The sequence below is a fragment of the Lactuca virosa genome, chromosome 8 (assembly GCF_052849685.1).
Source record: "Lactuca virosa cultivar CGN04683 chromosome 8, Lactuca_virosa_CGN04683_v6, whole genome shotgun sequence".
Taxonomy (NCBI): Eukaryota; Viridiplantae; Streptophyta; class Magnoliopsida; order Asterales; family Asteraceae; genus Lactuca; species Lactuca virosa.
In genome coordinates this window covers 280295894-280367982 of record NC_136433.1, presented here as the reverse complement: position 1 = coordinate 280367982, position 72089 = coordinate 280295894, and the positions used below count along the sequence as shown (strand labels likewise).

The window sequence follows — 72089 nt, the reverse complement described above, 5'->3', positions numbered from 1 at the left end:
GATTTCTCATACTTGGAGAGACTTGGGAGAGATTTCACACACTTGGAGAGATTTTCCCTACTTAGAGAGTTTTGGGAGAGTTAGAGTGAAAGAGATTGGGAGAGACTTCTTTTGTGTCCTTTTTGAGTGTTTGGCTTTGTAACGAAAGGTTTGTACATCTCGTTAAGTCTCGTTATGATTGTTATATGCCCCCGAGGGTTAACGAATAATGTTTTATTGAGTAGTTTCGTCTCTTGCCCTGATTAGGGTTTAGAATGTCCGAACACGTGAAAACTCTAAGTGATTCTTTGTATTAAGATTGCGAGTTGTACAATAAGAAACATAATGGAAACCCTTATGTACAAGGGTTAGATGAGTTGACTGGTTTGACTTGTTGACTTTAGTTGACTTTGACTTGGCCAAAAATTGACGGTTGTCACATCATCCCCCCGTTAGAAAGAATTGCGTCCCGAAATTAGCGTTTCGAGTGGCACTTCAAGAATTTGGAGGAAAGATGGGGGAAACTTTTCATAGTACAAGAAATTGATATGGCGCGGACCAATCCGCCTGATGTTAAATGACGACCTTGGAATTTCTTATTGTAACATGAGCTGAGTCGATTTAAAAGGAGTTTATTGTTTTGGAATGATAGAGTATTCTATGTGTGCCTTTATGCTCCCTGCTTCATCCCTTGTTATTATCATTGCGAATACTTCAACAATTTGTGATGAAATTTACATTATAAGTCCTACCAGATCTTTTATAATCGCTTGGTGTAAACTAGTCGTATATCATTAAGATTGCAAGGGCATTCGGATGAGTGACCCCGCCTTAAGCCCACAACCAAACAAGGAACAGGAACTGAGGCGGAATCATACATTCTAAGTCCATAGAATCTTAATGATGTATGACCATAATGTTTACACTAGCCATCATAGATTTACTAATAAAATCCCTGCATTTTTATATAGATGATAAGACTTATTCGGCTTTTGCCGTGTCCTCGAGATGCTTTCAGCCTTTCTCGAATTTGTACAGAGTCATAAGCGATAACTTCTCCTCGAAGCATTGCGTAGGGTATGCTTTAGTGTTTCTTGTTTGATTAGATCGGTAGGGAACATATGGGTTCGGTTTACACGACTAGACTTATTCGGATGGTAGAACGTTCACTCGCACTCCCGGGTAGCCTTGTCCCGAAGTTCATGGTAGGACTCGTACCTGGTCCATCTATCATTAATTTGCGCATATAGGTTGTATGTAATTAAGGTTGGTAAGACATTTGGATGGGTGACTCTGCCCCAAGTCCACGACCAGACAAGGAACAGGAAATAGGGCGGAAACACACATCCAATGTCCGTAGAATCTTAATTATATATTATCCTCGCGTATACACTTAGTAGTGATAGACTAACCGTATTCGTCCCAAGCTTCTTTGCTTGAACCTCATCTGCTGTATGCGTGACATTCCCGAAGGGTCTTCTGAAACTACTTGTGGAAGGGTTTCGGAAGGTATAATGCTCCTCTGGTGAGTGTCTTGGGGTTTCGCAGCGAGAGATGACCTTGAGGTTCGTGTCGGATTGGCGTTTAAAAGAGACGAGGGTTTCGAGGTTAGGTGAAGGGTCTTTTCATAGCCGTTTAATCGAGAAAGTGAGGACTATACCAATCGAAATCGAATGACGACAACAGTATCTTTTTAGGTAAAACATGTGTTAAGCTGTATTCGCATAAAATGTTCGTTGGAGTGATACAGTATCTTGTGCTTCTTTTCAGTGTGTTCCGTTTTGATCGATGTTATTATTACTGCAGATGATTCATACCACAGCGTCTAGCACTGGTAGTGAGTGTGTTCTGATAGCTAGCAATGATACTTGATATCATGATCCCTGACAGGACACTCTATGATCGAGCGGTATATGTACGTCGTATGTAATTTGATATTGGTGAAATCGTCGAGTGGGTGGCTCCACCCTAATCCCACTACTAGACATGGAACAGGAGTCAGGATGGAATTATTTGCTTTAAGTCTTTAGTATTTTGATTATAATTAACCCCGATGTATGTACAAAGTCATCACAGCTTACAGGTAATGATCCTAAGGTCATATATGAGTGTCTTTGATTTGATTTGAACGAGAGAGTATTTTAACTACTTTTAGAAAGACGGTAATTTTAGCAAGCATACCAAATTCATTACAAACATATGGTACTCAGATGTTTTTGTCGTTGAAAACATTACAAAAGACCTAATAGGGTTCCCTTGTTGCTCCTGCCGGTTTGTTCATCACACTCCTCCTGCTCCCCCGTCATTCTTCTCAGTTGGACATTCTCTCTTGAAGTGTCCCGTTTCACCGCATAGGTAGCATCCTGGGCCTACCCTGGTGTTGGTGATTGAAGGGAGGTGCTGGGTCTGGTTTCTGCAGAAGCGGGCAGTATGTCCGTTCTTGTTGCAGTTTTTACAGTGCATTACCCGGCAAACCCCATGGTGATGGTAGCCACACTTGTTACACCTTGGGAGTGATCCCTTATATAGTCTGTCCGGTGCTTGGGTGACAGACCTTGTGGCTAGTGCCGAGGCATGTGTCGTGACTGCTGTTGTAATGGCAGGAGCAGCCACGGACTGTTGTCTTATAGCAAATTTTTGAGGTAGGTTACACTCCTTTTCGTTCCAAAACTCTCGTTTCTTGTTCGTAGGTTTGTGGCCTAAGGCGCCTTCATTGGCAGACACCCGCCGGTGTTCCTGATTGTTACAACAATTTGTATTGTCGGTACCGCTTCCATCTCTGCTGGCGTTGTTAGCATTGAGTTACGTCATGACGGTTGTCACGGCTGCCATGACTGCAGCTTGAAAAGTAGCAGGATCTATCTGCAGGATTGTTGCCTTCCTTGTCGGCTGGTTACCTTCTTGTGAAGACATAATCCTGTTGCATGAGGAGAAACGATGCCGTGAGTAGGGATGATTATCTCTAGTTATATGTTTACCATTTATATACACATATATAAATTTCTCACTTTACTGAACTATTCTCGGTGTTTCTACTAACGTCCCTAAGACGGAGTTATGGTAGTGGGTAGAAGTAGGTTTCATACGGGCGTTAAGCTTTACTCATCTTGGGATCATGTTTGTCCAAACACACCTGGCTGAGGAGTTTTGATGGGACCCGATGCATTAGTGCTGGTATGATCGCACCCTCATAGGTCTACGAAAAGGGCACCTTTTAACTATGAGGCTTAAAAAGGTGAGATGATAGTGAGTCACGAATAAGGGTTTATACGTCGGGAGTTATTTATCTTAGTTCTGAGTGTATCGTGTTCCGGTTGTTTATGGTGTTCTGAAAACAGTTCATAACGAGAGTCTATATATAATAAACTTATGAATTTTAGTAGTATTGCTCCCAAAGAAAAATATGCATGCCCCTTTTATTTGTATGATTTTAGCATATTTAGTTTTTAGAGGAAGGTTTTGAGCCTGATGCAGGTCCACACCACATCATTGCAAGAAAAGTTTGGACCGTAAATAAATATCTCGACTAGTGTAATCACTAACTCGTGGGGTCGGGCCTACACATGGAGGGGAGTAACACCAACGCATACTCATAGAAGTAATCTACAAGGTCTTGTGAATAAAATGAACTCTGCTTACGACAATACGTCCCCAAATGGCAAGTTGCTGTTGCTGATGGCGACTCCATCCCTCGATCAATGCTACCCAACGGAGCACAGGTTTGATGGAGTCGAGACGGTTCGCGAGAGCCCAGGCTATGTGAGGAGAGTTGTCGACCTCTGGCTCCACCTCCGACTCTTTTCCTCATCACTCACTAACTCTACGGGTTCGGAAAGTAGGGGTCTCCTGGCATGTAAGATCTTGTCGTGATGTCTGTGCGAGAATAGGGGTGAAAGAGATAATTAATAGACGTCTAATCCTATAATTACTTATAGGGGGTGATCCTTATCAGTCACGTCTATAATCACATAGTGCATACCAATTATACATAATCTGAAATGGAATAGACCTTCGAATAAATGACTCTACTCTAAGTGCACAGCCAAACAAGGAACAGGAAGTAGAGCAATAGTCATAGATTCTGAGTCTATAATATCTTTAATTATGTATAACCTTGGCGTATGCACTCAGTCATTATAGACCTACTAATAGGGGTCTTTAGTTTTCACATAAGTTGATTATAGTATCCCCAAATACTCCTATAGTATTTTAATGTTTTTCTTATGTGTTGCAATGTTTCTTTGTAGATAGAGTTGGTAAGTTTTAGACTTGTTGTAACAACACAACCATTCCCGGACACATCCTAATCACTTCTGGGATAGACATAGTTGATCAGGCTATGTCATTCCCAGACCTAACTATACATCCCCATGCCTACTTGTGCCATTCAACAATCATTACTTTTGTTTTGTTCTAGTATGATGTTGTCCTATTTATGCATGCATGTATACTTTTAACAAGAAACTATTTGTTTCTTAAAGTATAGTTATTTGAAAATGTTAAATCAGAGACCTTAGTCCCAAAGCATTTATAGTTTGTATATCATATGTGGTTCGATATACTTAGTTCACTATAAACAATGCTCTGATACCAATCTATCACACCCCCAAACCAAGGATGGCGGAAATGTCCGGGAGTGGATGTGACAACCCGGAAAAAAAAATTTGATTTTAATGCCCAGTCAATCAACTCAAATGAGTGTCAAACTCATTAGTACTGAGTTCTAGCCCGATTAAAGGTCTTTCTAAGGAGTTTCAGCCTAGTACACTTAAGGAATATGTGTTGGAATTTATCTGCTAAAAGCCACAATACAAGAATCAAGCCCTAAACTCCATCAAATGGAGTTTATGACCGTAAACATGGAGTTTACGACCGTAAACTCATGTAGGCCGTAAACTCCTCCATATAAGTTCATTTCCTTCACTTTTCTTCATTCTTTCACTTTCCCTTCAAGAACACATGAGTTTTCTCTCAAGTATCATCCCGATCTTCATGCTTGATCTTCAAAAATCGTAAGTGTTCTTTCTCTAGTTTGTTGATAATCCTTCTTAACTAGCTTCATCCTCATGATTCATCCATAAAAATCATGTTTTCTTAGATCTTCAAGTTTCACCAAGAACACCAAGAACACACACTAGTGTTCTTGGCCAATATCAACCATTTCAAGCTTCTAGATCGTAAGTACACTTCCCTATACTTCATATCTAGTTAGTATCCATGCTAAGAGTCTTGAAAACATCAAGAACACAAGATCAAAGGGAGTTTACGGCCGTAAACTCCCAAGACCGTAAACCCCTTCTTGGTGGCCATTAGGGCCATAAACCCTATAGGATGCAAGGCAAGTGACCCAGAACCCTTCCTTGATGTTTGAAGGACCTTAAACTTCACTCAAGTTCACAATGACCATGAGTTTACGGCCGTAAACCCCCTTTGGGCCGTAAACTCATCAAAAGCCTCATTTGAGGTGGTCTTTCTCATACAAGTGTAGAACAAAAGTCCTTAAAGTTTCCCTAGCTTTCAAACCAACACTTAACCATTTTTTACCATGAGTTTACGGCCGTAAACTCATGAGGAGTGGTCCATGGGCCGTAAACTCTACAAAGGGGTGGAATGTTGCCCCAATCACTTCTTAAGGCTTAGACTTGAAGATAGGATGCTTCCTTATGACCTTTAAGACTTCAAAACACAAAAGCGTAGAAGTAACATGAGTTTACGGCCGTAAACTCATGGGTTTACGACTGTAAACTCCAAGGGAGTTGGTCCCTAAACCGTAAACTCATGTTAGTACCATTTCACTTTCCTTTGTTGAATCACATGTGATTCCAACACTTGATCAAGGTGATTCCTAGTCCCGGAAGGTGTTTCCTTTCATATAGTTGTTTATAAACACTATATTCATGTCAATATGTGTCCTTATATGTCATTTAGGACCTATTGTGTCTCGGGACTTCATTCGTGGAACTTCTCATCCTTACACGCATACCCATTTGAATCACCCACATCAGGTGAGTTCATACCTCGTAATGAATCTTTTAATTGTTTTAAATGTTTAAGGGGGGGATACAAGTTGAACACAATGATAATTGTGTAAATGTTTGTTATAAACATCTTTCAAAATGTTACTTATGTTATTTATAAGTTGTCAAAATATTTCAAAAACTCTTTTAAAGTTATGTTACTTTATAGTTGTACAAAACGCTGTTTTTAAAGTACAAGCATAACTTAGTAGATAAACGAGTCTTTTCAGTAACAGTCCAAATAGAACATTAGTAAACTATAATAGGTATAGTTTAGGAGAATGCTATTCATTACTTCTAGTACAATGAAGCACACAAAAAGTCAGTTCATACATGAAACAAACAATACCATACATAACATATAGTGAAGAGAATCAAACAATACCATACAGAGAGAACGTACAATATACATTACAAAACAAACAAGTTAGGTTGCTATAGAAAGAGAACACTTACAGGATCTAATTATACCAATGAATCACTAACTCATTGTTTTAAACAAAAGGTGATAGTTATATTGGGTATACATGATCATATACTTTAATGTGAATTACACGGCTTGCAAGAATTTGCAGAGGTCGCGTTTGGTTCCCCTAATCTCCTGACAGGGAGAGTGTATAGTAAGGGTTCTAGCCTTCACATTATAACCGTAATAAAACAATTATGTTTTTAGGTTATTAGTACATCCGCATGTCATTATAAACGACAATTGTGTACTTACATTTCCCTTTTCTTTCATAAAGTGACAGTACCACTTGAAAGTCCAACCCAAACTATTTTCGAGTCAAGATAGTTATAAACTAGGGAAAATATACATTTTTACAATAGACATACGGAACAGTCGAGTCTAGCATATAACAGAAGATGCCTTGGTAGAAGGATACGAGTAAAAGATAGGACCATAATGCTAGTCTTATGATTCCTTAATGTATACATAACAGGATATATATATATATATATATATACCAATAGGGTCCGATAGGTAATAGGATGTGTGCTCTCCGTTTCATTTCCTGTTCCTTGTTTGGTTGTGGGCTTGGAACGAATTCACCCAATCTATTTTCTACCCGATTCTATATATATGTATGCTTAGTATACATTAAGTCATCATAAGGGTACCATGTATGGGTCAGGTTATAGGACACAGAGTCAAAACACAGTTTTTCTAGTACAAAACATACTCAGTACTTTTAGTATACAAAACTAGAAACTTCCCGGTAAAGGGTTTAATCCATTTTATTAAACCAGTACAATTTAAAAGACCTTAGGTGAGTAACTCTACAATACCTTAGTTTATACACCATGTTTATGTATAAAACTAATACCCAATAGGTAGTTGGATGTGTGCTTTCCGCCTTAATTTCTGTTCCTCGTTTGCTTGTGGAATTAGGGTAGATTCGCTCAATTAACTTTCTATCTGATATTAGATTATATATAGCAGTATAAACTAAGCTATTATAAAAGTAGTCACTATGGTCGCCATTTTATTATAAGAAATAAGGGTTTTCTTAGAGAACTTCTTCATTAGATATAAAGGAAACATTACAACTAACTCCATGAGTAACAAATGAATACACCAGGGTTATATATGACGATGATTTAACAACCAATGGAATGTGTGTTATCCGCCTTAATTTCTGTTCGTTGTTTGGTTGTAAGCTTAGGGCAGATGCGCACAATCGATTGTTTGTTTACTATGAGTCTTATATAACTTGTACCCACTTAGTACCCATAGAAAGGGTTGTAGTGTCATTTTACTTAAACTTCCATCAAAGTAGGAAATATATGATTTTCTAGAGGAACAGGCGTACTTTTCAAAACAGAACTTACCGCTTACAAAATTTTACATCTACATTTTTAATAACACTTTACAACTTACTTACAACACTAAACTCTTATGAACTCACCAGCTTAATTGCTGATCAACTCTTTCAAATAACTTGTATTCTCAGGAGACTATTAGACAGGTGCTCGTGCTGGGGATTCAGAAGATGAAGCATTATAGCTTCAAGTCTTGTTTTGTTATTTGTGTATGAATTCTATGTTTTGTGAACACCCACATTGTAAACACTTTCTTTGGAAATGAAATGGTTGTTCATTACTTGCTTACCATATACATATCTCGTGATACTAAACATGATGTCCTCCACCCCCGAACGATTCTGTCGTTCCAGTTTTGGGGTGTGATAGTGGAGGACTTCATGTAAAGTATCACAATAACGATTATAATAGTGCTCAAAGTAAATACAACCATCATAAATATAATTGAAAAGGTTACACCATAGAATAAGTTTACATGTTTCAAAATCAATTACATTATGATGACAAAATGAACTGTTTGACGATTTATCGTCCCATCCTCAAAATGTTGTTGGTTTTCCTGTTTTACTGATTTCCTGAGAATACAAGTAGTTTTGAAAAAGCGTCAACAATTAAGTTGGTGAGTTCATAAGAGTTTTGTTTGAGAAAGAAACTGTTTTCCTTGTAAAAGCGACAGAATATGTTTCCAGAAAATCCAATATTTTCTTTATTAAGTGTGAAATGAATGCTTTTATGTTATGCGATAATGTACCCTAGAAGGACCCATAGATTCCTTCTATAATCGTCCAGCATATATAAGTTATATAAAATTTAAGTTAAATAAACCGTTGGATATAATGGGTCTACCCTAGGTCCACAACCAAACAAGGAACAGGAGATAAGACGGGCCCATCAATTCTAAGTCGATTGTGAGTAGATTCTTATATAACCCTAGCATATACACTTAGCGATTATAGCTGAAGTCTAACAATTCTAGATGAAATGAAGTTTAATAGAAATATGTTTCCAAAGAAAATCCAATATTTTCCTTATAAAAGTTATGTAGCCTTAGATGTCCAGACCGAAATATATAAGTATTTTTCCATACTTAAAGTAATTCATGTGAGTTAAATTGACATAGCTCGCTAATTTAAAAGTAAAACCCGTAAATCTTATGATTTGTTAATACCACATGTGAACTATTATAACCATGATAAGACTCAGACGGCCTCGTAATACGACGTTCTTCAGGCGTCGTAAGTTAAATGACACTTGTCACCTCAGACCTGCCGGTCTAGCTATTGCATGCAGCTCAGGTGCGGGCTTGTCAGACCCAATATAGATCTATACACAACTATCACGCTCTCCCTACAAGAGACTCTGGTTAGAATTTACAGGACTTTTGACTTTGTTACTATGAAGGTAACACGAAGCGAATCTCACAAATTTATTCATTAAAAGATTTACGTGAACTGAACTGAAAACCTTTGGTAAATGAGTTTGAAATGTAAATGATACATAAACTATACCTATTATAGTTTATCCAAAACATTTGTAATGTAAAAGAACCCCTTTTATGAAAATACATTAGTGCTATGAGTCCATAAACTATTACTATTATGTAGTATACGAAAAACTCATTTGTTTTGAGAGTAAAACCTTTATCATGTAGGTAAAAATCCATACACTATGCTTATTATAGCTTATTATATGTGTTCAAAATGAATGAAGAATCCTTATCATGAATGACTAAATTTTAGTTTATGATGATAAACTAACAAGAAAATACATTCAATATTTAGAACTTATTGTTATACACTTTGTTCAACATAATACAAAGTGTTATGGAAGTTATAAGCTGTTAACTAGTTTTTAACCTTTCTGCACTGTTTTAGAAAAATCATAGAAAAATCATACAAAGTTGAAAACTAATTCCGTAAATTCTGAGTTCATAAAATGTGTCTAGTTTATTCATAATTTTTATTATGATTTTTAGAAGTCTTTAACTAGTTCCGTAAATTTTGAGAGTTCATAAAATGTGTTAAAATGTTCATATTCACAGACTGGTCCGAATTCGTTTCTGAAATGGTAGGCAGTTTTGTAAAAATCACCATAAATCGTAGAAAACTCGTATGGAGATGTGCAAGTAGTCATTTTAAAGGTATGAACCTGAACTATTTGCATGTTACACAGTTTTGAAAGATATTGAGTTTAAGATAGTCAAAACAGTCTGTGAATAAGACTCAACGTTTCTGATGAAAGCTGTTGTTTGAGTTTAGTTAAGTTTTTGGTGTTTTAACTTGTATTCCCCCCCCCCCCCTAAAACTTGATGAAAACATGAAAATGTAGGGGTATGAACTCACCTTGAGTGATTTCAGTAGATGGATGATGGAGAAAAGAAGTGTTCGACTCAAGAACACTTAGATGATGCTTGAGGATTCGAAGATCTAACAACAAATATGACAATATTTGTGTAAGGAACACATGATTTGAGTGAAGAAGTGTAAGGAAATCAAGTGTGGGAAGAGATTTACTTACCAAGGTAGATGAAGAACTTGAAAATCTGCCTTGAAATCTCGAAATTTAGAGAGAGAAGTGAGAGAGAATGAGTTTTTGCTTCTTGGTGAAGTGTGAGTGAATGGGAGGAGAGATAAGGATTTTTCTACCCTTGAGTCAAAGTACTTGGCTGGAAAGAGGGGGAAAAGGACAATGAAATGACCAGGTATGGTGGAAGGACAAGGGTTGGTCATTGAGTGGGCATGGGTGGTTGCTTGTGTCATACACTAAAGTAAAGTCAACACTCCACCAATAATATCTCACCCACTTTTCTTGGATAAGGATTATACCCCAAAAACGTGATTAATTAAGAAGTATGGTGTTCTATATGTTAAAATATGATTTTGGGTGAAAATCTCGCGTTAAAATTATGTAAACGGACCTAAAATGAAGTCGTAGTCGAAAACCGCGTGAAAAGTGCATTACAGCAAGGCTTCTCGGATTGGGCCGGAGGTTCGGTCCCTACTATTGCTGGGCCCGAAGGCGAAATGGAAGAACTGAGCCGAAGGCGAAGGTCAGGAGCGAAAGCGAACTTCGGGTTCGGGTCATCAGGCTTCGGTTCGGTCCTAAGGGTTTCGGTTCGGAAGGTTCGGTCCCTATAGCAAGCTTCGGTTCTTCTTAGTTTCGGTCCGAGAGGCTTCGGCCCTTAAAGGAAGGTTTCGGTTCTTTAAGGCTATTTTTCAAGAATTCTTCCCGTTTTGCGTCGTTTTTCACCAAGTTAAGTGTCGGGATGCCCGAAATGATTATAAAAAGTTAAAGGAAATTTTGAGAGGGATTTGGGAGAGATTTCACACACTTGGAGAGATTTCTCATACAGAGAGGTTTGGGAGAGATTTTGCATACTTGGAGAGATTTGGGAGAGATTTCACACACTTGGAGAGATTTCTCATACTTGGAGAGATTTGGGAGAGATTTCACACACTTGGAGAGATTTCCCCTACTTAGAGAGTTTTGGGAGAGTTAGAGTGAAAGAGATTGGGAGAGACTTCTTTTGTGACCTTTTTGAGTGTTTGGCTTTCTAACGCAAGGTTTGTACATCTCGTTAAGTCTTGTTATGATTGTATATGCCCCCGAGGGTTAAGGAATAATGTTTTATCGAGTAGTTTCGTCTCTTGCCCTGATTAGGGTTTAGAATTTCCGAACACGTGAAAACTCGAAGTGATACTTTGTATTAAGATTGCGAGTTGTACAATAAGAAACATAATGGAAACCCTAATGTACAAGGGTTAGATGAGTTGACCGGTTTGACTTGTTGACTTTAGTTGACTTTGACTTGGCCAAAAATTGACGGTTGTCACACTTCAACCATATTTCAACAAATTCAAATGGAGTCTCTGGACCAATAATATACAACCTTCATAACCTTAACATGTATATGTTGGATTAGTGTCTAAGCCCATAACTATAATTGGTATATACTTGACCCGACCCGGCATGGTCCATTTGGGTTGCATGGCATCGGGACATTTGGATAGACCTTTTGTGAGAAGAGGATATTTGTGACATATTAATATATTATAAGTTCTAATATATTAATATGAAATCATATTATTTAATTAGTATTGATCAAGAATAAATTTGCAATTAATTTAGTGATCAAAAGAGACTAATTAAATATATGGGATTGATTGTGTAAATCATTCATTCTTATATATGTGGGCTTATGATCCATGATTCCTTATGTTAGGTTTAACCCATGTGGTGACCCATGGATACTCCATGGAGGTTAAAACGCATGGAGCATAAGGAATGGGTAAAGCCATGGGTTACATGGTGTAACCCTAATATGCACACTATATAAAGACCCCATTGGTTGGTGAAATTGGCACTAGTGCATAATAAGGAGGGCAAGCCGATTTCATAGAGCAACAAGACTAGTATCTTCTTCTCATGGTTATTCCAAGATGTTGGTGATGTTGTGTGAACCATTTGAGGTCTCACACTTGAGGCACTAGGCTTTTAAGCTCCATGGAATCAAGCTACATAAGAAAGGTATGTATTCTATCTACTTTTGTTATGCAAGTACACAAGATTGTATGCTAGTTAGGATAATACCTTGGAAAATTGATATTTGCATGTATAATAGAGAAAACATAGATCCAGGTATTTAGGGTTGCATGTACACCATAGGAGTGTTAGAATGCTCATAACCCAACAGTGGTATCAGAGCCTAGGCTTGTTTTCACTTATACTTGATGAAAACACGTTTTTCGAAGCCAAGAACCTGTCCAGACTGAAAACTCGACGAGTTTTTGCTATAAACTCGACGAGTTCATGATTTATAGCATGAACTCGACAAGTTCTCTATAGAATTCGACAAGTTTTGGGTCCTGACAGCTTGTTGTTCGAAGTTTTTGGCTGAAATTGGTCTAGAATCATTACCTAAACTGTTTTGGACACATAAAACCTGTTTTTTAATGTGGTAATGATTATGTTAAACCAATTTCAATGATATAATCAAAGTTTCAAGTTTTATATATGTTTATGTAATTCTTGAAAATTGTTAATTATGACTGTTCATACTTATGAGTTTAGTTAGATAATAGGAATTATGTGCAAATTGTTTGTTAGTGTAATTCTTGATCTTAATGAAATTGTATGGACTCCATAACTTGTCCTCAAGTTATGGATTACTAAAAGTTTTTGTGTTACCTTGTTTTATGAGTTAATTTAGATTAATGGAAAAAAATTATGTGTTAGTTGTTTTCAATCCATATTGATCTAAAATTTGTTCATAAAGGTGTTTTTGTAACTTGTCCTCAAGATTATATGAAAAGTCACATTTATGAATCTTAAAACTCATAAAATTGCCATAGGTTACAAAATGAAGAGTCTTTTCTCATTAATAGTTTTGATGGTGTCCATAATTTGTCCTCAAGTTATGGACAACCAAGAGTCACTTCTTTTAAAAGTATTATTGAGGAATAAGGAGTTACTTGAACTGAAGAGTCTTCATTTTAATGTACATTAAACTCATAAGTTATGAAATAAAAGTCTTGAATAGTTTCAAAACTTGCCCTCAAGTTTTGGAATTTGTAAAGTTACCCCCCTCATGTATACTTTAATTCCAAATTGAACCTTAGAATTTTAAAAGTTTAAAATTCAACCCTTATACTATTATTATAATTTTAATTATATAGATATGTATAAGATAAAGTCAGTCTTACCATTAGTAGGCCTCATTCACGAAGCCGATCTATAAGGGGGGTATAAGGTTATTGCCTATAAAATGGCAGTTTAATGGGTGTCCACTCTCACCCACCGCTTCCTTGACTGGTGGAGGGTCGTTAGTCGAACGGGTAGGACAAGGACTATAATTTTCCCTTAATTAAAAGTATTAATGATAAATACTAAGTATCTAAACACTTATAATTTCCCAATCTTAGTTACTTAGGAAAATGTGAAATGGTGCTAACCCATGAAATTGCACTTTGCACCCTTGTTAAGTCATTAGTGGAGCGTGTGTGAGTAACCGGCACACTAACCTGGGACTGACCAAGTGTGGCAAAGGGTAACTTAATTTTATCATAGATCGGTGGAGCGTGTGTGGTTAACCAGCACATCGATTAGGTGATAAATATTATGGGTACCAAGTTAAATTTCCTGGTTATTCACACCTTATTTGTGATCCTCGGCATCCCAGTCACAAACTTGAGAGGGCACAATCGAGATTCAAACATGCCATTGAAAGTTCAATGTATCTCAAAAGATCTAGGAGTTTCAAATCCAATTAAAACTTAATAAATTATTATGTTTTTATGGTGGAAATTGGTAAATCGTCATTTACCTACCTTCAACTATTTTATAACTTGGACTACGACATCCCTCTTCCGGTTATAAATAGGTTGTTGGATCCTAGCCTTAATATTTCATATTGGGTGTTATATTAAGGACTTTATACCAACTAAACTTGAATTTCTCCCATTATAGATGTCTAGTTGAGACAACTATGGTCTTCCTAAATTTTTAGGAACAAGCTTTCCTAATGAAGATGATATCCCACATGGCAATCAAGGTAAAAGACTAATCCCTTTGGTGTGTATCAATGGAACTGGAAATCATGATTCACTTCCTCCACCTCCTCCAATTATTCTCCCTATCCCACAAGTTCAAATACTTGAAAAGTTCAAGGTCACTCAATCCCTATTGGCAAGCCGGGAGAGTCGGGTGTCGAAGTCTCGAGGTAGCTGGTTGTTGACTTGGTTCTTCAGTCAGACCCTAATGACAGATCACGACATGACCCTTATCGATCTTACCTATTTGCTTGTTGCTGAATCAGCAATGATTTGGAGCACTGGTAAAGCAAATTAGAATGGAAGATCAACTTCCCAAACTTATTAAGACATTGACAATGGTAACATTAGAAGTCCAGAAAAGCTTTCTCTTCCCAATGGAAAGGGATTGGCCATGGTCAAGTCATTTGACGTAATGGTAAAGAGAAATGATAAGTATGAGATAATCTTATGTACCATTTCCAAAAAGTCGACATGTTTATTTTGCCAAGAGAAGGGATATTGGTTGCAAAGCTGTCAGATTTACCTGAAAGATCTTAGAGATGGTAAAGTCAAAAGTTTGACTCAACTTCAGGTAAAGTCCATTATCTAACTCTATTAATTTCCTATTTGAGATTCTTATACATGATGTGACCAGATCACATTTTGATGTTTTGTAGAATCGAAGAGAGGAAGCTTAAAGGAAGAATATGCTGATTCTGATCGTGAAGATGGATTTCGATCGCATGGTTCGGTGATCAGAATTTTGAGCTATTGCTTAGGAGTTATGATATATTGCTTAGGAATAGAAAACAACAAGGTTTTCATATGCATTTGAAGTGTAAGGATAAGTTTTTCCGCAAAGTTTTTAAATAAAAGAAATGGTTTTAATTTTATTTATTTTAAAATATCCTTACAGTGGCATTTGTGAAGAATTGTTGTGTATATGGTTCCATTGATAGCAATAATGGAAATATGAATTTGATTCTTTCATTTGTGGTAGTGTCTAAATTTACCAAATAAGGAAAGAATCTCATCACCCAAGTTTCAATTGGACCGAAACTTGGAATCATGAAAGTTGTATAGTATGATGTATGATAATTTTCATCTTTGGAAAATTAAGACTAATTCCTTGTTCACATGTATATGTGAGTCAAGTGGAGGACAAAGGGATCGGGTACACTTGGGTGTGCGCTGATCAGGTCCACCACAAAGACTATTCGTCATGATTTACTAAAGTTTAGTAAATATGGTTATGATTACAAGTTTAAGTGTAATTCTGAAACATTGGAAAATTTTCAATGTAAGGCAGAACGAATAAGAAGAATCAAATTAGGCAGGAAGATAATAGTTTCTCAAATCTGAAAAAATGGGAGAGTACTTTAGTATCATGTTTTATGGTCATCTTAATGATTGTGAGACCATATCACAATTCATCATCTAAGGAAATCTTAGTGCATTCTTATGGCTAAGAAGAGGAATCAAGAATTGTTGAAATGGTTAAATCAAGAAGATGAGTCATACTTCGTTCCAAAACAAGTCTTGGAGTCATACTCCAATATTGTAATTTGAGTGGCACATCTTAAAGAAGGTTTATTAACACTAGTAAAATGTAAGAGTAAAATATGTTCTACTCTTGTACATTTGAAATTGGTAAGTTGTGATGTTTTGGATAAAACAAAAACCAACTAAGGCCAATTGTGTGAAGTGTTTGTCTTGATAAAGAAACCGCACTATCTCTTGAATATTTGGCAAGATAATCTTATATGTCAAGAGGACAGTGGGAGTCTTAAAGATCCTGAAAGAATATCAAGATCTAATCAAGAATAAAACATGTAGTTTATCACTAGCACATGACTTGAGGTTTATAACCTATCGTGTTGACATATTCTTATTTCTATGCCCATTCCAGATAAAGTTGGCTTTGCATATGAGTTCTGAGAGTTCTCAATTGGTAGCATAACTACTCGGAAGCAATGGTAGGCCCTTGTGCTACCAGGTGGCAAGAAATTAAGATTGAGTTCAGCCCATATGAGTTTGACTTTGTCACTAACCTTGTCTTGTGATCATGGTTTTGACAAATTCACATGGGTAGGAACACATGTACCATAAAATCTAAGTGTCATAAGGTTTCTCTCCGATTCATGAAAATGATGGTGAGGAATCGCTTTCACTAAGTAGATTTTAAGTAGATAGTAATTGTGAGTTTTGCATTCTCAAATTCACTAGTAGAGCGCGTGTGGTTAACCGACACACTAACATGGACTTGTGAGAATGGAAAAAGGTCTAAATATTATGATTACGACATCCCTCTTCATAATTTTTTAGACCCACATGTGAGCTATCTAAGGGAAGGTGTATGATTTTGATAAAATCTTATCAAAGCATCTCGTATCAGAAATCTGAACTTTGGTAAGAAAGTCAATAAAGTATTGATTTCTAGAATTCCAGCTGATTTTTGGGTACATGTCAAAGCTAGTGGGAGCATAAAGTCTTATGCTAGTTAAAATATAATTATCATGTTAGTGGAGCATGATTATTATGGTAAATATTGCAAGTTAGCAATGTTAATTATAGAAAACAAAAGTTTCAATTCGCTATGAAAAGTTGTTTTGCTATAATTAAGGGAGAGAATTGTATACTTCTTTCCAATTCTACAAGCTTGGATTGACATTTTAATCAATTTTAGTCAAGGATATATATGAATGTTATGTTGGAATGGTTCAACATAAGGAAATTATATATATGTTGCGTTCTCAAATTTCGATTATGATTACGGCATACCTCTTCATAGTTCGAATTATGAGAACATGGCAAATTAAAATTTTATTGCATGAATCGTGTCCCATATGCTTCAGATATAGGATCGATCACATGTGCTGTAATATTCATCCATTCTAAATTTTTCCAAATGCATAGGGCATTAAGAGGGAAAAAGGGACTAGAACTGGATATGACTAAAATGATTAAGCAATTGTCGAGGATAATCTGAGGTTCACCAAATATTGGTTGCTCATGGACAATTGGAAGTATAGAGATAAGACCATATTGACATATTTTGAAAAGAGGCAACTCTTGTTCAGAAGAGAAAGTCAAAATGGGAATATGGAATTGTTTCCATAGGTGGAAGTTATTCTTTGAATCTATGTAAGATAAGAGAACTTAATGCAAGAAGGGTGTTCAAAGGAATGTACTTTGAATTTGAGACTTCGTTTCGATGGAATTGCTTTCCATATGAATGCCTTGTAATGTTTATTGCTAAGTCTTGGTGACTTGTGTGCATATTCATTACAAGAGGATCATTGCATGTAAGTTTGGAATCTAACAAGATTACGGTAAATGGCAAGAAATTGGTATTCTTACATTTATTGTAAAGGATTTGGGAGCGTGAAATGAGAATCATTGAAATTATGTTCAATTGGTCTATTTCACAAAGTAAAGACAAACATAGTGTGCATACTTGGAGTATGGCATAGCTACTGTTTAGAAAACATAGTGTACATGCTTGGAGCATGGGACAACTAGTGTTTTAATTCAAGTATAAAGTTGATAAATCGAAATATAAATAATGAGTAATCAATATGGTGATTAGATAAAAGGTGTTTTTATTTACACTCAAAGTGTTGGGGCCATATGAGATTAGTATATTGTTCTTGTGTTTCATTTTTGCATGTTTTGACTTCAAGAATAACTAGGTCATTCTTCCCGCATAACTAAGTTATTCAAACCATCCACAGTCGATAATACGTTGGAAGTAGGTATCTAAGGCAAGACTGTCATGAAGCTGGTTTGTAGATGTCCAAGGTAGTGGACATAGCAAGAGTTGCTACAACATTCATGAGTGCTCATAAGTTCTGAGTATTGGATTAAACCCACGCTCATATGACTCACTTCATGGATTTTATCACGAGTGATCATGAGACGATAATATCTTATATTCTTCAAACCAAGAGATATGAGTTGTTGCCTATGAGTTGGTTATACATTGATTGCATGAAAACGCATTGGTAACTCGATGTTATAAAACGTGCCTTTGTGTATGATTCAACAAGTAGTAGAACAAGCATATGAGTCGAAGTTTATCCATTCCTTTTACCCTTGAAGGGATAAAAGTGATATATGTGGGCCCCTGATGATTTAGTGATGACACCCTAAGTTCTTGGCCAAGCCTGGACTGATTTGATTTGTTCAGTTAGTCAGTTGTCATAAATCAGAAATCAGGAAACAACAAATGGACAGAGAGAATGATTATAATCCATGTCTCAGTCCATATGATATCTACAATGGAGGAATATATGATCACTTATCTAATGGACGCGTCAGTGATTTGTTCATAGTTCGACAACAACTTTTAAGAGCTACGATTGCTGGTCAGGTTGGAGTCATACTTGCAATAATAGTTATTAGACTTATCCAAGTGGGAGACTGTTGGATTAGTGTCTAAGCCCATAACTATAATTGGTATATACTTGACCCGAACCGGCATGGTCCATTTGGGTTGCATGGCATCGGGACATTTGGATAGACCTTTTGTGAGAAGAGGATATTTGTGACATATTAATATATTATAAGTTCTAATATATTAATATGAAATCATATTATTTAATTAGCATTGATCAAGAATTAATTTGGAATTAATTTAGTGATCAAAAGAGACTAATTAAATATATGGGGATTGATTGTGTAAATCATTCATTCTTATATATGTGGTCTTATGATCCATGATTCCTTATGTTAGGTTTAACCCATGTGGTGACCCATGGATACTCCATGGAGGTTAAAACCCATGGAGCATAAGGAATGGGTAAAGTCATGAGTTACATTGGTGTAACCCTAATATGCACACTATATAAAGACCCCATTGGTTGGTGAAATTGGCACTAGTGCATAATAAGGAGGGCAAGCCGATTTCATAGTGCAACAAGACTAGTATCTTCTTATCATGGTTATTCCAAGATGTTGGTGATGTTGTGTGAACCATTTGAGGTGTCACACTTGAGGCACTAGGCTCTTAAGCTCCATGGAATCAAGCTACATACGAAAGGTATGTATTCTATCTACTTTTGTTATGCAAGTACACAATATTGTATGCTAGTAGGATAATACCTTGGAAAATTGATATTTGCATGTATAATAGAGAACATAGATCTAAATTATTTAGGGTTGCATGTACACCATATGAGTGTTAGAATGCTCATGACCCAACAATATATTGGTATATATAAATGCCTTTTGGTTTAAGAAATTCAGGTGCAACATACAAAAGTCTAGTGAACAAGATGTTCAAAAACCAACTTGAAAAAACCATGGAAGTCTATATAGATGACATGGTAGTAAAATGCAAGAAAGTTGAAAATCATCTCCGAGAATCTTGAAGAAGGATTCAACATCATGGATCAATTAAGCATGACACTCAACCCTTTCAAATGTTCTTTTGGTGTAAAAGTAGGGAACTTATTACGGTACATGGTAACAAAGAGGGGAATTAAAGTTGAACAAGAACATATTAAGGGTATTTTGAATTTACAATCCCCATCTTCTAGCAAAGATATCCAAAGATTGACAGGTAGAGTTGCGACCTTAAACATGTTTATATCCAAGGCATTTGATAGATGCAAACCCTTTTACGATGTATCGAGGAAGAACAAAAAGTTTGAATGGACATAAGAGCATGAAAAGGCATTCCTAGAGCTAAAGAATTATCTATGTCCAACTCCTTTTATGGCTAAATCTGAAGATGAATAACCATTTTTCCTATAGCTATATGTATCCAAGAATGCAGCAAGCGCAATCTTGGTCAAGGAGCAAGATGAAACTCAACATCATGTGCATTACATAAGTAAGAGTTTCTTATACGTTGAAACCAGGTACTCACATCTTCAACAATTAATCTTATCTCTTGTTTTCTCTTCAAGTAAACTACATCATTATTTTGAAACTTATCCTATTTGTGTGAAGACTAACTATCCAATTAATAATGTGATGAGAAAACCTGATATGTCAAGGAGAATAACTAAGTGGTATGTAGAACTAAGTACATATGACTTAAGATATGAGCTAAGATCTGCTAAAAAAATAACATGAGTTAGCAGACTTATGGCTTATATCAGTCCGGATCTTCAACCTAAAGGCGAGAAGGAAGTTTAGTGGCTTCAAGATATAGAGGAACCAAAGAAGTGGAGCCTCTTTATAGATTGGGATTATAATTCTAAGGGATCGGGTCTTGGAATTGTACTAAAATCGCTACAAGGGGACATTATACCCCATGCAATGAGTTGTGATTTCAAAGCAACTAACAATGAGGAAGAATATGAGGCACTAATCTTGGGTTTACAAATCTCGCAAGACCTTGGGATAAAATAACTTCAGGTACATGTGGATTTATTATTAGTTACTAACCAATTTAATGGATAATGCTAGCTTCATATTTGAAGATAGTAAACAACTTGGCATCCAAGTTCTAGGATTTCGACATAAGAAAGGTACCTAGAGAGGATAACACAGAAGAAAATGCATTAGCTAATTTTGGTTATGGTTTCATGATTCCTATTGACATTAAGATTCTAATATCTTATGTCATTACACCTACAATAGAAAACAAAAAAGAAGAAGAAGTGGCACCTGTCGATGATCTTGAATACCAGGATCTTGGTCCTAAAGAATCTTGGATCCAACCCATATTTCGATTTCTCTAAGATGGATCCATTCCTGAAAATGAAAATTTCCCAAGAACCTTCAGAATAAAAGCATTCATATTCAATATTATTGAAGATATCCTATTTCGAAAATCATATGCATGCCCCTATCTTAGGTGTCTAGATGAAAATGAAGCCAAAATCGTCCTTAAAGAAACTCAGGAAAAAGAATCTGGCAACCACACAAGGGGCAGGGAAATATTCTCTAAGATATTGAGAACATGATACTATTGGCAATTGATGAAGAAAGACGCAATAGAGTATGCTCAAGATGTGATGCATGCCAAAGACATAACAATATCTTTTACTAGCCAGCCAAACCTCTATATCCAATTATATAGTCATGGATATTCATGAAATGAGGCATGGATATCGTTGGCAAACTTCCTATCGCGTAAGGTGTCAAAATCTTCATGTTAGCAATGACTGACTTCTTCTTTAAATGGATAGAAGCTAAAGCCTTTGTCAAAATCAAATATGAAGAAGTTATATCCTTTATCAAATGCAACAACCTGACAAGGTTTGGCATCCCATCTGAAATTAGATGTGATAAAGGATCTCAGTTTATAGGTGGGATGAAGATGGGATGAAGAATTTCTCTTGGTCCTTTCCGTAGATAGAACCATAGCCAAACATTCCGTATGGAAAAGCCCATATTCTTTGGTATTTGGAACCGATGATGTGGTTCCCCATGAAATTATGATTCTTTCATCTAGGACAATATTCCACAACCAATAAAAAATGACATGATCTTAGTCGAAGATCTTTACATGGTTGAAGAACTTAAGGATCTTGCCAAAATAAGGATAACATCATAACAACAAACAATTGCCAAATCTTACAAAAAAACATCAGCATAAGAAGGTTCCAGGTAGGAGAACTTGTCCTTAGAAAAGTTCTCCAAGATATAACTGAACATAGTGCAGGAAAACTTGCTCCGAAATGGGAAGGTGCTTACCTTATAGACTTAGAAGCTCGAAACGGGCATACTGGCTATATGCCCTAGGTGATCAAGTATCACCAAGATCATGAAATTCTATACATCTTAGGACCTATTTTTCATAAACCAAATATTTGGTTTAAGCTATCCATGTATGTTTCCCTTTTCAATTTTAATTATCGATTATATTTTCTTATTCTTGATACCGAATTAAGCATCGGAGGGGTGTTAGCTTACCCTTTACCCAGGATCTTTGTTTTACAAACACCAAAGATCTTGACCAACATTTTACGGATTGATCACCCCTCTTAAGATCCAAGATATACAAGATACCTTCTATGGTTTAAAGAATGATGCCTTTCTACGAGATTAGGTTTAAACACCTCACTTGGACGCACAATTTCTAGCAACAGTTAAATGATATAGGGATTGGCTTACGCTTTCGTAAGTGACAACCTCCATATTACTAACTATCTATTAAAACTCTAGAAAAAAAAATAAATGGAATAACACAGGCGTGTAATGCAGCCAGGAACTTATACCCACACATTTAACCTTGACATGTTAAACATAAGCCAAGGGAACATCCCAAAGGTGTGGGAAATCGTATGGGAACAATCCTAGGATGTGGTTATCCCAAGATTTTCAACATTTCTATGTTGTCAATTGTTTTTAACATGGCCATGTTCACTAAGCTAAAGACACCCATATTTAAGTTATAAATCAAAGCTTTAAAATAATGGGGGCATCCAAAGATATCAAACGAAATATTCTATGTGAAAGATGTTATCCCAATATATCGTCCAAATATATCATCTCAAGATGTCAGACGAACGTACTTTGACCCGAGATATTATTCTAAGATAATATCTAAGAAAGACTTTGCACAAGATAACTTAATCCTCATCGACATAAGGTATATGATCCTTCAAATATCTTTGAATTCATGTCTAAGACTACTATCTATTTATTGTCCTTCTTAAGCCCATACCCTTTGAAAGTATATTTTGTTTTTAACCCAAAATCTTCATTTGAATTTTTATTTTTCTCACCAATGTCTTATCATTCAACCTTTTTATCAGAAGACTAAACTTTTTCATCTTTTACTCCTAAAAACATTTTTGTTTAAAACCTGTTTTTTCAAAAGAGGGACTGATAATTCGAATTTAGACTTATCTGAATTTATTATTTGGAGTATATTTTTAAGGTTGGAAAATTGTTTTGCAAAAAAGTCATTTCAAACTACTTATTAGTAACTTACCATATATTTGAATCTTCATCTTTTTTAGTTCACTTTTACTTCCTAAAAACATACTTCTTGATAAATCAATTTTAAGATATATTCAAAACTATTTCCGTGGGCATTTTAAAACCTAAAACCCTATTCTAAAATACTAATTCAGGATTAACTTTTTGAAGACTTCATATTACGACTCACACATAAAACATAAATTCCATTCATTAAAATTCCAAACATTACAGTAAAAAAACAAAAGCCCATAGGGTAACACATAATCTATTATTTTTCCTCACTAAGTCCCTTATTCTCACTAGCACCCTTATTCTCACCAATCCTATCAACTTTTGAATTCATTTCTTCCTCACCAGTCAATTTATTCATTGACTCAACCCATCTTTCATAATCATAATAAGCTAAATTATCCTTTTTGTAATCTTCAACCATCTTTACCCTGACTTCCTATACAGACTTGATGGTAAACATCTTGGCCTCACTCGTAATCGCCTCAACCTGACTCTCTAATTCCTCACACCACTTGGAAAGTTGTTCATTTTTTTGTAGAAAGCTCTTTCACCTCAGACTCGAAACACTTTTTTCCATTCTTTTTCTCCCTAGCTTAGCGGATTATCGAACGGTTTTTTGAAGTTTCAAGCTCATATTTGAGCTCTTCGTAGCCTCTCAACATAATGGTAGTAGCCTGGGAATAGAGCTTTAAAAGTTACAACATGATAAATGGAAATATATAGCTAAAAATGTACACAATAATTAGCTTACAGTTTGTGTAAGGGTTATTCTCTTCAACTTCGTCTCAAAAGGGCTTAGACCTTTTAAAATCAATTAGCCAACCTCAAGAGGGATCTTTCTTTTCATTGAAGCGGAACTTAAAGGCTTTTTATCTATCTTCGTAATACTTGTAGGAGGAAGCTTATCTACCTTCATAGGATGCTCAAAAAGAAGAAACTCAATGACATTAAAAGATAAGAAAGGGGAACTGAACGGGTAAATTTTGAACCTAGCGAAAGATTCAAATCTATTAGAATATAAAATGTTAATAAGAATGTTAACCAAGGAGATTAGCACTAGACATCCTACATATTGAAGATTTTGGAATGACGAAAGGAGAAATTGAACTATCTTAAGAGGAATGCTCCCTGAAAACCTTGAAAGTTCTCTTTTCAGAAGATATTCTCATAAATTATTGAACCTTGTCTTCGGTATCCCTACAGGCCATAAACAGTTCCTCAGACCTTGGAACAACGATAAGCCAAAAATGAAAAGAAAAATAGAAAATATTAATGAGAAAACGCGAAGCTTTAAAACAATCAGGAATCCTACCCCTAACAACCCACTTTATAGGTAAAGAATTCCCATCAACAAGGGAGTGCCTATCAACAAAGAAGTATTTTCTCTGCCACCCAACATTATGGCAAGAAGTTTTTGAGAACCAGATGCATTTTTCTTGGTTTTATTTTGAAAAATCACTCGAGAAGAACCAAAAGACCGAATAGCATACACACTTGCTATTTTAGAAAGACTAACATTAGCATTTTCATTTTTATTAAGATAATTGATCTAACATAATATGCGCCAAACCATGGGCACGATTTGGGCATATAGAAATCTCATCATCTTAAAAAACTCAAAAAATTACGTCAGGAAAGGGAAAAAACAAACTGATGAATAGAAAGGAAGATGATAGAAGCAAACCTATGTAGGGTATATAAAGTCAAGCCTTAACTTGGAATCAAATTACCGAAAAACTGTTTATAGAGGAAATTTTCCCTCGGATTGAAGGAATTCAATCTTAACATCAGAGAAAGTATTGACTTCATTTTTAGTTTGAGACATGACACACTGATCAATAAAATCTTCAATGACAAAACCTTTATTCTTATAACTTGGGAGAATAAGTTCTTTGTCCATGATACGAGGAACATAAAAATAGGAGGAGCTTACCTATAAACCTGATCTATTGAAGTAAAGATTGATTTGGAAATATGGAATTTATAGCCCTAGAAATTGGTGGAATAATTGAAATTCAAAATTTCTAGGAATCGAGCAGTCAACCCAACCCTTTAGCATGTAACGAATAAAAATCTAGAAATCTGCAATCATCCAGGATCTTGGATTGAAGATTTTTGTGGGCAATTGTTGCGGATAGAAATTGTGACTTACTAATTTTACATCTTGTACTTGAACTAAAGCCCAAGATCCTAGGTTGATTCAATATGTTGGTATGCCATCGTATTTCTTGTGATATCTTATGTGGGGACTGAAGGCTTGATGAAAAAAGAATAGACCAAGTCAACTACACGTGGTCAATGCCTAAAACACTTCCATTATAACTTCTTCTCTGATTCTTTCAACACTTGAGCATATTCACTTCATTACTAAGATGAGCTAGCACCTGTAAATTTATTTCGGTTTAATATAAGTTCTAAGGCAGGTATTTCATCACCTCTCAAGGTTTTATGTCAGGGATGCAAAAGGATTAAGGTCTTTCCTCTTAATTCTCTATGTTCTTGCACTTATTTTTATTTACTTACCGTTGTTTGATCGACATATATTTATTTCATCTTCTGCTTGGTTGTTAACCGATTTTCATATCTAAATGATCAAGATACTTTATGTTATCTTGGTACCTTTTTTAGTATCTTAAAACCTTATAACGTATATTCACTTATTAATTAATTTAACACTATTTTTGTCCCAAACACACTCATTTGCATCTAAAAAATACTACACCTTAACTTAATAGACCTTTCAGTACTATTATTTTCTACCCTGGATCTTAGGTACAAGCAAGATCTTCAACATATTTCTAAATCTTAAGCACTCAAGTTTTTAACAACTTATTTCTCACATCTCACCACACTTACTAATTTGGTTACGAAATTAATTTGGTAATTTTTGACCTAAACACATTGATCAACCATAAATAAGGTGTTCTCATATGTGGCTCGTCCATCACTTATATCAGTAACCTAATTAAAAAATTTGTCACGTAATGTTGGTGTTCTAGTTTTATTTAAGAAGACGATGTATTCGACTTCAATTTCATTTATCTACATAGAAGACAATGAGATTCTTTGTTATTGCTTCCTCCCAACTTGAATTTCCACTTCCAAGATAAAAGAACACCCTAGAAAAAAGTTTATAGTCTTCCCTAATTCCTTTGTATGATTTTAACTATTTTTTCTACAAATGGGTTTTTTTTTTCAAATTGACCTTCTTTCTTACTGACTGAAATTTTGTTTTTGTAAGAAACCAGGTAAAAAGAGAAAATTTTCGCAATGGATTGATTAAGAACATGTCAAATTCAATCCGAATTTTGAAGATGAACTTGCATATAATAAAGAGAAGGTTTCATGTCTCAAGAAAGAAGTAAATGCAATGAAGAAGAATTCACATAGAGATATGGTTAAAATAACTTGTAATCTTCTATAATGATATTAAAACTACAGTGTTATTAATTTGCCACTATGAAATGTTATAATATGATCTTACTACCAAACTAAAGCCAAGACAAGTGACACATGATTCCAAAGTCTAGACAAGCCACATATGAGAACACATCATTAATGATTGTCCTACATAGGAGACCACATTAACAAAACCTGAAGAAACCAATCTTAATGACTGAATATGTACAAAAACAAAATGATTGTTTTGAAAAAAAAAATTTAAGGACTAAATATGTATAAACAAGTGTTGTAATATCGGCCTAGGCGGCCGCCTAGGCGCTTGGCGGTCTGCAAGTGATTACGACTAGGGGTGTTTGGCGGAAATTGGTCATACTCGGTCTAGGCGGTCTTCGGCGGTACTCGGCGGTCCTTGGCGCTCCTAGGCGGAAAAATTTTCAAATTTTCAAATATTACACAAAAATTAAAAAATTTTCAAAATTTTAAATTTTTAAATATTCAAAATTTCAAATATAATACCAAATATTTAAAAAATTCAAAATTTTAAATTTTAAATTTTCAAATATTAATTTTCTTAGGATATATTAAATTTTAAAATACTTTTATTAGTAATTTAGGATCACCGATTAATCCCCGCCAAACCGATTAATCGCTTGACCCCAGTCCACCGCCGAGCTACCGTCGAGTGATTTTTCCAACCATGGTATAAACTGAGAACTAAACCTGTCATACATGTTAATAAGCACTGAACGTGTACAAAAATATGTTCAGGGACTTACTTTGCAAAAAAAAAAATAATAAAAAAATAAAATAAAAAGACTAAATATGTACGAACAAGAAAATGTATTACCATGTTAAATCATTTTCTCTAATTTTATTATTTTGACAAAATGATATATTTTTTAATAACTAATATTGTTATCTTTGTTATATATTTATAATTAGTCAAAAAATAATTAGTATATAACATTTTAATATAATCAAGGGGTAAGATACATACAATTAAAAGACATTTGGTATAACGAATACCATTTGAATAACCACCAGGGATTTCAAAATGGTTGGATTAACCTTTTTAAAGTTTTGTAATTTGTACTTCCAATTTCAAAAATCAATTTAAATTTTCTTATAAAAAAGATTTTGTTTTTTGTAATTTCTTTTCAAATTGACCTTCTTTCTTACTGACTGAAATTTTATTTTTGTAAGAAACCATGTAAAAAGAACAAATTTTTGCAATGGATAGATTAAAAATATGTCAAATTGAATCCGAATTTTGAAGATGAGTTTGCATATAATAAAGAGAAGGTTTCATGTCTCCAAAAACAAGTAAATGCGATGAAGAAGAATTCAAATAGAGATATGGTTAAAATAACTTGTAATCTTCTATGATGATATTAAAACTGCAGTGTTATTAATTTGTCACTATGAAATGTTATAAAATAATCTTACTACCAAACTAAAGTCAAGACAAGTGACACATGATTTTAAAATCTAGACAAACCACATATAAAAACATCTCATTAATGACCACATGAACAAAACCACAAGAAACCAATCTTAATGACTGATTATGTACAAAAACAAAATGATTGTTTTGAAAAAAAAAGTTAATGACTAAATATATATAAACTGAGAACTAAACCCATAATACATAAGCACTGAATGTGCAAAAATATGTTCAGGGACTTATTTTGCAAAAAAAAAAGACTAAATATGTACAAACAACAAAATATATTACAATGTTAAATCATTTTCTCTAATTTTACTATTTTGACAAACATTTTCGAATGATATATTTTTTAATAACTAATATTGTTATCTTAGTTATATATTTTATAATTAGTAAAAAAATAATTAGTATATAACATTTTAATATAATTAAGGGGTAAGATACATATTATTAAAACAAAAAGACATTTGGTATAAGGAATATCATTTGAATAACCACCAAAAAGACATTTGGTATAAGGAATATCATTTGAATAACCACCAGGGATTTCAAAATGGTTGGATTAACCTTTTTAAAGTTTTGTAATTTGTAATTCCAATTTTAAAAATCAATTTAAATTTTCTTATTAAAAAGATTTTGAAAAAGCACAATTTCTTCAAACAATGAGTGCTTATAGGGGTCAAAATTGTATGGCTGGAAAAAGTTTGTACGTATTTGTATGGTGAAGATTATCCAATATTTATATCCATAAATTTAAAGTATGTATTCAACTCTAGTAATAATACCAATTTAATTAATATCATTGAATGGTCTTTTTATAACTTATCAACCCATCGAAATTATTTTCTAATATACAGAAATTAATTATTAGTAGTATACGATAATATTAAAAATGAGTAGTTAAGCATACATTGACAAAGAACGCAGTAAAAGCATAGAAACAACTAAAAATTTGTAAGGAAGGGTAAAAGTCTTGCTTTAATTAAACGGCACCTACTACGCATGTGCCACTCATAACTGAGATTGACCCCTTTGCCATGACAAAGTCGTTAAATCCAGAAAGAATACACAATCAATATGCATGATGCACAAGCCATAGTAACATACTGCTTTATATTTATTAAACTTCGGTGTGAGAAAGCAAAATCCTTGAATAAGGCGAGACTTAATTAAGGGTACAGATAGATAACTTGTGAGCACACCATGTCATAGAGTACTTATTAGGCTTGTTACGAGTCGAACACATAATATATCATTTAGCAGCAAGCAGAACACACAGAGAGTTCGATATATATGGAGTTGAAGGTGAAGGTAGGACGTGTGGAAGATAAGGAAATGTCAGAACCGGTGAGCCCGACCGGCCAGTACTTCAACAGCTCGGTGCTTTCCATTTCTGTTATTAGCATCTTGGAGTTTGACAACCCCATTGATGACTCTTCAAGCCTTGCACTCATTAACGATGTCTTTCTTCCCATTAACCCTCGTTTCTCTTCTATTATGGTAACCCTACTATCAGTCTTACTCTCTCTCTAGATATCTTTGTCTCTCTCTAGGCATTGACGATCAGGTTGTTGAATGTTGATGATGATCATCATCCTGCAAAATCAGGAACTACATCATGGTTATATATGATTCTTGCTTATGTTTCATTGATGTGAATGAGAAATGGTTAGAGAGTATACAAATAAGCGATAGTGTTTTACTGTTTTCTCCTGTACTATCTTCAAGTGCATTGATAGCATGCCGACTTAGACGAAGGTTTATAACTTTATATATGGAGATATTGTTAAGTTCTTTGTTAGGAAGGAAGTACCAAATAGAAACCAATACAGTCCCAAAGTGCTCATAAATCTAATGTGTTCTAGTATTTTTTTTATTAGTATGACTATAGAGTATAGACCCATCAGATAATGGAATCATGATTATGGATCAGGTGGACAGTTGAACCCATACCAAATTTTCATATATACAGTAGCTGTGAGAATAATGATGATGTTTCTATTGCACCCTTTCAAAGTTTAGTAAAACCAATACAATGGTATTATGGGAAATTCACTAGTTATATATATATGCTATTATTATCAGGTTGAAGACAAAGAGGGAGTGAAACACTGGAAGAGAGTCGAAGTGAAGGCTGAAGACCATATCAATGTTCCTTGTTTTCCCGAAGGTTTATCACCTAAATCTTACGATCATTACTTCAATGATTACTTGTCGAAAATGGCAATGGATCCACTCCCACAAACAAAGCCTTTATGGGAAATTCACGTCATCAAGTACCCAACAAGCAATGCATCTGGAAGCGTTGTTTTCAAGCTTCATCATGCACTTGGTGATGGTTTCTCTCTTATGGGTGCTCTTCTCTCGTGTCTACAAAGAGCAGATAACCCTTCTCTCCCCTTGACATTTCCAAATTTTCAGAAAACTGTCAAGCCAGATAATGATGACAAGAGCTTAATAAGTGTAGTACCACAGGCCATTAGTGGTGCACTAAACACAGTTATGGATTTTGGTTGGAGCGTTTTAAAGAGCAGTTTCTTGGGAGATGGCCGGACTCCGATACGCTCTGGTGAAGAAGGGGTGGAGTTCAGGCCAATCGATATTATGACGATGACATTCTCTTTGGATCAAATTAAGCAAATTAAGTCGCGTCTTCAAGTGGTAAGCATTTACTTCGTTTTAATTCACTTAAAGATCTATTATTGGTCTAAATAATACGAAGGTTCCACCGCATTTCATATACAAATAATGCATTATATACGATATTAGACCTATTAAATATTAGTTGATCATATGCATTTATTTTATTTAATATGGTCGTCAATGATCATGAGGAAAACATATCGGCACCCCAACATATATTATTGAATAGGCTTTTGCTAGCAAAGTATAGATAAGGGCCATAAAGAGTAAAGACATCAATGAGAAAATATTAATTAAGTAGGTCTCGTGTACCCTAGACGATAGGTGGAAATCAAAGGACTATAAATGAAAACACCCATATGACGTGATCTTCTAAACTAATTTATGGGATGTTATGCACACTATAGTTGAGATAAAGATGGAACAGTCAAACCGTGTGTATTGTATTAATTATATTTGGTACAAAACGTTATTGCTATTACTTGGTACAATTGATAATGATAAATATCATCTTCATAATTTTATATTGTAAATTTAGTACCAAAGATATTGGCTATCAATTTTTTTTTTGTTTGGTTGATAAAATGTTGAGTGGTTTTGCATAATACATAACAACCCTAATATCAAAACAAACATACAGAATAAGATAATAAATATTGGCTATAAATGCATAACTATAATATTTCTACTTCCCTAATTCTTTGACTGTGGTGAAATATTATTGGTTTTTTGTATTGAAAACATAGCAGGACCATTTATGTACGTTTTATAGTTATTGTATGTAGGTTATATGTGTGATCAATAAAATATAAAAATCAGTTATCCGTTCAAAAAGTTAAAAAAATCAATTCTAGTAAACCCAAGTTGGTCAAGGAATTAAGTCGATGATCGTAAGGGCGACAAATGGATTAGGGGCGACATCTAGCGTCTACTTCGGTTGGATTCATGATGCCTTTTCGTTCCTATTGCACATGTTTCTTATACTGCCGTGGATATGATATGATAGAAACTCAGGTGCCGTTGATAAAGATTAAAAAAAAAAAAACTATAATTGATGATAGGAAGAATGGCCAATTATCCATTCAAGCATTATACGCATCCCTATGAGTCTTAACATAAAAAAAAAGTATACAATATTGCAATTTAATAAATATACTACAAAACAAAAAAGATAAATGGCTACCAAATCTTAGCCCCATCTCATTCAAGACAATCTTTAATCACCCAACAGACTAAATATAGTGAGTCATACTACATCCTATACCAAGCAAGTACCTTTTCAAATTGCTTTTTTAAGAACGTTTGACAGCATGGCTAGATTTTTGTAGGTGAGCTATTTGGTATAAAAATTTACGTAGATGATTTTACCAAAATTCTTAGAATATTTAATATTTCTTTCACATTACTGTATATATTGTTTGTTTTGATTAACTTTATAATAACACGTAATCATTGATTAAATACTACCATGTATTTTCATGGAATAACAAGATTACAATGACATCTCACAGTAAAATCAATCTTATAAATAGTACATCATGTTATTAACTAAAACCGGGTTTTGAAGTTCATATCGGAACACCGGTTTTATAGTAAAATCAATCTTATGAGGAATACTCGGAGTCCAATAAAGCTGAATCTGTACAATTTGCTACAATTTATTATATAATGTTAATAATAGCATTAGTGATCATATTGGTAGGTGAATGTACAGTTAGGTCTCTCTCATTTGTTTATGATAGAAATAAATGTGCATTGGTGGCTGTAATTTTGATATCTGTGTGTAGTTTAATAAAAGACTAATTATTAATTTTATTATGTTTTTCTTTTTTTCTTTGAACTGTTGTCATATAATATATCAAAAATGAAAAGCCAGCAGCAAATTGGCTGTGTACAAAAGGTTTATACGAGTTACAAGACAATCAAATTAGGCTTAGAACAACACAAGGCATCTAAAAATAATACAACCAAACAGTCGATTTCAAAACCACATTAAGAATCAAGTAAGCAATCAGCAGCAAACCCCATTAAGAAACAAAAAAACCGTCTAATTCGGCTTTTCGATGTACTTAGAGTAGATGAAATAGCAATGAATTTCGAAACACAATCACCAAATCGCAATGTACACTTCATTCATTTTATTATCTGGACTTGATATAATCAACATTTACATCAAGGATTAATGTTCGAATAGATTTGAAGAATCTAGAACTTTATTTTCTCAATATGAACTTGTTTTGTTCATCTTACACTTCTCAATATGAATTTAAATTTGTTGTTAAACAGACAATAAATGACGTAGTTACTGGAATGCTCTTCCTGGGGACTAGATTATACATGGAAGCAACAAATGAAAAATCAAGAAATGCAATGTCCACAGCATTGGTGTTGCTTAACACTAGATCTATTGGTGGATACAAGTCTGTGGATGAAATGGTTCAAAATGAGGAAGCTCAAATTCAGTGGGGAAACCAATTTGGTTTCTTGCATGTTTCATTACCCGAGCTACACGAACACGACAACTCATTGAATCCACTCAAATTTGTTCAAGAAACACAGAATACAATCAAGAGGAAGAGAAACTCCTCTGGTGTTTATCTCACTGGAATGCTACTTGACTCTGTGAGAAAATATAGAGGTCCAGAGGTAAGGCTAGTTACATCATTAATTAGCTCGGATATAGTGTACTCTAGATATCTTTTCTCTCTGTGTATCTTAACTTTGGTTGTGTCGGTAATTCGTGTAAAGGCAACAGCTGAATACATTCACAGCACGCTGAAGAATTCAAGCATGACTGTGTCCAATATGATTGGGCCACTTGAAAAGATGACTCTTTCTAATCAGCCAATTAAAGGCTTGTATTTCATGGTCCTCAATGTTCCGCAGGTATCATTACTTTTTCAACTAAATAACCTGATAGGGTGTTTTGAATTATTTAGGATGCTTCATATTATCATATATATATAGTATTATTTTGTACTCTCACGCATTACACAAACTGAGAAGTGTGTTCTTGGATGCTAACTTTCTGGCAGAGTCTTACGGTGACAGTAATGAGTTACATGGACCAGCTGAGGATCGCAGTAGGAACCCAGAAAGGTTTCATAGATCATGTGAAGTTCCGGACATGCATTGAAAAGGCTTTTAGTATGATGTTCGATGCTGCACTTCAGTCTAAATGAAAAGAAAGTACATACAAATAATCCTGATCCACGGTTTTCGTATACTTTAAAGTTCACGCCAAGCAAAACAACATAAATCATTTTATATGAAACCAATAATCTCTGTGGTTTTCATATTTATGTATATTGAAACGTATTTCTTCGGATGATCTTATACCATAATTAAGTGCCCATCCTCTGATTATTTATTGATGTCACCATGATGTAATATCTATTTTCATTCTTGTTATTGATTGTTAAATTTCTTTTTGTAATTTTCAACGCTGCTTTTGTTTTTACTTTTGATGATTTATTTGTAATTTCCATTTAAATCTGAATTGTTATAGTTTGTGTGTATGACAACTTTTTCGAACATAATTAAGGGTTTGTTTGATTTTGCTTATAATTTGGTCGAAAAATGGGCCGAGTCCAAAATATTTAATTGTCATGTTTGATACGCCTTCTAAAATATTGCACTCGATCGGTCCATGAAACTTGGTTGATTCGGTTCACGATGCAAGATTGAAGGACCTCCGACGACGACCTCGTTTGCGCCACAGGACTCGTCTCCGGCAGCCATTACCGCCGGCCACCAGTGGAGCTCCATTATTACCGGCGACCACACTCATTTCCGGCGACAAAAGTTCGATTTAAGGTCCGATTTCTTCCCTATTTTCTACTCAACTTCTGTTTTGGAGTTTTGTTTACTGGTTTTAAGTGTTTAATTTAATGTTTTTTGAACCCTTGTCGGAAAATCTACTTCTGCCGAATCTATTGCCGGAAAACTGGATTTCTTACCGGAAAATCGCTAAATTATACTAGCACAGGTTCCTTTTCATGACTTTTGAAATTATATATTTGATTTGTATGTTATTTGTATGGTTATTATTTGGAATTTGGAATGAATTGTCGCCGAAATTGTGTTTGTGTGTTATTTGTATGTTTTTGTGTGTTATTTGTATGGTTATTATTTGGAATTAGGTTGCTATAATAGAAAAATAAGTATGATGCTATAATGAATATGTGTAGGAAAATGTTTATATGTATTTGTATGTATAGTGTGTGTATTTATGTATGTAATGTGTGAAAAACAAAGTGTGTATATTACAAAGAGTAATTTTCAAATCAAATTTAATATTTATGTGGTATTTTAGTTTTAAAATTATTCATAATCATAAATTGTTTTGTAAAACTATTAAATTAAATTTTCTATTATTAATTTAGATATTAAATATAGTTATAAGAAATATAGTTATTCATAATCATAAATTGTTTTGTAACTAACTTTTATTCATATTGTATTTCTATATTGTACATCTTTTAATTTTACAGGCTACAAATGAGGTTTACGTGGGCGATATTCTTTGTTATGATGGCTGATATTATGGGCCTTGGTCACGGAGGTGATGGAGCTGGGGATCCACCATCTCCAGGAGGCTTTGGTCGCGGGCAACATGAACAGGATGGTAAGCTTCATTATAATATATTTATTAGCTATTTTAATTAATTTATTATAAGTTATCGTGACTAATATTTTTAATTGTATTTTTTCAGTCGAGCTTCCAAAGAAAAGAAGGGGCTTGTCAAAGAATATAGAGCTAGGAAAGTGGATAAGGGCAAACAAGGGAAAGACTGTGGATTTGAATTTTGACAGGGAGATCACATATTCCCGTGTCGGGAAGCCTGCCAATTGGTTCACACATGAAATTGGGAAGTATTTGTGGAACAACGTCCCTTTAAACGTATCTGGTTGGGACAATGTTTCCCCCGCGTTAAGGAATTCGACAGTTGTGCATCTAAAGGTAACTTGAATAATATTTTAAGTTTCGTTGTGATTGTTATTTAATTAATTAACTTTTTTGTATTTGTAGAATAAGTTTGATTTGGATAAGGTTCAGTTGGATCCGGAGCGTGCACAATTGTTGCGGAGCATTGATTCGAGTCTTGCAAAAGTTTACAGAGACCGAAAAAGTAAAGCCCATTCTAATTTTAAGGATATCGGGGGCCCTGCAGATATCCCAATGGCACTAAACAACCCCCCCAATGGTATGTCACCAGAAAATTGGGCGAAGGCAGTCGAACATTTTCAATCGCCCGAATTTTTAAGTCGTTCGGTGTCAAACAAAGAAGTCCGTGCAAAACAACTAGTTGTAAACAGAGGGGGGTCGAGCTCGTACAGTAATGCATGCTTCAAAGAAGTAAGTTATGATATATTTAAATGTTTATTTAAAGTATAATTAATCTATTTTTTTTGTTAAATAGGATATCACTCGAATCGAAGCATTCCGTAAGGCTAATTCCAATCGTCAAGGGGTGTTTTATAGTCCTGCAGTTGAGCAACAATACGTAAGTGGTTAATTTGTATTTTCATATAAGTGTTTATATCGTCAAGGGTATTTAGTACGATATGTTTTTAGTAAAAAGTAATTAGATAGAATTAATGATTTTAGTACGATATGTTTTTAGTAAAAAGTAATTAGATAGAATTGCGGCGACGGCTGTCAATACTTTCGTGTGAATAGAAAGATCAATGAAAACGGACTTGAAATGAAGAGGTTATGGTTGTTTGAAAATTGAAGTGGATTTTGGTAGAAACGAGTTCACCACGGCGTGGAGCATTGTGCAACCCAAGCCCAATAAATTAGGGTTTGGCTCATATTTAAGGGCTTCAAATCCTTGTTTTAGGTCAATTTCTAGCCTCCATTCCACCAAGAAACCCTCCTTTTAGGAAACCCCAACCTCTCGTCATGATTTTAGCTTCTCCCCTCTCCTATCTCATCTTGTGGGTACTTTTGGTGGTGTTTTGATGAAGCTTGAAGATTAAGAAATATCTTTTGGTTACAGGGAATCTTGTTTCAAGATTAGATCCATCAAAGTCACTTCATTTATGGATTATTGTGAGTATAAAGTTCATATCTTGCTCTTTAGTTCCTTAGATATTATCATTTGTGGTTTTTTTGGCACTTTTGGTCTATTTTATGAATAATCTTGGAGTTGAGTGGACTCCAACATCTTTTGATCAGTTTGGAATGCTTCTTGGACCAAGTGGACTAGAAAGTTAGTATCTTTTGCATTCCCTTTAAGCCATGCAAGTTATCTTGGTCCCTTAGGTCATTTTGATGTATTAAAGTTCGGATCTTGAAATTTTGTGGCAACATTATGGATGTAGTTTGAAACTTTATCCATCTAAACATCATGTTAATTCAAATATGAGGGTTGGAGACTTAGACTTAATGGATTATGTGAGAAAGATGCATTCTTGGTCCCTTTGGGACTTAAAGGTTAGATTCTTTGTTGTTTAGGCCATCCTAACGGATAAAGTTGGAAACTTTATCCATCATGAAGCTATTAGGTACATGTAACACCCACAATTTTGGGCAACAAATTTAAGATATAATAGATAATCCTGGAAAGAGTTGTAGTAATCAAATGAGTATCTCGGGGATATAAGGAGCATTTAAATTTGACTACGTATGATGAAGTTATGCTTCTTCAAAGTTTTGCGATCAACCCGACATAACTATACACATCATAAAAAGTGAATCAGAGATAGGTTGCTTATTAGCCTAAGTAATCTAAATGAAAGTTGTAGTAATCGTAAAATCAAACTTGTACATATAGAGAACGTCCAAATCTGGCTTTGTATGAGGAAGTTATTGTTTTTCAAAGTTTCAACGCAGTTGTGTTAACATAGAAATCGAACTTTAGATCGGTTGATTTTTAGGCAAAACAATCTAAACGAGAGTTTAAGATCTCGTGATTAAGAGTCTGTCGATATAAAGATAGTTGAGAATTGAGTTCGTATGAAAGAGTTATGATTTTCGCACAGATTTTAACAGTCTAATTTGTATAAAAACATCAATTTAAAAAAAGATTGAGAATTAGTTATTAAGGTCCAAAGAAAAGTTGTAGAGCTCGTTGATAGGATTCCGACGATATAAAGAACATCGGAAATGGAGCTCGTATGCGAGAGTTAAGAAATTACATGTTGTAATTACGTGGAAGCTCTAGAAGGCGCCATGTGGCATGGTTGATAGCCGACTCCTTCACGAGATAAGGTGATGTGGCACCACAAAATTAAGACATGTGGCACCATGGACTGGTGACACATGGCAGCTTCTAGAAGAGAAGGATATGGAAGAATGTGGCGGCGACACGTGGCAACCAAGAAAGGCAACTATGTGTCTGACTTTTTATGGGTTTCTGAGCATTTTAGCAGTGCTCTAGAGTATCTAGAAGACCAATGAAGAAACGCTTTCGGGCCGGAGTTCTACCTGCGACTTTCCTCGTTTTTGTTAAAATTTATGTAAGTTAAGTTGCACTTACTATGCTTCAAGTGTAACTTATGTTTAAGTTCATTATCATTATTATGAACCTAAAAACAAGATTTATCACTGATTCCATCTCATAATAATGATTGATCTACTTATGGGAATGATGAAAATGCTAGATTTAGTGAGGTGTTTAAAGTGGGATTTCCAAAAAGTATACTCTATATACCAAACATACCCTAGTTCTGATATGATCTTACCTAGTTATTCCTTACTTGATAGATCTTAATGTACACATGCATAGGGATTGTTAAGGAATCTACACTATCATTAATCACATAGAATATTAGAATAAAAATTTGGAATATTCGTACCTAGTTCATATCAAAGGTTACTTTCAAATTACAAGTCATCCACTTTTAACAAGTGGGTGTATAGTTACTTTCAACTTACACATAGATACAAGTATTCTAAATGTTATGTGTTTTGCTTTGCTGTGTTTAATGTATATGTGCAACATGATATGATTATTACTTGGTTAAACTGTATATTTATCATACTTCAAATATGATTGGTTAGTGAAGGGCTGTGTAAAATAATAAATGAGAAACTATAATAGGAAAATGTTAGTTAGTGAAAGGCTGTGTGAAATAATAATGAAAAGTTGTGACCATAGTACTATCGTACTGTTATGCCAGTCATATAGAAAAGTATTGATTAGTGAGGATTGTGCGAAGTAATAAGCTGTGACCATAAGTACTATCGTAATACCATGCCCAATCATCTAGAGGAGTATAGACGACAACCACTCACTGTTCTAGATAGTCAAGTAGAACACTGGCAGGCGCATTACTTGTAGCTGTTAATGAACTAAGCATTCATTCCATATGCTCCATCCCCCCAAATGGTTTCCTTATTGACTCTTATTGCTAAAGGAATCCCCGAAGCAATGTTGTGTACAAAGATCCTTTAGGATAGATCCCTTGAGATCATCATCTTAGGATCAGGAAGTGAAGATAATGGGAACGTTTAACCGGGTTTATTGGATTGCTATGAAATACATAATTAAAATATTATACTATTTTGGGCTGAACACCCTTTGTGCTCACCAAGCTCCCAAGCCTGACCCACTCATTTTTTTTCACAGTTAGTGGTATGAAGCTTCAGGAATAGTGATGTTTGAATCTGCCGAGAAATTTATGGAGTTTTACGCCATTAAAATAAATTGATGTAAGACCGTTAAAAACTAGTTTATTGCTTATGTTTTTGTATCATTTATGACATCCCAAGCTTTTAAATATTAATGAAAACCGATTCTTCGGAAATGCTTTTGATATTTATATTATTTCACATTAATAGCGTTTTGGGACAAATTCCGCACTAATAAAAGAATACTTTGTTTTAAATAAGCATAAATGAAACGTTTTTAATTAGTCGTAAAATTGGGGATGTCATAGTACCAGATCTGAAAAGTTTGAAGCTTGGGTTTAAGGGTTAAGTGCTTTGCTCATTAAGTTGTTGGGACCAGTCCCACGACGTGGCATGTTGGTCGCCATGATGTGGAGCATGGTGTCACCACGATTGTTTTGTCATGTAGCTGCCACATCATGGCCTATAGTTGTCCATGACATGGAGGTCAGCTGCGGCTGACTTTAAAAATTGACTTTGACCTTTGACTTTTTCACCAGTTTGGCTTTTGGTTAAATTTGGATAGTGTTGATGAAACATCCCAAAAATACAGTCCGAAAATTTCATTTTTAAATCATTAATAAAACCATAAACATCCTCATCATATGAAAATCATAAGTCATGTATCAAAGTCACATGTCAAGATATATCAGAGTATAAACATCCCAGGCTAAACAAATGGTGTGTGCACTGCAATCATCCCGAGCTCCTCTTTTGAAACCGAAGTAACTGAAACCAAAACTGAAAACTGTAAGCGCGAAGCTTAGTGAGTCTCCCCAAACTACCACATACCAAACACTCAATCATATAACTTGGGCCTAGCTCACTACATCGGGCCCCGCCCGGCATCAGACCGAAATCCAGTATACATGCATCGGGCTTGCCCCGACATCAGACCGAAGCCCGTCACACATAACACATAACATACAGGCTATACATGCATTAGGCTTGCCTCGGCATCGGACCGAAGCCCTGAACACATAACACATAACATGCATGAATCACAAAGACATCAAGCATACATAAACGTTCCTTGGGACCGCCTCGGCATCAGATCGTAATCCGTAAAGCATATAACTTACATCGGGCCCCGCCCGACATCGGACCATAGTCCGGAACTACTAACATCTAAACAAGTTGCCATTGTGGCCGTAGACCCGTTCCTACTGGAGAAAACTCACTTCACACTGCTGAAGTCCTGCGAATAAATCCCGGGCTGTTGGCTGACAGATCCCCAAGCTGTCAACATCAAAACAAAACCCAATTAACCATTTGGGCAAATAATGCATAACTCTAAAAGCTCACTTAGGGTAAAAGGACCATTTTACCCCTACCTTAGCTTGGTCCAAGATTAAGGCCCAAACTCATATCCTGAGAGCCCAAAAAGTCAAATAGTAAACCAAGGCCCAACTATGGCCCAATTTTTCAAATTGGGCTCAAACCTCTACATGGTCTTGCCTTAAGGCCAAACCATTTATTCTTGGTCCAACCCTTGACATTCTGATGGTCCAATATCTTATAATCATCAAGGCCCAATTATGGCCCATCTATGGCCGAATTTTCCAAATTGGGCCCAAACCTTTCCTATGAGCCATATCCTTAAGCTCAATCCAAGTGTTCTAGTCCATTTAGTTGTTATTAGTTGGCCCATCAAGAGTCCATACATCTAGGCCCAACAGAAAGGCCCAACTCTAAACCCAACACAATTAGGGTTTTCACATGAAATGGCGATTAAGGTTAAGTGTTTCCCATTTAACCCATTAAGGACTTAATCCATTAAGTCCATCAATTTGTTGGGTCAATCATGTAGTGTGGTCGACTTAATTCATAATCCCAATCCGGTTATCCAAAATGCGGGTCACGATAATCCATAACCCATATATCCAAAATTAGGGTTTTCTAAACCCTAATTAGGGTTTCCAACCCAATCACGACCCAATAGCCCCAAAAGCAAAGTCTTTAGATCAATTAGGGTTTTATTAGGCTCACAAGGGTTTCATTAGTCGGGCACCACCCACTACCAACTCGGGTAGTGGTGGTCAACGACGGCTCATGGCGGTGGCCACCACCTCATGGTGGTGGTTATGGTTCTAGTCAAAATATGTCCAAGTATCTCAAAAGCAAACTAACACAAGCTAAAGCACACCGCCACCAAACACAGCGACTGGTGGCGGCAGCAACCACCCCACGGTGATGGTTATGAGTTTTCTTTGATTATCCAACCACTAATTACAATTACATAATGCAATAACTTGAAATCACCCACACACAATAAGATAAACACACCCACATAACAACCCTTGTGGTGACCGGCAGTGGTAGAGGGTGGCAGCCACCATGGTTGGCAACCAAGGTGGTTTTTCCATGGTTTCGACCAAAGAATGCACACCCACACTTGTACAGCAACACCAAAACACGCAACACACAACACTAATATATTAGAAACGCAGAAACACACCCGCAATGGGTGCCCTCGAGGTGGTAGCGGCGGTCGGAGCTGCAGCGACATCACACCACAACTTCTTGGAGTGGCGGCGTTCGACGGTCCTAACGACACCAGCGACGTGGCTGAAGGAGAAACAGGAGAAGAAGAAGATGGGGAACATACGAGAGCAACTGTGACACCGCCCCGATGTTGGTCTTCACCGAACCCATTGTCGTCGACAGCCGATGCGATTGTATCGACCTGGTGGTTTGCGACCTCTACTTCACCGGTGACCGGAGCAGCGGTGGTTCAAGCTATGGCGTGGAGATGGAGGCTGAGAAGGCCTGAAGAAGATGGTGACGGATGGGAAGGGTTGTGCTAGGGTTTGGCAATGTAATAATAGGGTAAAGAGGTTACCGGGTATATCATGTGTTCCTATAAACTTTGATCCAAATATCCAACTTCAGCCCCTCCTCACAATTTTGTTTTAAATTTAAGTCCAAATTTTACCTTTTAGCCCTTGCCCTCAGAAATCTTTACAAAGTGCCTCCAAAATTTACACTTAACCCCCACAATCCCAACAATTTTGACAATTAACTCGCATGGCTAATATCCCAAAATTATTATGGATTTTGGGCTCGAGTAAAATAATATAAAAAAATACATTTCTCATCCCGGGGTTCATTTATTTATTTAGTTAATTTAATCTTATATATTTATTTAATAAACGGGGTGTTACAACTCTCCCGCACTTAAATTAGATTTCGTCCTCGAAATCCTTCCTTACAATTCCTGATACGCTAGACAACTTGAGCAATTTGGCCACAATCCCGAACATAACCCCGGCCTTCCCAAGTCAACCAAAACTATCCCTTGCAGGGTTCCAAAAACTGAAGATAAGCGAATTCCTTACATTATGATCACATTACTCATTCTGAAATCTATAATCTCGAGATGGTCTGACTCCCTGATAGATCTCCACACCGAATTCCTTATTGCTGAATTGAGTCCACTTATCTCTCAACTGACTATTCAGCTTCTGATAACTCGAGGTTCCCACTAGAAAACAGAATCATAGACCCAATTATCCCTGCAGATCACTTATACTTGACTAAGACTCAGAAAATCCCGCTGTGAGTGACTTAGCATAACCCATGCTATCTGTGACTCTAACCATACATGAAATCCAAAAATACCATTATTGCTTGAGACACTGAACTGCCCGAAGCACTGAATTGCCTGAAACAGTATGTTGCACCCTGGCTGCCTTCCAAAATCCATCGAGACCTCCCTGGTCTCAATTTGTTTGTCAGTCATCTGAACTACCGGGTTCTTGCCACTATGGCTCTAACAACCTCCTGATCCAACAGATCGGGTCCATACGTCGAGTCCTGACATTACCAAATTCAAGGCTAAAAGTGATTGCTACATGACCAATGGTAGCCTTATATTACAAACGACCTTAAGCAGTTTGTTGCTTCCTTGATCTCATAACTGTAGTGGCGTTCCTACAGTCTTATCACTGGCTCAACGAAATCTAATCCATCTGGGTAATTCCAAAATCCAATCTGTGGATTTCCATATCCTCACTGTTGCACCCGAACTGGTGGGTACTATTGTTCCTTCCGTGATCTAACATACTCCCATGCTATCTACTAACCTAGTGAATGTTACATCTACACCCGCAGACTTACAACATTCTAGCACTATCAGCTAACCTTATGAATGCTACGGTTACACCCACAGACTTACAACACTTCTAGCACTATTTGCTAACCTTGTGAATGCTAAGGCTACACCCGCAGACTTACAACACTTCCCACACTATCTGCTAACCTTGTGAAGGCTACGGCTACACCCTAAGACTTACAACACTTCCTATACTATCTGCTAAGCTTGTGAATGCTACGGCTACACCCGTAGACTTACAACACTTCCCACACTATCTAGCTGCTAGTGAATGCTACGGCTATCCCACAGTCTTATAACACTTTCCACGCTGTCTCGCTACTGGTGAATGCTACAGCTATCCCGCAGTCTTACAACACTTTCCACACTATCTCAATTGCTGATTACTAACCCAAACTCATCCAACGTTGAGCATACACACGACCTTACATCCAAAATTGAACCCATGTCTTGACTGGAATCCCCAACCTGATTCCCTAAGGCCTACTATCAAGCATTCCGAGAACGTGATCTCATGATTGGAAAGTTTTTCGAACTTCCAACTCACCCTATCCTCAATCCATACAGCCGCTTGGGCTATCTTCCTTCCTGACAAGCATGCAAAATTTATCTCAGTTTCAAAACTGCTCCTGCTTCTAAATCCCTAGATGATTCTCCCCCTCTTTGATTCAACTATAATCTTACAACACACAATATTGGAAGGATTCTCAATCCTTTTTACCTCCCCATGACCAATCTGCTAGAAACCACTCTTACCTATTGCTAGTGTTCCAATACTAGCCAATCCAAAAGATCACACAACTTCTAAGAACCCGATGAATACTTCCCGAATCCACAATTAGGGAAATAACCTTCCGCTACCCACTAATAATTCTCGGTATACAATTGGCATATGACATCTCTCGAAAACATAATTCAAACACAAACAGAGGATAGCCCAGAGTTACACTTACTCAAACCCTTGGGACGAAAGGCTCCACCGTGCAGTTTCCCGCAAGTGCTGCACCGAATCTGGCCCTACTTGCCTCTCATAAGCAGATCCTAAATCTTGGGTCTCCTCCCTAGACCCTTCAATATAAGAAACTGATTTGATTCCCTCTTACCAATGTGCTCCATGTCCATATCCCGTTTTCGGGCTCTAGAAGTCATATCATTCAGGGTCTTGCACCCTGAGATACTCACGACCTTCCTGCTATCATTCTGCAGTATGTCATGATACGTTACCTTCTTCGCTTCCTCATCTGTTTCATATTGAGGTACCAAATAAGCTCCCTACCGAAACATGGCAGTGATCTCTGGAACAGTCTCAATAGTCTAGCGGAGATCTACTAACTCCTGCGCCAACTACTGCGCCTTAGTCGTCTGGGTAAACTCTGCCCCGAATCTGGTCGAAAAGTCATCCCATGACATAGCATCGACCGCATCATCACCTAACTCACTACCAACCTCTTCCCATCAATCACGTGCCCTGTCCTTCAGGAGGAAGGAAGCAAGTCGGTCCTTGTCCCCTTTCGAGACTACGGCTGGTACGAAAATATTGGCGATATCTGGCAATTACCTGCTGCTAGCAATGGCGTCCCTAGCCCCATGATAATCTAGAGCTTCTCAAGCTCTGAACTCCCGAATCATCAGTGTACGCATCCCTCTCATGGCTGCTATCTCAGTGCAGAATGCACTCAGCCTCTCATCACAAATCTCTAAAATCCGTTCCTTAATCATACTAAAGATCAGAGGAGTCTAGTCAACGATACTGCGCGTAATCTCAGATGGAATGAACCCCCTCATCTGATCATCGAGCTGCTCGACTCCAGAGTCCGAGCCTGATCCCTCGACGGCACCAGAGCTGCCATCTGGTCTACCATGTAGCGTCACTATACTCGGAAATATACCATAACAATAATCAGAATACTCATCATAACTCGAGGGATCTCACAAACTACAAGTTTCCTGGATTCATCTCAGCCTTCCTTGATTCGAGTACAGATCCTCTGCTTTTAGTAGTACGGGCCCATACTACCTTCCACATCTATCCATACTTTCCTCAAGAACTGCTTCGACTCCACCAAGTCCCTTCTACTACTACTGTTGATCTCATCCTAGGCTTGCTCTAGGTTAATCACCAACCCACTCTCCTCTATCAGTCGCATAAGAAATTCCTGTTATCTTCCCTAACTAGCTCGTGAATACTATTACATATTACTAAGACTAGATAATTCTTGAAATGAGAGATCCTACCCTTTAACGGTTGGACTCAAACAAGAGCTGCGCAATAGAGCTAGACCTAACCTTATGAAATTATTCAGTCCTTGAAATATGTAACGTAACATATTCATTTACTAGTTAGTAAAAGACAACTAGAACTCCTAAAAGCACAAAGCAAGCAACATTCGAGCATCGAGTAAACATAATCAAGCATATCTCTCTCAGGCTATCCCTGACTAATCTGTACTAGCATGCAGTTCATAAAGCTGAGATACATATAACAGCCACATAAGGAATCCTACCTAGATCCTTAGCCCTAAACTAGCATGCAATTCTCGTGAAGTTGGTACACATTTAATAGGCACATAAGGCATCCTTCCTAGATCCTTAGTCCTAATCTACCATGCAATTCTCATGAAGCTGGTACACATATAATAGGCACATAAGGCATCCTTCCTAGATCCTTAGTCCTAATCTAGCATGCAATTCTCATAAACATATCATAACATAACTTGTATGGGTAATTTGGAATACTTACTTGAGCTCGGCTGATTGCATGCACCACATCCTTTTTCTCTTTTCAAGGTTCTTGTCTCTTTTAAAAATTCTTTTTTTGTGAAAATAATTTTCTTTTGAAAATTTTCATACCATGTCCTTAGTTTGAGTTCACACACAACCGAGAGTGTGCCCGAATCCCTCAAACCAAGGCTCTGATACCAACTTGAAACATCCCAAAAATACAGTCCAAACATTTCATTTTTAAATCATTAATAAAACCATAAACATCCTCATCATATAAAAATCATAAGTCATTTATCAAAGTCACATGTCAAAATATATCAGAGTATAAACATCCCAGGTTAAACAAATCGTGTGTTACTGCAATCATCCCGAGCTCCTCTTTTGAAACCGAAGTACCTGAAACCAAAACTGAAAACTGTAAGCGCGAAGCTTAGTGAGTCTCCCCAAACTACCACATACCATACACTCAATCACATAACTTGGGCCTAGCCCACTACATCAGGCTCCACCCGACATCAGACCGAAATCCGGGATACATATAAACATATTAACAATGCATATATCATAATCACACAACATAAACATAACTTCGGGACTCCGCCCAGCTACATCGGGATGAACCCGACATCGGCTTACCCGGCATCGGACTGCGTCTGCCATCGGGCCCCGCCCGGCATCGGGCTTGCCCGACATACAACATCTCATATACATAGCATATAACATAAGCATGTAAACATAAGCATATAAACATAAGCTTAAAAACATTTATCGGGTTTGCCCCGACATCGGACTGGAGTCCGGAACATATAACACATAGCATATTAGGTAAACATGCATCAGGCTTGCCCCGGCATCGGACCGAAGCCTGGAACACATAACACATAACATACAAGCTATACATGCATCGGGCTTGCCCCGACATCGGACCGAAGCCTGGAACACATAACACATAAAATACAAGCTATACATGCATCGGGCTTGCCCGGGCATCAGACCGAAGCCCGAAACACATAACACATAACATGCATGAATCACAAAGACATCAAGCATACATAAACATTCCTCAGGACCGCACCGACATCGGATCGTAATCCGGAAATCATAAAACTTACATCGGGCCCCGCCCGACATCGGACTGTAGCCCGAAACTACTAACATCTAAACAGGTCGGCATTGTGGCCGTAGACCCGTTCCTACTGGAGAAAACCCAACTCGCACTACTGAAGTCCCGCAAATAAAACCCGGGCTGCTGGCTGACTGATCCCCAAGCTGTCAACATCAAAACAAAACCCAATTAACCATTTGGGCTTATAATGCATAACTCTAAAATCCCCACTTAGGGTAAAAGGACCATTTTACCCCTAACTTAGCTTGGTCCAAGATTAAGGCCCAAACTCATACCTTGAGAGCCCAAAAAGTCAAATAGTAAACCAAGGCCCAACTATGGCCCAATTTTTCAAATTGGGCTCAAACCTCTACATGGTCTTGCCTTAAGGCCCAACCATTTATTCTTGGTCCAACCCTTGACATTCTGATGGTCCAATATCTTATAATTATCAAGGCCCAGTTATGGCCCATCTATGGCCGAATTTTCCAAATTGGGCCCAAACCTTTCCTATGAGCCTTATCCTAAGCCTAATCCAAGTGTTCTAGTCCATTTACTTGTTATTAGTTGGCCCATCAAGAGTCCATACATCTAGGCCCAACAGAAAGGACCAACTCTAAACCCAACACAATGAGGGTTTTCACATGAAATGATGATTAAGGTTAAGTGTTTCCCACTTAACCCATTAAGGACTTAATCCATTAAGTCCATCAATTTGTTCGGTCAGTCATGTAGTGTGGTCGGCTTAATTCATAATCCCAATCCGGTTATCCAAAATGCGGGTCCCGATAATGCATAACCCATATATCCAAAATTAGGGTTTTCTAAACCCTAATTAGGGTTTCCAAACCAATCATGACTCAATAGGCCCAAAAGCTAAGTCTTTAGATCAATTAGGGTTTTATTAGACTCACCAGGGTTTCATTAGTCGGGCACCACCCACTACCACCTCGGGTAGTGGTGGTCAACGGCGGCTCATGGCGGCGGCCACCACGTCATGGTGGTGGTTATGGTTCTAGTCCAAATATGTCCAAGCATTACAAAAGCAAACTAACACAAGCTAAAGTACACCGCCACCCAACACAACGGCTGGTGGCGGCAGGAGGCAGCAGCCACCACCTCACGGTGGTGGTTATGAGTTTTCTTTGATTATCCAACCACTAACTACAATTAAATAATGAAATAACTCGAAATAACCAACAGACAATAAGATAAACACACCCACACAGCCACCCTTGTGGTGACCGACGGTGGTAGAGGGTGGCAGCCACCATGGTTGGCAGCCATGGTGGTTTTTCCATGGTTTCTGGCCAAAGAATGCACACCCACACTTGTACCGCAAAACCAAAACACGCGACACACAACACTAATATATTAGAAACGCAGAAACACACCCGCCATGGCTGCCCTCGACGTGGCAGCGGCGGTCGGAGCGGCAGCGACATCGCACCACAGCTGTTTGGAGTGGCGGCGTTCGACGGTCCTAGCGACACCGGCGACGTGGCTGAAGGAGAAACAGGAGAAGAAGAAGAGAGGGAAATTCCGAGAGCAACTGCGACACCGCCTCGATGTTGGTCTTCAGCGAACCCGTTGTCGTCGGCAGCCGCTGCGATGGTATCGGCCCGGTGGTTTGCGACCTCTACTTCATCGGTGACCGGAGCAGCGGTGGTTCAAGCTATGGCGTGGAGATAGTGGCTGATAAGGCCCGAAGAAGATGGTGGCGGCTGGGAAGGGGTGTGCTAGGGTTTGGAAATGTAACAGTAGGGTAAAGAGGTTACCGGGTATATCCCGTGTTCCTCTAAACTTGGATCCAAATATCCAACTTCAGCCCCTCCTCACAATTTTGTTTACAAAGTGGCTCCAAAATTTACACTTAACCCCCACAATTCCTAAAATTTTGACAATTAACTCCCATGGCTAACATCCCTAAATTATTATGGATTTACGGCTCAAATAAAATAATATAAAAAAAATACATTTCTCGTCCTGGTGTTTATTTATTTATTTAGTTAATTTAATCTTATTTATTTATTTAATAAACGGGGTGTTACAGTTGAGCTATAATCTATGGTTTAGCTTGTGATTGGTTTAGGTGGTCCGTGTAGCTGATTATGTGGGACTTTGAGTAGTAGATTTCAGTTTTTCATTCATGTGAGTCTTCTCACTGTATTACCTATGTCATAGCGGTGTTCATGCTATATTAGTTAAAATTAAATAGTTTTAGCATGTTTAATTTGGCCCTATTGCATATCTCTTGTTTAAGTCCAACCATTATACTATAGGATCTTTTAGTTGAAGTATTGTTTAATCCTTGTTGCATGTAATTATATTTGTAAGATAGTTAGTTGACATTGGTAGAAGTTTCTTCAGCAACTGATAACAAGGTGGGGTAGGAATTCCTAGTGTCCTAGCAAGAGTGCTAGAAAGTGCTAATGTGGGCACTTGTCGAGTCTTATTTTTTTATTGTTATTATGTGTAATTATTGAGTTGCTGATAACTCCAAGAGCATTCATAGTCCGCAGGATTGCTGATAACCCACAGAGTTGCTGATAACCCATATTTGGTTATGTTGTTGTGTTTAATGTGCTACTTAGGGCTGCTGATAGTCCTAAGAACTATTGATATTCCCAAGGCTGCTGATAACCCATACCTAACCATTATGTTGTGTTGTATGTGATATTTTGGGGAACTCACTAAACTTTGTGCTTATATTTATGGATTAAATGTTTTTCATGTGGCTATCGGATCGCAAAGGCTGGAATGTACCCACACATCAACAATTCTATGATTTGAGATTCCATATTGTCTTCCTTATAACTCTGATTTTGAATTATGGTTTATGAACAATTGGTTTTACTTGAATGTAACTTTATTAAAATGGGTGTTTATTCTATTTTAAAAATAAAAATTTATTTTGGAATTTGGGACATTACAAGTTGGTATCAGAGCTCTGGTTTGAGGTATTTTGATGAAAACCCGTGTGATTCCAAACTCAAACTAATAATCTGTGGATTTTCCTAGGTCTTTTGAAAAGAATAACTTTAAAAGGGAGAAAAGTAGATGTGATGTGTACAGTCAGTCGAAGCTCAAGTAAGTGATTCCTAATATATACATACATGTTTGATATGATATTGACGTAATATTATGAATTGCATGCTAGACGTATCCAAAATATCTACTTAGGGTTTCATGCTAGACTACCTGCTTAGGGGAAATGCCTTTTGTGTGTGATATTTTAATTGTTAGAGATGCATGATTGTGTGTAAGCTAAGAATCTTCAGGAAATTACGTGTTAGGATTACCTGATCTTTATGATGACTTTTGCCTGTTGGTTTTTCTGCTTGAATTTTGCTTGCTTTGTGTTATGTGAAACCTATACTGATGTTAGTTAACTATTAAGCGAATACGTTAAGTTGCGTGCCACTAAAATTAAATAGTTTTCGACTGTTTTATTTGGCGCTATTGTCTATCTCTTGTTTATGTCCAATCATTATATTATAGGATCTTTCAGTCGAAGTATTGTTCAATCCTTGTTGGATGTAATTATATTCATAAGATAGTTAGTTGACATTGGTAGAAGTTTCTTCAGCAACGGTTAACAAGGTGTGGTAGGAATTCGTAGTGTCCTAGCAAGAGCGCTAAAATGTGTGTCACACCCCCGAACCAGAACGACGAAAACGTCCGAGGGCGGATGACGTCATTATATAGTATCATAACAATTGAATTTGAATGAAACGCAGTAACCAAACATCATACATTAAATGATACCAACATACATTGTTTACAGATTATATTTGTTCACAAATTTACACAAAAGTGACATAAAACATGATGTTCCAAAATGTAGCAAATATCCAAACTCCATAGCCCAAATACCTACTCACTGAGTCCCTGAGAATACAAGTCGTTTTGAAAAGCGTCAACTAAAAAGTTGGTGAGTTCATAAGCATATTTGTATAAAAAGCTTTGTAACATCTTTGATTGTAATAATTTGTAAAACTCTAGAAAATCCGATATTTTTTAAGAAAAATGGTTTGTAAGTCTCGTTCTAAAACTATGAATAATTGCATGCGTGTCCTTTGTTTTCTTTTATTTGAATTTAGAGAGAGTGTGTGTTCCCAGAAAATCCCATATTTCCTGTTTTATGAAAAATTGTAGTCTTAAAACCCTAAGACTGGGTTGGTGATATTAATGTACAAAAATATGAGCGTAGTTTGATATTTTATAAAACCAATGAAGTGTATAATTTCGTATATCCAAAATAACATTGTTAATCCCTATGTGAGTCCTTACAACCATGCTTGATGTGACTGATATGCCTGTCATGACGTTCTTCAGGCGTCGGTTTCGGTAAGATATTTGTCACCCTAGACTGGCCCCGTCTAGCTGTAGCGAATAGCTCAGGTGTGGGTGTGTCAAACCCGTATAGATCTATACACAATTACCTCGCTCTCCCTCCAGAAGACTCTGGCTATAACTACAGGAATTACGGTGTACGCTAGGTAGGTACGACGAAGGAAAGTCTCACAAGTGCCTTAACAAATTTACACGAACTTTGACTCCCGTTATAGAATAATGAAAATAACATTACTAGGGTACATTCGTGACTGAAGTTTTATGATACGCGTTTTACACCTTTATGACAAACAACTTATAACTTGTACCTTTAAAAGGTTTATGAGGACAGCTTATGACAGACAAAATTGTCTGTCGTGAGACTTCTGTTTTGTATACTGTTTTAGTTAAATTATTTATAACACTTTTTATAAATAATCGTTAATGGACTTGTCTACTTGTAATATATGTTATGTAACTAGCATAATCGTCTAAGTTTACAAACTATTAAAATGGTGACAACATATTACGACTATTTCACTAGTAAAAATTATTTTTAGTAAAATAATCAAGTTTTGTACTTTGTTTAACATATCAAAATTTAGTTTAGGAGTTTTGTAACACAAAATATACTATTTTGGTGTGATTCTAGCATGTCACGATTTTTACAAAAATACATATAGAAAACTTGAAATTTATTATATTCCATTATTTATGTAAGTATAAGTGTTAAAATTGCATATGTCCAAAAGTTAACCATTTTTTAGTGTAAAACCCATATTTTCACCATTTTGGGTGAACAAAAAAAATCCACAAAACTTTTATAATACAACGATGTTATTAACATATACTTTATGATTTTTAACATATATTAAGAACCTTTTTAGTTGAGAACTTGTTTCATCTTCAACCCACGACTAATGGTACATGAAATTTCCCAAAGGATAAACTTAATCTAGCAACATGAACCTTGGAAATCTCGAGTTGATGGAGTGATAGCATGAGGTAATCAACATTTCAAAACACAAGTAGCTACATAAACACACAAGTGCATGCAAATATCCAAAGATTTAAACAAAACTTGACTTGTATCCCCCCCCCCCCAAAAGGATGAAAACACGAAAATAGTGGGGTATGAAGCTCACATTGGTTGATTTTCGAGAGGTAGAAGAAGAAGAAGGAAATTTTCAAGCCTAGCCTTGCCTTGGAGATATTCTCGAAAATTTGGTGTTTCTAAGAGCTTAACACATAATAAAAGTGTGGAAACAAGAAGTTGTTATCATAATAATGTGTAGATTTACAAAGGTAACATGAAGTTCTTACCAAGTTCAAGAGTTTTTGGAGAAGAATCCTTGCAAAAAGGCACACCCACACACGAAAATATTGAGAGGATGATGAAGGAGTCTTGAGAGCAAATGGAGTGAAATGTGATATTTGGTGAGTGTATGGGGGAGGGTGGTCGGCCGAAGGTAAGAGAGGGGAGGGCGAAAGAAGTTGACTTTCTTAAAGTTGATGTGAGAGTTCCATGGATGTATGGAGGATTAAACCTAGGTGCATATTGGGTAATAAGGAGGTGGCAAAGTAATTTCCCTTATCTTTTTCCTTTTCCTTTTTTTTGTTGAAACTCCAACCGAACCCTAGGGTTCTCTTCCCAAAAGGGAGCCCAAAAGAAATGGGTTTTGATTTTTAGCTTGGCCCAATAGGAGTTTTCGGTCCATTAGAGCCCAAAGAAAGGTTTTCGGCCCAATAAGGCCCAATGGAGGAGTTATCGGCCCAATAGGGTGTTGGGCCAAGCATTCTTGGATCAAAGCCCAAAATGAATTGATCAAGTTTTGGGCTTGTACAAGGCATTATTCACAATGTATGCACGTATGATTTTAAATAACATTGTAACTTGAATTTCTCTAAGTGGGGTGTTGCAAGGTTACATGGAGGAAATTGTCTCGTACAAGTATCATAATCTCAACCCTAATTTGCTAGTTGTGACAATGTGCTAGTGTGGTCATTTGCATGTGGGGAAACCTAAGTTGAGAATCTTGGAAGTTTGTGATGGATTTTCTAAGCATGTGGGTGTGCTAGTACACCTAGTAGTGGTTGAGTTCCTAGTGACCTAAGAAAAGTGTTAAGGTATTATAGTACGTGCATATGTGTGAGAAGAATCCTAGAGGGAGATTCTGGGAAGAACGGTAGTGTGTGCTTGTGGGAGCACGAGTTTCTGCGGTTGGTAGTGGATATGTGTAGGGACTTAGGAACTTTAAGACAATTCTTGGAACACGTACATATAGGTGTGGAAGGTAGTATGGGCCTATACTACAGAAAGCACAGGATCCGTACGACAATCCGGAAGAGTCTAAATGGTTTCTAAGGAACAAGTAGAGGGTAGATAGTGTGGTATAGCACTAGCGTTAATTGTAGTCGTATTTGTCGTTGCTAGTATTTCGGTGGTGGTAGTTCAGGAAGAAGGCAATTATGGTTATTATTTGGGCATTAGTGGCCATGGCAGATTAGGTCTGATTAGCGAAGACCTGTATGAGTTAGTTGATTCATGGTCTCGAGGGCCTTGTTGAAAGTAGTGCCAGTTTGAGCCACGACACTCAAGTAGGAAGCGATTATGATGATCGACTTGAAGACTATAGCCTAAGTTTGGGTCGGCCGATGGTTTTCGATGTCATTTTCTATGACTAGGTTATGTTTCTACAACATCATACATTCAAGGGGAAGAGATAGCAGTCATATAATTTCAAATTTGAGGTGTACAACCAACGCGAGGTTGATGAGCAGGTGCAGGGTCAGGCACCACCGGCGAATAGAGAGTCACGTTGTTATGATGGGTTTGTCAGAGCTATTATTGGAGCTTCTTCATGGTTTGTTGGAGCAAGGTTTAGTTCTCAGGGTACCTCATCAATCAAGTGGTACACTAATCATCCTTAGGGAAAGTTTACGAGGTCTCCATCTGAGATTCAGAGTTTCCTGATGATTGGTTGATTATTATTTGAAGGATCATCTTGTGTTGTGTTATGCATTCTGATATTCAAGGTAGGTATGTAGTTGGTTGAGCCGGTCTTAGGCTTTGATGTTGTATATGTCATTCGATGATGGTTCGAACTCAAAGTGGGGGAGAATTAGATATTTTGCTTGAAGGATCATCGACTGGTTCGATTTTATGGTTTCAGCATAATAGGTCAGAGGAATCTACGGTTCACTTTTGCTAGATTTTGGTTTGGTTTTATTTTTGTATAAGAGAAGGAGAGTGGGATACCATCAAAGTGCTCATGGTTAGGAAGTTTCTCATTGCGTTTCTTAAGGATCCGTCGGATTCCTCCATGGTCACGCAACTGGAAGATGATGGGTAAGGAACTTTTTGTGGCCAGTAGTTCCTTTTGGAAGCGGTAAGGAATCTTGATAGAGGAATGTTGAGCCGCTCGAGTTATGCATCAGATATAGAGAACATGGTTAGGACATGGTATGGGTTGGTTATCTTTGATTGCGATGGGCAATTGTTAATCTATCAATTGGCCTTTGGTAAGAGTATTTTGCATGGGCTTTTTTTAGTACGTGTGGGATCATTGGGTTTAGTTTTTGATCCATTTATGATCGATTGGTCATTTAATTCCTCATCAACTTCTAGGAGTCATTCGAGGGTCTTCGAGTAGTACTAATTAAAGGTGAAATTGATGCGTCAACCCTTCGTCACATATCTCTATGTATTTGTCCTCTCAACTATTTGGTTGAGGAATTGTTGTTCCTAGTAGGCTTAAGTTGGCAACTTTCCTTGGTTATTGGGAGTTCGGATGTTGGGGCGACATTGTTCAGTTTTGTCTAGTATGCCCATGGCCTACGTAGAGTCTAGTTTTGTCATGCAGTGTTGGCTAGGTTGGTTTTTGGTTTTATTCGATCAGGGTGTTGGCAACATTTCTGTATAATTTTACAATTCTTCTCTGAATTTCTATTGGTCTATTTGGAAGTTCTATTGGTGTATTTGGTTGTTAGGAGGGTGTTTTTTATTAACGGTTGAGGTTTGTCGTTTCATTCGATCCACTGGTACTTCACTCTTGGGTAAGGTTATGTTAAAGAATGAACACAGTCGGCATGAGGAGCGTTGTGTTTTCTCATGGGGAGTGTGAAATGCTAGCAGGTCAACAAATATTATTGTGAGGGGTGTGTGGGGAGTATGAAATGTTGTGCTTTCAAGTTAGAGCAAGCGTTCGGTTTTCTATCTTATTTTCTGGTTGAGTGCAACCATGTTTTCATTTGATGATGTGTCAATGGCAGCCTAGAGTATGGAAGGGTTGCGTGTTACAGAATGGTATACCTCCTGTGGTTTTTGGTAAATGTTGAGTAGGATGTTGACTAGGTTTCTATAGGTCGGTGGAATGATGGTTGTTTGCTTATAGGTCCACTGGGTGCTGGTTAGGAGTCTTCATGTCTGTGGTTGGGAGATGGAAAGAACAGTGAGGAACCGTGAGCTTCTCATTCCAATGGTAGGATGGTTTCATGACGTATAGTGAACCATCGTGGATTTTATTTACGAAAGTTGGGTCGACAGTTATGTCGTGGAGACCCGTGTGTTTCGTCTGTTGGTCTTTGGCATAAATGGGTATTAGAGTAGTGATAAATGTCATTTTATGTATCTTTTATCATAGTTTTTATTGGAATTTTGCATCATATTTTATGTATTTGTGTGTGTATTAATTTAAATAATGTTCAGCTCATCTATTTCACTAGAATTCTCATACTACTCATGTTTTTGTGGCGTTTTCTGATATTTAGAGTGGAGTGCTAGCTTGGAATAAGTTTGGATACATATTTGGAGCTTAATGGAGCTAAAATACCTGAGGAAGCTGGAACCTGGGTTGGATTTGCTGAAACTGAAGAGTTCGCGTCCGAAACGCACATTTTTTCAGAAAGCATGATTGTGTTTTTCCCTATATGATTGTGCTTTACCTTCGCAATTTCTTCAAGCCAAAAATGAAGTTTCGGGACTTCGATGACAAAACATGATCATTTTTATGCCTAAACCACAATCGTGTTTTTCACTTTTTGTTAGATTTAGCAACGTACTTCATTAATAGGGAATTTTGGAGGATTCGAAGAAAAAACATGATCGTGTTTTTTCCAAACCACGATCATGTTTTCTAGTTTTTCACATTTGATGTTGTTGGCCTATGTCTAAATACCCCATATCGGTTCTTTTTAAACCCTAGATGTTCCCAGACGACGGAAAACGACTTTTGAAGGCGATTTTTGCACTTTTTCATCACTTTCTGAAGATCTGAAGGTTGTGGATCATCTCATTCATTTAGATTAGTAAGACTTATTTGATTAATGTCTCTTTTTTTGTTTTATACTTGTTTTTAGCCATGTCTGCCTAAACCCTAGATTTAAGTTCTACAAGATTAGTACTTTTTATGTAATTAATCATTAAACTTGGTTTTGATTGTGTGATTCTGTCTAGATATTTCATATTTGATCTTAATGAATGTTCGATTTTAGTTCTTTTTAGCATGATCACCTAATTTAGGATTAAATCATTCTAGTTAATCAGTTGTCAAAATTCGGTAACATGTTGAGAATTGACTATGTTAAAAGTAGAAATTTCGTATTTTTACACTTTAGAGCTTGTGAGAAGTATTGAATATTATTGGGAATTTTACAAAGATCATAATGTTGCTTTTATGAATTGATTAAGAGTTTTTTTAATTAGGTTAGTAGAAAGTTATGATTAACTAAAGAGCTTGTTTTGGTTAATTAACTAGGTAAGAGAGGAATTTCCAGAGCTTGTTAGTAGTTTTCAGTACCAGCTTAGATAGAACGCATATTAAATAACAAAGTCTATGTTAATTGCATAATTAGGAAAGTCACAATGGTAGTGAATTTTTTTTATTACTAAAGTTTATTTGTTTGTTTCATTCATATTTTAGTTTTAATTAATAAACAAAACCCCCCTTTTTATATTTTATGTTTTATGACTAGTTTGCGCCTTATGCAAAGAGGCATTGACTTTTAGGTTGTGTCCCTAAGTATTTGACCCTGCTTCCATGTGCTACCCATTAGTGCAACCAAGCAATGATAATTTATTTGTTTAAGACGTCTGCAACAATCTTTTAACAAATTGGTGTCGTTGCCGGGCACATGGTATTGCTAATAGTTTTATGCCCAGATCTTTATGTATATGTAATCTAGTCTTCGATCTAGAAATTGAGAAGAAGGCAAGGAAGCTGAAGAAGGAAACAAAAATTTAGAAGCAACAAGCGGGTGCCTCAATTCCACAGACTTTTTTGAATTTGATTTCGACAAATCAACCATGAGTGGCGGAGGGGGCAAGGAGAAAACTCTCAAACAGTGGGTCACGCAAGAGGTTACACATCAACCTATCTGCATTACCTTTCTAGAAGCCCAAAATTTTGAGCTGGAATCTAGGCCGATACACCTCCTTCCCATGTTCATATGTTTCTAATATGAAGACGCACATAAATTCCTCAAGAAATTTAATGTGGTTTGTTCTGGAAAGAAGCTGCATGCCATCACGGATGACTAGATAAATCTGAGGACAATCCCTTTTTCAGTTCAAGATTCAGCTAAAGAATGGCTCTATGATCTCCCTTCCTGCTCCATTAGTACCTGGAATGAGCTCACAAAACTATTTTTGGAGAATTATTTTCAAGAAGCGCGAGTTTCGAGCCTTCGTAGAGAGATCCTTGCTATTAAACATGGAAAACAAGAGGCTTTACACACATACTGGAAGCGTTTCAAAAAGCTTCTGGTTCGTTGTCCACAACATGAAATCAGTGAATATAAGGTGTATGATTGTTTCTGCAAGGGTCTCGCTCCCATGGAAAGAAGATTAATAAAGGCTTCAAGTGGTAGATCCTTAGGCGACATACACCAACCGAAGTCCGGGAGCTGATAAAAAAGGTTGCTATCATGTCCAAACATTATGGTAACTAAGAAGAGTGGTATCCTGACCAGCTAATGGGTGTAAAAGAATTTAGTTCACATCATTTCGAAGCCTAAATTTGTAAACTGACAAAAGCAGTTTTTTTGTTGACAAAAGAAAAAGGAGTTGCACCTGTGAAAAATTCTTTTGGAATCTGCCTGAAAACTGAACATCCCACTGACATGTATCCACTACTGCAAGAGGATGTTGCTCCAGTAAAAGATGTTCGATGTTACCAGCAGAAAAACTTTAATAAGCCTTACAATTTGTACCTGAACAATAATTTTCAGCAAAGACAATAGTATCAGCACCCTCCTAGTTTTCTACAACAAAATTTTCATAATCAGCAACCCCGTTTTTAGAATCAGCACCAAAAGAATTTTTAGTATCAGCGTTTTTAGCAGTAGCCTTCAAATATGCAATCTTGCAGCTTACGCATCACATTATAAGATATCGTTAAAAGCCTAGCAACCAACACTCACTCGTTCTAGAACGAAACCAGAGCAAACATAAAAAATCTAGAGCAACAAATGTCTCAACTTGCCAATTCTGTGAGTCGGATGGAGTTTCACAGGAAATTAGCAGTGCAAACTAAACACAATCCAAAGCATAATGTGAGCGCAATATGCTTGAGAAGTGGAAAATTTTATGAAGGCCCAAGCAAATTAGAACTAGAAAAATAAGAGGTTGAAAGGAAGTCGAAGAAATTGAGGGTGAAAAAGAAGCTGAAAAATATAAAGAGGAAGAAACACCAAGACCAGTGAAGCTGATCATTCAGGAGTACAAGCCAATCCCACCATTCCCATCACGACTGAAAATCACAAAGCGCGAATGAGAGGATGAGGAAATCATGGACACCTTTCGTAAGGTGGAGGTAAATATTCCACTTTTATATATTATAAAACAGATTATTCGTTATGCAAAACTTTTAAAAGAATTTTTTGCTTCAAAGAAAAAACTAAAAATTAGTGAAACTGTCAAGACTGGTGACCATATTTATGCAATTTTACAAAAAGGCTTTCTTCCAAAGTGCAAGCATCATAGATTTTTCTTGATTCCTTTTAAATTGGGTGACCTTATTTTTCCAAAATTCATGCTTGATTTAGGTGCTTTAGTCAATGTCCTCCCATTTTTAGTTTTTGAAAAATCAAAATTGGGACCTGTAAAAAAGACCAGGACCAATTTTCTGTTGGTTGATTACTCTTCACTACACCCAAAATGTGTATTGGAGGATGTTTAAGTCCAAGTAAAGGAGCTTATTTTTCCTACTGATTGTTATATTTTGTGCATGGGTAATGTGAATGTTTATGATAAAAACTCAATTATTTAGGAAGACCCTTTATGAAAACTGCCAAAACAAAAATAAATGTTTTTAATGGCACACCTTTAATGGAGTTTGATGGGGATGCTGCTAACTTTAAAATAAATGACGATGAAATTCATTCTGATAATATTTCTGTTAATTTTGTGGATACTATTAGTCCTTTACCTAAGGAATGCTTTGTGTTGTCTAACCATTTTATGCGAGAAGTAATTTTAGACAGGAACTTAGGTGTTGGCACATCAAAATAGCTGAAAAAAGGAAAGCTTGGGTAAGAGGAGGAAAAGGAGAGTGCTGAAAAGAAGATGAAAAGAAACAGGCTTGGGAGGACAAGGATAAGATTTTTGGAAAGAATATCAGAAAAAGGAAAAGATTTAGAAATCTAAAAATAGAGTCATCTGATAAAATTTTGAAAATTTTCTATTCTACTTCACAACTACCAGATCTGAAGTTTTTTCCACATCTGAAAGGATATGGTGTGATAAAGAAAAGAGCTGAGTTAATGAGGAGACCCACCGTCAACAATTAACAGTTTGGTTGAGCAAAGTCAAGTCAACGACTTTAAAAAAGGGCGGCTTTCCATGAGGCAACCCGTGTAGTTTGTTTTTCTGCTTTCAATAATAGTTGGTCGCAGCTCCAAGCAAGCTCGGGGAAATCAGAGGATCTTCTAAGTTGCTGAAATTCAGATTTTTCCCTAACATTTTCGTCAAAATAAAATTTTTCTACAACATATTAGGTACATTCTATCCTAGCTGCAACATTTTTCATTTATTTGTTTTATTGAGTTGTTCGTTCACCTCTAAGCATTTAGGATACTGCTTCATTTTAAGCTTGGGGGAGGTGTAGTAGTCAAAATTTGCATTCTTGTTAAAAAAATTAAAAAATTTCAGTTTTTCAGGAAAATTTTTCATTTTTTTCTTTTCTACATTTTTATTTTATGCATTGCATTTTCAAAACAATATTCGAAAAACTTCAAAAAAATATTTTCTATTTTTTAGTATTTTATAGAAAAAAACCCCAAAAACATTTTTATTTTTAGTTTATTGTCTTCATAAAAAATAAAAATATATGAAAAAAATCAAAATTTCAAAAATCAAAAAAAAAGTTACATAATACGATGACATTCTTTGCATTCGATAGCTCTGAAAAGGTGGAAAATGAAAGTCTGAAGCAACTACATCGATAGTGGTAAGTTCAGTAATAGTTCTCATAATTAGGGGTCGCAAAACATCGTCAGCCGAGACGGTAACTACAAAAAATAAAAAGAATTGAATATAGAAACACTTCAAAAGCAAAAATAAAAAAGTTTTAGAACTAATTTCCTAATAATTATAAGAAAGAACCCTGCTAGACTAATTTGGAACCCACAAAACATGACCCTAATTTCCTAATAATTATAAAAAATAAAAAGAATTGAATATTGAAACACTACATAAACAAAAATAAAACTATTTTAGAACTAATTCCTTATAATTATAAGAAAGAAGCCTACTGGACTAATTTGCAACCCACAAAACATGGCTCTATTTGTTGACACACATTACCCTCACGATAACAGAGAACTCTATATCGTATTTATACAGGTAACAAAAAAAAATAAAGAAACGAGCAAAACTGTCACATTCGAGCTCGAAGGAGGTACAAACTGTCAAATCTAGTACCCAATTGAAAAAAAAAGGAATATAGAAAGACGAATGAAGAGTGAAACCGAAGGCAAAAGATACATAATGCAAGTTCAATCAAATAACGAGTCGCCTCAAAGAAAAATCTAGCGCAACTGAAGAACCTTGTGATATGGTATATGATGCTCTCAGAAAAAGTGAAAGCATAGAGCTCTGACCCCTACAGGACGGTTAAATGCTTCGGCGAAAGTTGATTTGACCGTGATGGGGTCCTTAAGGATGGGCTGAGTTTGATTTTTGAGCTACAATTTAAAATGAAATGAAACTTTAAAATATTCTATTTTTATGGGTTCACACCGTCGAGCTTCTTCCTGACTTTGAGAGACTATGAATGATGGAATGTATTGAAATTGTCATCTAGGTAGTGATTCCATTAGATGTTCGTCGATGTGAAGTCTGATCATGTGAAAAGAAGAAAAAGAAGAGTGAATTATTTTTAGTTTTTGAAGTTCAAGTTTTTAGATTCCTTAACTTTATTTTAAGTAGGGGGGGGATTGTAAATGTAACATCCTATTCTGGATAGTTTGGTGATTTAAGGCCCGTGGGCCTTAATCCGAGTATGAGAAGGTTTTGAGGCTTTGAAAGAGAAAGGTTTAGGACCTTTTGGGATGTGGGTAAGGTAGCTTGTGTGATGAAAGAGTTCGGTTTGTGCTGTAGAGCCCAAATGTATTGTTAAAGGTGCTGGTTCAAGCTTTTCATGATTTTTGGATCTGAGTTCGAGTGGGCTTCTAGAGGAATAAAGTTGATAGAAGTGTAGGGCTTCTCGTTACCTTTTCATGGATATAAGGATCGTCGGAAACGGATTTATAACGAAGAAGTTATGACATTAAGAAGTTTTGTGGTTGCAGGCTTAGCCGAGTACGCTGGGCGTACAAAAAGCGTATGCTGGGCGTACTAGTGCAGAAGGAAGTACGTTGGGCGTACTGCCAGGGATGGTCGTGAATGTTCTTCGGAGTACGTTGGGCATACCATATGTGCGCTGGGCGTACGCTGATCAGACCTGAACCGTATTTTAGGGTCTTGGACCCTATTTAAGGTCCTTATTTCATAAGCTAACCCTAATATCTTCAGCCTCCATTCCTCTAAACCCTAGAAATCGACTCTAAGCCTCCATTCGAGTGATTCTTGAGCTTTTTGGTGATTTAGTGAAGTTTTTGGTGCTTATTGTGGAAGGAGGAGTTCCTTGAGGAAGCATTGCTTGGCTTGGAGCTCGTGGATCCAAGCCTTAATCATATTGATCTAGCTCCAGGAAGCATAAAGTTTAAATTGGTGGCTTTCTTATGTGGATCTAGTGGGGTGATGTCTTGCTATGTGTGTTCTTGGAGTAAAGAATCAGCTTTAGAGAAGAAGGAGTGAGATTCCAAGCCCTTGGATCTGAGCATATCTATGTTGGAAGCATCATATAGAGGTATAAAGCTTCAACCTTTCTCACTCTTTTGATTTGTGCATCCTAGTGGTGTATTTTAGGGTTTTTGTCCCAAAGTTGGAGACTTTATGAATTATTGAGCTCCAGAGACTATGACCAACCCCTTTGAGTGTACATAGTGGTGTTGTGTCATAAAAATCAGGTCTTGGATGTTGTGATTGAGCCATGCATGAGCTATGAGCATTTTAAGCTAAGAAAGTGAGAGTTTCGATGTGTTTGTAACCTTATTAGCCATGCAAAGGCTTAAAGTCACTGACTTTATGGAGTAAGAGCCATTACGGAGTCCAGATCTGGGATTTGAGTTAATGTCTTAACTGATTAAGACTAAATGAGTAGAAAGAGTGAATCTGGGAGTACGCTAAGCGTAATTCCTGTACGCTCCGCGTACTGCCCCAGTGTCCCCGATGGCCAATCTAGATTCGTGAGTACGCTGAGCGTACCAAGGGAGGTACGCCCCGCGTAACCTCACTGTGGACTTTTGGGCTAAGTCTCATTTTTGGGCCTTGAGCATTGGGCCTGGAGTTTGGGCTTGTGTAATAGATTTTTGGACCAGAGGATTATATATAAGTGCTTTGGGCCCGTGAGTTGGGCTTGCCACTTAGATTTGAGAGTTGGGCCTCGGGATAGCCCATTTATCATTAGGCCTTGATGGGCCAATGGGTATTAGGTTATGGATGGGCTGGTTAGTGGACTTCCTTTAGACCTAATGAGTGAGAGTCTGGACTTAGTTCCTAATTGGGTTATTTGTGAATTTGGCTCAGAGTTAGAGGCTGGTGCCTAGCAACACGTATAGGGGTTGTTCATCATTTGAGGTGAGTCTTCTCACTATACTTACCATGAGTGGTATCTTTGTGTGACTGAGATTTCTTATGTGTTTATATTGAGTACTGTGATATCCTGCATTATGCCTATGGGATTTATGCTGTGTATTATTCTGAGTTACTGAGTTAGGACCGGAGGGTCCACCCGAGTTGTGGGACCAGAGGGTCCCACCGAGACACATTGACCGGAGGGTCTTATCTGAGTTATAGCTAGGAGAGGCTAATGAGAGATGTGTGGTATTTTGGGGAACTCACTAAGCTTCGTGCTTACCGTGTTATGTAATATGTGTTTCAGGTTCTTTTCAAGATCACGGGAAGGTGTCGGCTTGATTGTACATACCAGGGAAAGAGTTATATTTTGAGGATCCTAGATTATTAATTATAGAGTTGTGTTTTGTAAATTAAATAAATGAGATTTTTGTGAAATGTGTTATGAGATTTATGTGAAATTAAAATGTAAATTTTGTTTGAAAATTTACGTTGTTACAAGTTGGTATCAGAGCCTTGGTTTGAGGGATTTGGATGCACCTTCAGGTATATCTGGACTCAAACTGAGGAATTGAGAAAACTTTCAAAAGAAATGATTTTTCTAAAACGAGCAAGAGTTTCTAAGAGAAAAATCAAGAAGGAGCAGTGTGTACAATCAGCCAGAGCCCGAACGGTGATTTCCCAAAATACCCTTACTTATATGTGTTATGAGTTATTATTGAGATATTAGTGATGCATGCTAGAAGATAGGCTAGGTATTTCATATCTTAGGGCTAGAGTTGCCTGATTTGTGATGCCTTAGCCTAGGAATTTTGCTATCTGTGATATGCTTTGAGTGTGTGCCGAGTAAGAGTAACCAACAAGAATCTTTAGAGAGAGAGAGAGAGAGAGAGAGAGAGCTTTAAGTAGAGGAGTCATCTAGGAGAGATACCTAGGTGAGCATCAGAGGAGCATACTGAGAGAGTAGTTAGATACCCACGAGGGGTAGAGTTGCTTGAGTTCGGTGACACCTTTTGAGTGAGAGAAGAGCAAGTGGAGTTGTAACCTAGAGTGGTTTTACGTGTTGGTAGAGATTATTTGATGCCCGAATGCTGCTTGCTTCGTGCTTTGTGGAACTCTTGATGATGGGGGTCAGCTACTAAGTGAATATGACGATATTCAGGAGGTAGATGGATGGCATCCTAAGGAGTTATTCAACAGCTGATGGCAGAAAAAAGTGAGAACCTAGGAAGAGCCTAGGGAGAGCCCTTAGTTAGATGAGTATGCTGATAAAGGAGAGTATTCGCTGGAGAGCGACCAGGTATAACGGGATTGGTGATCGGGAAGGTTGAGCAACTACTTAGGAAATCTGGGACGATCCGTGTGGAAAATATGGGTAGATGTGGCAGGTAGTATGGGCCCGTACTACTGAAAGCAGAGGACCCATACTCGAAACAGGGAAAATTCCAGAGGTTCTAAGTAGCAGATTGAGAGGAGATAACATGGTTCGAGTACCATGATTCATAGCAGATTGAGAGGTGATCACATCATTCGAGTACCATGATTCGTGGTGGTTAGTGCTTCTGGTTTTACCAGTTGTCCTGTGGTGGTTGATTAGTCTGAGATTAGATGATAGAGTGTGGGGCCAGAGGTCCATGTCGAGCAAGTTTTAATGGAGTATACCTTGAAAGGGAAATCTAGTTCGTTTCCGAGGGATTTTATTGGTAAGATGTTAGTTGGAGTCGCAAGGCTCAGGGATGAGTAGAGATGATGCTTATTGGAGGATCGAGGTCTGAGTCGAGCCATCGGCTAAGGGATGAGACGTCACCTTCTACGGCAAGATTTGTGTTGTTCCCGTTTCTGGGAGAAGCGAAGGAGATATCGAGTTTTCGTTTTCAGAGTTTGGAGGTAAACCCCGTGGGGTAACATATGGTGGTGACCTTTTCATCGGAGTATTTGGGCAGTATGTTTGTTGCAAGGTATTCCTTATGCCACGAGAGAACTATTGGTGGAGACTGAGATAAGGACAAAGAGATGCCTTAGTCGAGTCAGGCATGTTTTTAGCATCGGTTCCAAGTGATCAAGAGGAGTATACTGGGGCAGTGGTCCTCGTCGTTATGTTGTAACATCCCGAAATTTAAGTACATCTATTGAACCCTTTCTATTTACCAAACTGTCAAGTTTAGCCCCTAAGTGAAAAGTGTTGCAAACGAGTACGCTGGGCGTACTGAAGAGTACGCTGTGCGTACTCATGCGCTTATTATGGACGCGGACTCAATTAGGTACGTTGGGCGTACCAAAGTTACATTGGGCGTAACTGGCTCAGATGCAAAACCCTAAATGAGACTTGAGGACTATAAAAGGAATGATATGGTCCTTACCCCAGCCACCATATTACAGAGGGTGAAACCCTAAGCGAGAAAAAACCCGTTATAAGCTTATGTGTGTGTTCTTAAGCTTGAAAGTGTCATTTTGTGATGGTGAAGAAGAAGAGGAGGCCATGGTGGAAGCTTAGATCTGCCCTATTCCAATGTAATATGTGTTGTAGGTTCATAAAAATCCAATCTTAGACGTTGAGATTAAGACATGCATGAGATTAGGGCTTAATGGGAAAAGAGGATATATGTTTGAAGTGATTGGTGACCTTTACAGCCATGCAAGGGCTTAAAGGTTCCGACTTTATGACTTAAGGGGCAGTAGGGAGCTTAGATCTGAGTTATGAGCCTAGGTCTTAATCTATTCAGACCAAAAATGAAGAAAGTAAGAAATCGGGACTTACGCTGGGCATAATCCCAGTACGCGCAGCGTAAGGGTTTGAGACCCTGATTCTGGATCGCCGGAGTACGCCCCGCGTACAAGAGCCGGTATGCGCCGTGTACTGCCCCTGTTGACTTTTGTTGACTTTTAGGGTTTTAGTCAACATTTGGACTTTTGGGTCAAGGATGGGTAAAATGGTCTTTTACCCTTCTGTGGGATTGTATAAAGGGATTTAATCTAGCCTTTGAGAGCCATTATTTATTTGATGATATTGTTTATGTGATTAGGCGGGGGATAGATCTGTATATCCGTGTGCGAGATTATCCGAGTTACCCGAGGTGAGTCTTCTCACTATACTTTACCTAGAGTGGTTGTAGAGTTGTGTGACAGAGTACTTTATATGCTATTTGTATGATGTGATAGACTGCATTATTCTATGTGATTTATGTTGTGTATGATTCAGAGTTTACAGAGTTAGGACCGGAAGGTCCACAGAGTTAGGGCCGGAAGGTCCACAGAGTTAGGACTAGAGGGTCCACAGAGTTATGGGGCTGGAGGGTCCCACAGAGACACATTGACCAGAGGGTCATATAGGGTTATAGCCTCGAGTGGCTAATATGTGTTGTATGTGGTATTTTGGGGAACTCACTACGCATTATGCTTACCGTGTTATGTGATATGTGTTTTAGGTACCAGCGAGAGTCGTGGGAAGGCGCCGACATGATTTGTACACACTGGCAGAAGATTAAGTATTGAGATTCTGGGATATGTTTTATGGTGATGACATTGATATATGAGATTTTGAGAATATTATATGAGTTTATTTATGTTTGAAAAATGAAAAATTGTTTTAAAAATTTACGTCGTTAGAAGTTGGTATCAGAGCCTTGGTTTGAGGGATTCGGATGCACCTTCGGGCGTATCTGAACTCAAACTGAGGATTTGAGGAAATTTAAAAAAAAAAAAACAATTTTTCTAAAAGAGAAAGATTTTTGAGAAAATCAGAACGGAGCAGTGTGTACGATCAGCCAGCGCCCGAACGGTGATTTCCCAAAATACCCCTACATTATGTGCTATGAGATATTATGTGATATGCTATGCATGCTAGAGATAGGCTAGGTATTTCATATTTTAGGACTAGAGTGGCTTGATCTGTGATGCCTTAGCCTAGGAGTTGTTGTTATATGCGATGTGCCTTCAAGTATGTGCTGAGTATGAGTATCCAGCAGGAATCCTTTTAGAGTGGGATCTGAGTAGAGGAGTAATCTAGGGGAGATACCTAGATGAGCACGTGTGGAGTCTACAGAGAGAGTAGACAGATGGCCGCATGGGGCGGAGTTGCATGAGTTCGGTGATATCCTCCGAGTATAAGGAGAGCAAGTGGGATCATGACCTGAAGAGGTTTTATGTGCTAGTGGAGACTATTCAATGCCCGAATGCTGCTTGCTTTGTGCTTTGTGGGGCTCTCGATGATGGAAGTCAGCTACTAAGTGAATATGACGATATTCAGGAGGTAGATAGCTGGCATCATTAGGAGTTTTTCAGCAGCTGATGGTGGAGAAGTGTGAGGACCTAGGAAGAGCCTAGGGGGTGATCATGGTCGGATGAGTGCGCTGACAGAGTAGAGCATTTCGCTGTAAAGCGAGCACACGTAAAGAGATTTATAATCGAGAAGGTTAAGCAGCTACTTAGGAACTCTGGGATGGTTCGTGTGGAAAGTATGGGTAGATGTGGCAGGTAGTATGGGCCCGTACTACTGAAAGCATATGACCCATACTCGATGCAGGGGGCATACCGGAGGATTCTAAGTAGCAGATTGAGAAGTGATGTCATGGTTCGAGTACCATGATTGGTAGCAGATTGAGAAGTGATGTCATGGTTCGAGTACCATGATTGGTAGGAGATTGAGAAGTGATGTCATGGTTCGAGTACCATGATTGGTAGCAGATTGAGAAGTGATGTCATGGTTCGAGTACCATGATTGGTAGCAGATTGAGAAGTGATGTCATGGTTCGAGTACCATGATTGGTAGCAGATTGAGAAGTGATGTCATGGTTCGAGTACCATGATTGGTAGCAGATTGAGAAGTGATGTCATGGTTCGAGTACCATGATTGGTAGCAGATTGAGAAGTGATGTCATGGTTCGAGTACCATGATTGGTAGCAGATTGAGAAGTGATGTCATGGTTCGAGTACCATGATTTGTAGCAGGTCGAGAGGTGATTTCATGGTTCGAGTACCATGATTTGTAGCAGATTGAGAGGTGATTTCATGGTTCGAGTACCATGATTTGTAGCAGATCGAGAGGTGATGTCATGGTTCGAGTACCATGATTCGTAGCGGATTGAGAAGAGGTAACGTGGTTCGGGTATCATGATTCATAGCAGATCGAGAGGTGGCCACATGGTTCGAGTACCATGACCCGTGGCGGTTAGTGTTACTGGTTCAACTAGTTATTCCGTTGTGATTATCTAAACTGAGATCAGATGTGAAAGAATAGGGGGGACGGAGGGCCATGATGAACGAGCATCCCTTAAAAGGGAAATCGAGTTAGCTCCAAGGGAGTGTTGGTGAGATGCCAGTTGGAGTCGCAAGACTCAGGGATGAGTAGAGATGGTGCGTTATGGGAGAATACGGTTTGGGCTGAGCAACCGGCCGATGGTGGAGATGTCATTTTCTGTGACCTGAGCGGTGCTATTTCTGTTCCTGTGGGAAACATGAGAGGTATTGAGATTTTCGGTTTCCAAAGTTGGGGGCGAGCCCTGTAGGGTAGCTTTGGTTACGATCTTTCATCAGAGTATTTGGGCAGTATGTCTGCCGAGAGGTGATGTTAGAGCCTGAGCAGGTTGTCAGCGGGGACTGAGATGGTTAAGGACAAAGATACACCCTATTTGAGCATAGTAGGGCATGTATTAGCTGCAGCGGCAGACGATCAAGAAGAGGACATTGGGGCGGTGGCTCTTATTGTCTATGATAGTATCGAGTGTGGTAATGGGGACTCCACTCTTACTATAACCCACGTTATGGCACATTGGTGGAAGAGTCGAGGATGAGGAATATGTTACTTCGTTATTTTCAGACTGAGAGTCAGGGTTACGACTAGACAGTTGAGATGTCCGGTAGTGGGATGGTATGAGTTTCTGAATGACTAGAGGTAGTCATGATGAGAAGTTTATGTGACAACCCGATATTTTGAATCAATGTAAGGATCTAAAAAGTCAAGAATTGTAATTTCTTGTGATATAATGAAATTATCGTCAAAAATAAAATGTTCAAAAGTCTCTACTGGATTTCATAAATGATAGATATCGTGTCAAGAGTTTCAGAAATATAAAGAACACTAAAATCCGAGTTATAATGAAGAAGTTATGACCAACCTAAGATTCACAGCAAAACCGTCAATACTATTAAACGTAAAACGCGAAGTTTGAATACAATAATTTTTAGCCTTAGGTATCTAAATGAAAGTTAAAGATTTCATTAAACTGTAAACGTACGTGAAAAGAACGTCCAAATCTGACTTTGTATGAGGAAGTTATGATTTCCAAGTTCCGGATATAGCAGTAGACAGCTAAAAACTCGAAATAGAGATCGAGAGACTTTTGGCCAAAACAACCTAAATGAGAATCGAAGATCTCAACAATAGTAGTGCAACAGTGAAAAGTCTGGCGAAAACGGACGTCGAATGAAGAAGTTATGGATTTTTAACGGACTTTTCCAGTCCTGGCCCGTTAAAAATACAATATTAAAAACAAAGTCAAAATTAGCCGACGGAGTCTAAATGAAAGTTGTAGAGCATAATCTCACCTACGCGTTCATATAAAGAACGTCGAAAACGGAGCTCGTACGCAGAAGTTACGGATTTTACAAGTTCGAGACACAAAATTCGAGGCTGTCAGGCTGGCCACGACGTGGTACACTGACTGATGGGTTTTTCAGGCTTGTCAGCAGACGTCTCATCCGTGGAAGAAGATAAGATCGACTCCACGACGTGGCAACCTTATGGCCACGACGTGGGACCCAAAAATTGAGCTATAAATAGAGCTCAAAGGGTTCCGGGTTTCATTGCTCAATTCTCTTCTTTCCCGTGTCGAAGCTCTGCGTTTAAACCCTCAAAGTCATCCCAAAAGCCCGGTCCTCACATACAAGTTTCCGAAGGAAGGTTTTACATTCCCGAGAATCCCGAGAAATCTATCAAGTGAGTTCATACCCCTACAACTATGTTTTCAAATACTTTGTAAATGCTTTTATACACTTTTAAGGGGGGGGGGGGGGAATACAAGTAAACACACGATTATCCTCGTGTGAAAAACATCAATCTTTTGCTATACTTGTTGTTATTTAATCAATCATATGTGATTTATAACTGTGTTTCAAACAATAGGATTTCATATACTTCGAACTGTGTTTCAAACAATAGGATTTCATATACTTCAAACTGTGTTTCAACAATAGGATTTCATATACTTCAAACTATGTTTCAAACAATAGGATTTCATATACTTCAAACTGTGTTTCAACAATAGGATTTCATATACTTCAAAGTGTGTTTCAAACAATAGGATTTCATATACTTCAAACTGTGTTTCAACAATAGGATTTCATATACTTCAAACTGTGTTTCAAACAATAGGATTTCATATACTTTAAACTGTGTTATCAAACAAACTACTTTTAAATCATTTTATAAATTGACATCAAGTCATCAATATTTATTATTAAACTCTTCAAAAGGTTTTACAAAACTTCCTTTTTAACTTATATATCGTAAAATGCATGTCTATATATGTATAGTTATGTAAGTAATGTTTAAAGGACTTAGAACTGCTAACCCACTTTATTTCCTTTTTCTTGTTTGAATGTGTACTTAGAGTAATCGGTTAGTTGTCCGAAGGTCGTCTAAACATTAGTTATATATTATGTATACATATGTAGATATAAAAGTACCAGTCAATCATTCAAATACTACAAAGAAGAATACTATGACAGAAATTACTAGTAAGCTATTATAGGTATAGTTTAGGAGAATACTATCATAAACAAATATTAGACATAGAATACTATAACAGAGAATACTACAACAGAGAATACTATCATATACAAGTACACACAGAGAATACTATCATATACAAGTACACACAGAGAATACTATCATATACAAGTACATACTAAGATACTATAACAGAACGAACATACTAAGATGCTATAGCATGGAACAACTACAGGATCTAACTATACCAATGATCACTAACGCATTGTTCTAAACAAAAGGTGATAATAAATTAGGTATACATGATCACATAACTTTAATGTGGATATTACGACCTAGCAATTCGTTGCGGAACTCACCCTTGTTTGCCAGAATCTCTTGTAGGGAGAACGTTTAGTATGGGAACTACTCATCATATTATGACCTTAATAAAACAAATATGTTTTCAGGTAATTAGTACTGCAGGTTGTCAATTCTGAAGACCCTTGAGTACTTACTTTTCCCGTTACTTTTAAGTAGTGACAGTTCTACTTGAAAGTCAATACAAGCTATTTTC

General features: G+C 37.0%; 2 protein-coding genes across 2 annotated transcripts; both read left to right on the top strand.

Moving 5' to 3' along the window:
- Positions 1-29284: 29284 nt before the first annotated feature.
- Positions 29285-34170, top strand: LOC145134730 (wax ester synthase/diacylglycerol acyltransferase 4-like). The gene is made up of 5 exons (XM_079069567.1): positions 29285-29591; positions 30177-30752; positions 33021-33380; positions 33483-33620; positions 33770-34170. The coding sequence occupies exons 1-5, from the start codon at positions 29385-29387 to the stop codon at positions 33914-33916; spliced, it is 1428 nt and encodes a 475-aa protein (XP_078925693.1). The 5' UTR covers positions 29285-29384; the 3' UTR covers positions 33917-34170.
- An 865-nt stretch (positions 34171-35035) lies between these two features.
- On the top strand, positions 35036-36253 carry LOC145131568 (uncharacterized). The gene is made up of 5 exons (XM_079066242.1): positions 35036-35040; positions 35228-35361; positions 35450-35697; positions 35767-36093; positions 36158-36253. The coding sequence occupies exons 1-5, from the start codon at positions 35036-35038 to the stop codon at positions 36251-36253; spliced, it is 810 nt and encodes a 269-aa protein (XP_078922368.1).
- The last annotated feature ends 35836 nt before the right edge of the window (positions 36254-72089 follow it).

Coding starts and splice junctions, on each gene's coding strand:
- LOC145131568 (XM_079066242.1), top strand. Junction 35,698..35,766: donor CGACAGTTGTGCATCTAAAG/GTAACTTGAATA, acceptor TTGTATTTGTAG/AATAAGTTTGATTTGGATAA. Junction 36,094..36,157: donor GTAATGCATGCTTCAAAGAA/GTAAGTTATGAT, acceptor TTTGTTAAATAG/GATATCACTCGAATCGAAGC.
- LOC145134730 (XM_079069567.1), top strand. CDS start 29,385: ATGGAGTTGAAGGTGAAGGTAGGACGTGTGGAAGATAAGGAAATGTCA. Junction 29,592..30,176: donor CTCGTTTCTCTTCTATTATG/GTAACCCTACTA, acceptor TATTATTATCAG/GTTGAAGACAAAGAGGGAGT. Junction 33,621..33,769: donor TGGTCCTCAATGTTCCGCAG/GTATCATTACTT, acceptor ACTTTCTGGCAG/AGTCTTACGGTGACAGTAAT.